Source organism: Maylandia zebra, linkage group LG12, assembly GCF_041146795.1.
Source record: "Maylandia zebra isolate NMK-2024a linkage group LG12, Mzebra_GT3a, whole genome shotgun sequence".
Taxonomy (NCBI): domain Eukaryota; kingdom Metazoa; phylum Chordata; class Actinopteri; order Cichliformes; family Cichlidae; genus Maylandia; species Maylandia zebra.
This window is the reverse complement of record NC_135178.1, coordinates 1,080,105-1,152,193: the sequence shown is the minus strand read 5'-3', so window position 1 is coordinate 1,152,193 and position 72,089 is coordinate 1,080,105. Positions and strand designations below refer to the sequence as shown.

Below are 72,089 nucleotides of genomic sequence, written 5' to 3'. Positions count from 1 at the left end.
GGGATCCTACCTTCTAACTCTATTTGATCTGCAACAAACATAAAAATGTGCTGGATTGTATCAAATGAACTCTGGACCTTTTATCTGCTCATTGTAATTGGGACAATGAGGGAATAACACACACCTGGCCATGGAACAGCTAAGAAGCCAATTGTCCCATTACTTTTGGTCCCTTAACAAGTGGGAGGCACATATGCAAACTGTTGTAATTCCTACACCTTTCACCTGATTTGGATGTAAATACCTTCAAATAAAAGCTGACAGTCTCCAGTTAAAGCACATGTTGTTCGTTTCACTTGGAATCTATTGTGGTGGTGTATAGAGCCAAAAATGTTGTGTCAATGTCCCAATATTTATGGACCTGACTGTATGTGAATATGTATATTAGTGAAATATAAGTCCTCCACAAAGTCAGGGAAAGCCCTGTAACTTACTGTAAAACTAAATATGTTCCCTGAGACACAGAGCTACAGATCCCTGAGAGTCTTAGCCAGTCAGCTAGCAGCTGTGACCAGCACACCTGTGCAGGTAATAAAAGGACAGGTAATGTTTGCCGAGCTGTTGCACACACAGCACGCTCATTTCATCAGTTGCCAAAAGGCAACTGACCAGCGTGTCCATAATGAGCTAATACTCCTGTGTGCTACATACTACAGTGTACGCTGTACACCTGCTTACTGGTTTTTGTTGCATCACTCTGTGTCTCCCAGTTAATTTGTTTACAGCTCCGCACCGCCCAGGTGGCAGAAAATGTGCATGGTATTTGCAAACTGGTTCCCAGCTCGTAACCAGCGCACTCTGCTTTCAAGGGTGAGCATTGGTTAAAGGTCATCATGTGACTGATGCAAGCCAGATCCTTTTATTTAGCAAAATTGTGATTAATCGTTAAACTTTACTGTTGAGGGGAGCGGCCACGACTCCACACACACACACATACATTAAAAAACAAAAAAGCCAGAAGAAAAGGGCACTCGGGGCATCCAAGAGGAAAGAGCCTCAAGCCCTGCCCCCACACATGCCACCGACCATTTATGAGATTTTTTTAGAGACCAAGCATTTATCATCTCTCTTTAAACAATTACACAGCATCCAGTTTTGTAAAAATTAGCTGTAAGTTCATCTTTATTTTCAGGATTCAGCCCATCTCTGACTGAAGTGGAAGACGGCCGTGTGTACAACAACATCCAAGACCAAACCTCTGCACCTCTCAGTCACCATGTGGAGGCCGTGTGCCAGCCCATCACATGGTCCAGCCCCCCCACAGCACGCAGCCCACTTCTCTGCCAGGTGAAGTGCTTTGAGGATGACCTCAGCGAGGGAGAAAATTCAGCCAGCAGCAGAAAAATTGAGCCCTTCCACAGACCCACAAAATCTGAAGCCTTTACCTGCAGTGACGTGTCACAGAGTGATTCAGCAGGTGTATTTAGCAGCTCGGTGTTAGACGGTGAAGATAGTGGAGATTTGCAGAGTGGAGGCAGAGATATACCCACAGCACTCTGTGACAGTTCCACTCAAAGTAAGGATGGTTTTCCCAATAAGTCAGAGTCACCTGGTTGTGAGTTAACCTTCATGTTCATCCACCAGCCTTTAGATCACACAGCAGGGGTGTCGAGCAGCTCTGTGCTCACTGATATGACCACCAGCAGTGAGGACTGTCCAAATCAAAGTCACGGACAGTTGGAGTCAAAGCAGTCCCCCAAGCTTGAAGCAGTGAACAGGGTCATTATGAGCACTGAAACACCAAACCTACCCCAGCAGCAAACATCCCAAACGGATGAACCCACCCTGGCCTTGGCCCCATTGCAGCTCCCATCCCACAGCACAGGAACAAACCCCACGGTGGCTGCCGACATGATCCCCAGTCAGCTATATGAGAAGGAAGATGCCAGTGAGTTTGCAGGGATTTGTCCCATTAACACGGTGATCCTAAGAAGGAACGACGGGAATTCATTTGGGCTTGAACTGGAGATTATGTCATCACCACTGAAGCTGGTGATCGCTGGGGTGGAGCCTGGAGGTGCAGCAGAAAGGGTACGTGGGATTGCTTTCAACCCTACACCAGTGGGATGGGGGTTGGGGGTTCCCCCCAAAAAACAAAATAAATTCAACAACACAGTTTTTGGCAATAAACTGCAAAGCAAAAAATGATGGCTGTAGCAAAGATGATACAAATTCAAATATATATGCAAAATTTTCTCTGCAAACTGAATATGAACAAGAATATTTGAATTTTCTGGTGATTCTTTAAAGGATCAAACGATTTAAGATATTAAAAATATTCCATGTAAAGGCTGAGCTTGTTTCTCTAACTGTGGTCCCAGGAGTCTGCAGGCAGGCTGCGTCCCGGAGATGAGATCGTCAAGATTGGAGATAAACTAGTTTGCTCCTCCAGCTACCAGGACATTTGTGAACTCATGCACAGCCTTCCTCTGACACTGGCCTTGGACATCAGGAGACCGATCTCAGGTAAGACGCTCACCGTGTGACTTTATTCTAAAGCTGAATAGATGAAAATGAGCAGCTCACCTGCTTCAAGAAATTACAGCCTGATGCTGTCGAGTCAGGGAGAAGATGCTGAAAGCACTGTGAAACAGGCACAGGGGACTCCAGTCTGGATTGTCCCTCATTGTGGGGTCGCAGCAGGCCTTTTATTGATCGGAGGCAGTGTTGGGAAGGTCACTTTTATAATGTATTCCACTAAAGATTACAGATTACATGCCCCAAAATGTATTTTGTAATGTATTCCATTAAGTTACTCAATGTGAGTAACGTATTCTGAATACTTTGGATTACTTAATATATTGTCATGCTTTTTACAACTACACAAATGTCGCTATCACATCCTGCACATTCTTGTTTGTTTTTCTTTACCATTTGGCTGTTAAGCCCAACTTAATATATTTAATGTAGAGGAGCAAAGACTTGGGTATGTTTGTATAAGCTGTTTTGTCTTCTTAAAGATAATAAAAAAGCACCATCTTTCCTTAACAATATTTTTTTATTTATAAAGCTGACAAGTGGAAGAGTATTAGACAAACATAAAATCTGCCATTGAAGAGTATTTACTGTTATGGTCACCAACATCACTTAGTTAAAATCAAAAGTAGCCTGGCACAAGGAGAAAAAATATCAGCATTTTCAATGACTGTTTTCTTATTAGGACAAAAAAAGGCAATATATAAAATTATACTCAAAAATGAAAAATATATTATTTTGGCATTTACTGTCAATATTATTCTTCCACCAAAAATTTTAAATTACAAAAGATTTTTCAATACAACTCAGATATTCAAACTCAATGTAACAATGAGAAATTACATTTTAAACCTTACCCTAGATATAATTTTTAAAACAAGACAATATATGTTTTAATGCAACTCAGCAACATTACCTTATGGCCATTTAACAAAGGCAAGCAACAAAGAACTGTCCGAGGTGTCAGTGCTGAACTGCTTGGTTCAAAACCTTAAATGGCCCCAAAAATCAAATAATTGGCGAACAATTGCAGTAAACATATGAGGTGCTGCTTTTTGAATGCATGCCAAAAACAAATACTAAAGACTACAAAATACTGAGGTTGCAAGCCCCATCTGTGAACAATACCAGGATAGTTTCAGCAGACTACCTACATCTGTTCCGCCTAGTCTGCAGTCCAGTAAAGGCGGTTGTAACGCAGCAAGAGCACCTGTTCAAAGTGTTTGTCTGTCATGCGGTTATGGTGTCAGGTGAAGACGAGTCCTCCGTGGCTAAAGAGACGCTCGACCGGAGCAATTGACGGCAGAGTTGTATTGTGTTTTAAGAAGAGGGCTCTGATCACTGGATGTCCCATTAATGAGGTCAATGTCTTATCTGAATCTTGAAGATACCTCTGTACCTCATCCTCCGCTGTAGAACAGGTCACCTGTGTACTCTGAAAACTGAAGAAGCTGTTGTCGTCATCATCTTCTGGCTCATTTCCCCACTGAGGCACGTCCAGTGGTGCTGGTGTCATTAGAAGGTTCTGTGTTGAGGAGACGGGCCTCTTGGACCATCGTTCTTCTCGTGGATTCTCTCTCATCATCTGCCATCCTTGCTTCATGGGAGGCTAATACAGCTGCAAATCGAGTGTCAATTGCTTTGATGATCGCTAAGAGGATGTGAGTTGAAAATTGCACTTGTGTCAACTTTTCAGATAACTTGGCTTTCAGACTGAGAAGGGTGGGAATCACATATCCGAAGTAGCAGTTCTTTTCCCCTGGAGCAGGTTGACTGAGTAGGCAAGCGGTTTCAGAGTGGCTGCATACTCTTTGAGAAACACTGTCTCTTGAGGATGCAGTTTTGCCACCTTCAGATGTTCACAGATTTCATTGAGCTGACTTTCAGGTAGATTCATTAGCTTCTCGATTGCATGGTACTCTGAGCTCCACCTAGTCACTGAAGGTACAACACATCTCATTTGGGCAATTTCTTCAATTACCTCAGAAGCACCTGATGAGTGATGAGCCTTATTCCAGATGGCTGCACATTTTGCCTTTGCACTCCTGTATAATTTTCTGGAAACACCCTGCTGTGAAGCAGCTTTATCAAGGTCAGTCGTGGCAATGAGATTTAGTGTGTGCGCAGCACATCGATGGTGTGGTGGCAAAAAGAAGTTCAGCTCCTCGTGTTCTTGCTCCTCCTCAAGTACTGTAGTGACATCATGAAATTGTGCATCACCTGTGTCTTCCAGATCATCTTCTGTTTTTGAATCTCCATATTCATTGAAAGCTTTTACAGAATTGCTCCCATTGTCTGTGACTGTAGCACTAACCTTGCCTCTGATATGGAATTCAGCATGAACCTGACTTATTTTGGCGGCAATAACATCATAAATGTGATGGCCTCTTATCCTCTCACATGCCAGTGCAGCAGACCTGCGATCCAATGTGTCTGACTCGATCCAGTGACATGTGATGCCAATGAAACTTCTGTGATGCGCAGTCCAGATATCTGCTGTTGTGCACACATTTTGAGTATGTAGAAGAATTTCAGTTATTGCTTCGTTCATTTTTTGGAAAGGTTTTCTCAACACGAGTCATCAATGTTTTTCTGCAAACAGGACTCCTGCCCCCACTTAGTCCTTCAACCGTCTTACGGAATGAGGTGTTCTCAACAGTAGAAAAGGGCTGCACTTCATTGACTATGAAGTCAAATACCAAGGAATTTACTCTCCTTTGGCTGATGGCTGGAGTGCTAAGGATGGCTTGTTTGAGAGGAGGAGAGGCTGTGTCTTTGCCACTTTGTTCATCACCATGATCCGACGTGTTTGCTTTGGGTAAACTGCGTATAACCCTGGGATGCGTCCTCTGGAAAAAAAAAAGAGACCGAACAAAAGACAAAATATTACTGATGAAGAAATAGTTTTGTATTCGAGATCACTGCAAAAAGTGCAGCCTTACCTAATGTCCACTAAGGTTGGGCGATTGGACGAATATATTGACTATCAACAATAGGTTGAGCCTTTCGCCGATTGTGTTTACAAGACGAATTTTTAATTTTTTTGCCCATGAGTAAGTATAATAATAATGTTGGTTGAAGGCAAGAGAAGCAGTCAACGGGAAATATAATAGTGATGTTTTAACGGCATGAACAAATGCAGCGATTCATTTACTCAAACTCAGAATGAAAGAACAGCAGTAGTCTATGTTCAGGAAAAAATTAAACATTTAATTTAAATAAAGAAACCGCAATGGTGGGTAGGGATACAAAGAAACTGTCTTCTTCTTCCACTTTAACTGTGTTCCAGTGTTTATGTCTTAGACACTCGACCAAACAACAAATAAGTTAAAAACCAAAATGTCACTTCCAGCGACCATAAAAAAATATCAGAGGTAAAGTTAAGGTTTTTTGTGCAATTTGGTGCATCTCAAATAAATAAATGAATAATCCAAAAAAGGAGCAATGTTAATACAGAAACTCCAACAAGGAAAACTTTCTATTTATGTTCTAGATGCGCAAATCAGTCCGTGCATGATTACATTACTCCGCCCACTAACAAGTCACCTGCGCGAATATGTTGGTTATCATCATTTGTTTGACTGACGATTGTTGGTTGGAAAATTTTTAAATCTCGCCCAACCTTAATGTCCACCTTACTGTTAATCATTTTGGGATTGCTTTCAGAACTGCACACGATAATTTGAAGCTAGCAGGTTGTTAATGCTATCCATCAAGTTTAACAGTCTATGAACTAACTTTAGCTAACGTCAGCTAACATTGTTAGCTGATGTCAGCTAACAATGTTAGCTAAAATCACAGCAATATCACATCGAAGCTACTGAAGTGGCACATAGCCCAGGTAGCTACCACAACTAAAATGAGATATTTGCAGTAGGCTAACGTTAGTTTTTAAAAATAACTTACTTGATTTGTTAGGTTGGAGGTGGAGTTTTTGGCGAGGAGAGCATCTTCTTTTTTTGCATTGCACTGTTAAATTTCGCCCATCCCTTTCTTCTTTGAATATGAAATGGTGTTGGAACTTCCAAGTCCGAAACTCTGTTGCGCTGGCGCTGGCTCCGGGTCCATCGTGTGATTGACGCCACCAACAGGACGCGTTTTCTTTTTACAGCCTCTTCTCGCGTGTTTTGTTTGGGTTTCCAGCCGCAATGCGCAGCGTGGAATGACCAGAATTACAGAGGACTGCCATGTAATCCATTTATAACAAAGTAACTGTATTCTAAATACCACCCTTTTAAACAGTAACTGTAACGGAATACAGTTACTCATATTTTGTATTTTAAATACGTAACGGCGGTACATGTACTCTGTTACTCCCCAACACTGATCGGAGGGTTGGTGGTTCAATCCCTGCTGAATATACTGGACGGGATACTAAACCCAACTTGCTCTCTGATGCATCCATCGGAGTGTGAATGTCTCTGAATGTTAGACAGAAAGCAGTTAAATAGAAAAAGTTTTTGTGTGAATGGATGAAAGAGCCTAGTTGTGTAAAGCTTTGAGAAAATAGAAAAGCTCCATTTAAAAACCGTATATATGGACTGCCCAGCTGATTGGCCAATGTCAGACGAGAATAAAAACAAACATTGGCTACTCAGAGCTTTAGACTCTTCCTTCCACCCAACCCTTTCTACATTTCCTCAGTGCAGTAATAATATGTTTATAGCTGCTGTGGTCTGCGTCTCATCACACAGTTGTCTTTGCATTGGGGAAGAAGCACTAACAATATACAGGCTGGATTCCTGATTAGATGCTCAGCTACACTAAGCAGCTGAACATGTCACTTCTGTCACGCTACACTGCTCGTTCACTTTCTGCAGCCTGCCCATCAGCTTACACTCAAACCTCCAGCTGCTGGGAGGAAAACCGTCTCCACTTAATGGTTACGACATGATTAAATCGTATATTTGTGTGTCTTTGAATGTGCGCTTACACTGCTGTGTAGTGCTGTTTCTAAGCCACCAGGTAGTGTTACTCTTTAAGCTTTCACATAGACTGCTGTGTGTTTTCCTTTAATGCTGACCTCAGATGTAGGATCAGCATCCCCGCTCTCTCCTCCCCAAAGCAACCTGCACGCCTCTGACTCTCTGTTCACGGTGACTAACCTTTATATTTTACTTTTAATGACCAATATTAGATTTGCCCTGTAGCTTCACACTAGGCGTAGTGTAACATTAATCTTTATGTAACACAGAGATTGCTGTGGGGCACTAAAACGGGGAGTCTTTCCACATGTCTGTTTTAAAGTCATCATGTCTCTCTGAGTAAACATGTCATCATAGATCAACATTACTGATAAGCAGGCGAAGGAAAAAGGAGGAAAAGTCACTTCCTCTGATGATAACCTGTCCATATACGCTGCTCCTGACAGTTTCAGTTCTGTAACTGGTAAACAGAGACTTCTTCACATCTTTGCATGTTAGACACTAAAGTGCAAACATGTGTAATACAAGAGAGAGCAGTCGATCATGTGACTTCCTGGATCAGCCACAGCAATGTCTCCAGCTAAGTCCTGCAGTTGACCAGCTGAGTATACATCTGTGTACAGTAGCTTTAGTCTTTCCTTATGAGATTGTAGATTATAATATAATGCAACCCTTTTGATGCATATCACTGTATCGTATGTAATAGTATTGTACAGTGTGGCTGTATGCATTCCCTCTGTATGTTAGGAGTCAGCAGTTCACAGCAATGACTGTATCAAATATAACACAGTTGATAGAGTCATTGGTTCAAATCAGAGAGAAATCCATTCGGGTTCATTTCACGCTGCTAACATGAGAAAAGGTCTTTAATCACTTCACCTTCATGACGGCGCCTCACCTCTCATGCAACAGGCTGAATTACATAGATACATGTTATATAGTGGTGCAGCGGATCGCGGTTGATCCGTAATCTGAACCGATCCCACTCCACGGTTCGGCACGCACGTGGTCCGAAGATTCGAAAAAGAAGAAAAAAAAGTATGTGTATGGTGCGCGTGGTAGGTCTGTCAAGCGATAGCTATGGCCAGCGCTAGCGGTCCAAGTGGAGGAGCAGAGGAGTTTGTGGCATTTAAGCAGCCCTTTGCTGCCCAGCCCGACCGGGCTAAAGCTATTACAGAAGCTACTGGGGTGTTTAGCTGCAGACGGGAGGCCGTATTCTGTTGTGCAAAACAAGGGGTTTAAACTATGATGAATGTGCTTGAGCCACGCTATGATATCCGGTTGCGCGTCCACTTTAGTGGCAAGATCATTCCAAGCATGTATGAGCAGGAGAAGTTTAAAGTTATGGCTGAACTGTCCCAGGCATCTTCTGTTGCCCAACTACTACAAATGGGTGGAGCTCCAGGGCAGCGGAGTGCGATGTAATGAGCGGTGTGTATTATTGTAGGGTCTACCTTACAATATAAAGCACCTTGAGGCGACTGTTGTTGTGATTTGGCGCTTTATAAATAAAACTGAATTGAATTGAATTGAGTGGTAGATACAAAGCCCTATACTGCACTATATTGTACCATAATTTTTTTTAATAACTGCGTGGAATGAGTCTTGAGTTGAATGTTTTTAACAGGCAAAAAATACTTCAATAAGTAAATGTTAAATTTTTGTCTTTTTTCTTTTTTTGCTGATCCGAAAATTGATCAGATCCAAACTGTGAGATTTTTGATCCGTTGCATCACTAATATGTACACATAAATAATTAAACTTACACATCAAATTATATCATATAAATTACAATTCACTGGTTTCATATTTAAAAAAATATGTAATGTAAATTATTCGTTGTTACCAACCTCCTCTCATTCGATCCTGATCTTTTCATGTCTTGTGCCAGCTGTAGATCGACTGCTCAGCCTGGGAGGGACTGTGTGGTCACAGAGCAGTGATGGATCCACAGTGGATCCAGCCAAATCTGTTCAGGGGGGGACTGATCAAGTAATAAGAACACATTTAGGAAAAGCCACAATCCAACCAGACTGTAACTTGCCCATCGTCAATGTAGACGACGTGTTATCAGATGTGAGCCGCGACACCAGTGAGGAAATATCATGTGATGAGCCTGAAACCTGCTGTCCAGGCCAACATGGTGCAGCCCTGTGTGAGAAGCCTCCTTTGGAAGCCAGAGATGAAAAGGGTGCTGCCTTTCTGATGAATAAATGTGTGAACCAACAGAAAGAAGGCAGCTCTGCAGTTTTCAGCGGATCAGGTCCAGAAAAATCAAATCCTAGTTGTAAACACATGGATCCCACTGCAGATGTCAGTGGTTCAAACAGTGACTGCAGTGCAGTGGTAAAGAACATGGCAGATGGTATTGGTGGTGTCTCTTCTACACGGTCACCATGCCAGTTTCTTAACAGTACAGCACCTGTTTCTGCTACAGAGCCACACTTTGACAGAGTTAAAGCGTGTGCAGCATCCAGACACACGAGCGTTTACAGAAACCATGCTCCACCAGCAGCCCACTCCGTCACTGAAAATCTGCATGCAGACGTCTCCCAAAGATCAGATTTACTGAGGTGTGACGACACACAAACATATTCAGTGGAATCCAACCCCTCAGGCTCCAGGCTATCCAAAATGTCAGCGTCAGTGAGCAACAATCACAAAGTCGTGCAGTGTAAAGATACGTTAAAGCCTGACGCTCGCTCCTTACCTAAGACAAGCTCAAAGCTGAAACACCTCGGTTACTCAGACAGTCCTGTGTGGAGGAGTAACTTCAGACTTCAGGTTGAAAGTGGTCCTTCCACACTTAAAGGTTTGAGTATTAAAAAGAAGAACAGCCCAGAGGAGCCTCTTCAAAAACTGTTGGGGAGTCCAGTCCCTGCAGATACAAAGGCTTCCTTCAGACAGTCAACAAATCCAGCAGCTGTGGTAACCATTGGGATTTTGAAGCCCACTAACCAGCCTGATGTCAGGAGTGGCCTAGCTGTGGCCGGAGCAGGTGACACAAAGCAAATAATGACTGAGCATGGAAATTCAGATGGAGCTTTGCAAACTGTGCAGCTGCCCAAAAAAGACATGCATGTAGGTTACGAAGCAAAAGCTGAATCACATGGACCTGCCACTCAGAGGACATTCATGGAAGTGCGACTGTCTTCCTCATCATCATCATCATCATCATCGTCAGCAGCAGCAGCAGCAGCAGCTATGTCACATAGAGACAAAAAGGTTTCAAAAGAAAATAAACACAGAAATGATACAGATGCACGATTAGCAGCAATGCATTCATCCACTGTCACCGCAGAAGAAAGAACAGCTGCCTCGGTCACCAACACAGCATTTCATTCACTGTCTTCTACAGCAGCTCATTCAACAAGTAAAGGTTTCAAACCTGTGACAGTTATGGAGACAGAAGAGACAGCGAAGTCCAGCACATCCAGACTGTCCACACAGACCCTGTCCACACGGACCCTGTCCACACAGACCCTGTCCGCACACACTGCCTCGTCTGCAGATTACAGTCCTTTCTCTGTCCGACATAAAATCAAATCCTTTGAGAATCTGGCTAATGTTGACAAGCCCCTGGTGAAAAGCAGTGATCCTCAGCCGTATGCGCTGGCATATAGAGCCCCACTGAACCAAAGGATTGCAGGTTATATGGAACTGGTTAATGCTGTTGACTTCCGGACACGGCAAAGGAGTTTTAGCTCTTATGTGGAAAATCTGCTTCCAGCCACATCCTGTTCTCTTCGTCTTCGTAAGTCTTCTAAGAATGAAGTTCACAAAGCTCCAGATGGGGCTGCACCACACACTCCTCCAGTGCTGCGCAAGAAACATGGCAGACTTCTCTACAGTAGGTTACGGCAGCTCAGGGCTCTCAGCATGCCTGAGCTGGAAAAACTGTGCAAAGAGGACGTTGCAGGAGGGTGCAGCAATGCAGATAAAACAGACTCTGACACCCAGTCCACTATAGCCCCAGTGACTGACAGCTTTCCAACCTGTGCAACTCCAATGAAAGCAGATTTGAACAGCGTTAACCACAGTGAGGCTGAAGTCACTGAAGAGACTGCTCAGAGGACCCGAGAGACCCATGGCCGGCAGCTCGGCTGGTCCATCAGGTGAGACTTTAAACCAGTCATTGTAAATCACAGCAGCTGCTTTGCTCCAAACATAACTGTGAAATGTGGGTGAAAAAAACACATTAAATGTCCTGATTCGATGGCTTTTTCTCTGCAGTTTAGAGGAGCTGTCGGCTTCACCTGTGAGTCAGTGTAAACTGGAAACACTGCTGTCCTCACTAACAGCGAAAGCTTACATATCAACCCTGCTTCAGCAAACCAAGGTAATGTCTCACTGCAGATACAGAGTCCAGCTGAGTTTGAGTGTTCTTTATTTGTCTCTCTGTGTGTTTTGCAGACTAACAGAAATACTCGTCTTGTTGTCCTGAGTAAAGGAGAAGGTTCAGGACTTGGTTTCAGTATTGCTGGAGGAGTTGACCTCGAGCAAAAGGACATAACTGTAAGTACAAGATGTTGAATCTCTGTTCAGATTCACATCCTTCAGATTTAAACAATAATGTACGGTGACTGTTGCAACAATTTAAAGCACATTTTCTTGCACATTCATTTACTTGCCTTGAATGCCTCACTAAGATATGAAGATTCAGTTAGTCCAGAAAATCTCAAGAAAAGTTTCTTCAAGAGCAAAATGCACCAAACAGTGTGACAAAGCCCACTCTGCTGAGGGAAAGTTCATTAGAGTCACCAGCTACAGAGGTCAAAGGTTACCAGCAGCTCAGATTACAAAACACAACAAGCCTTTCAAAACTTCAAGCAGCAGACATTTGAGGACTTACAGGATCTATTAGGACTTACAGGACGTTTGAGGACTTACAGGATCTATAAGGACTTAGAGGACGTTTGAGGACTTACAGGATCTATAAGGACTTAGAGGACGTTTGAGGACTTACAGGATCTTTAAGGACTTACAGGACGTTTGAGGACTTACAGGACCTTTAAGGACTTACAGGACGTTTGAGGACTTACAGGACGTTTGAGGACTTACAGGACGTTTGAGGACTGACAGGATCTTTAAGGACTTACAGGATCTTTAAGGACTTACAGGATGTTTGAGGACTTACAGGACCTTTGAGGACTTACAGGACCTTTGAGGACTTACAGGACGTTTGAGGACTCACAGGACGTTTGAGAACTTACAGGACCTTTGAGGACTTACAGGACCTTTGAGGACTTACAGGATCTTTGAGGACTTACAGGACCTTTGAGGACTTACAGGACCTTTAAGGACTTACAGGACCTTTGAGGACTTACAGGATCTTTGAGGACTTACAGGACCTTTGAGGACTTACAGGACCTTTGAGGACTTACAGGATCTTTGAGGACTCACAGGGTCTTTGAGGACTTACAGGGTCTTTGAGGACTTACAGGAGGTTTTAGGACTCACAGGATCTTTGAGGACTTACAGGACGTTTGAGGACTTACAGGACCTTTGAGGACTTACAGGATCTTTGAGGACTCACAGGACCTTTGAGGACTTACAGGACCTTTGAGGACTTACAGGATCTTTAAGGGCTTGCAGGATCTTTGAGGACTTACAGGACCTTTAAGGATTTACAGGACGTTTGAGGACTTACAGGATCTTTGAGGACTTACAGGGTCTTTGAGGACTCACAGGACCTTTGAGGACTTACAGGGTCTTTGAGGACTTACAGGATCTTTGAGGACTTACAGGACCTTTGAGGACTTACAGGATCTTTGAGGACTCACAGGACCTTTGAGGACTTACAGGACGTTTGAGGACTTACAGGGTCTTTGAGGACTTACAGGACCTTTGAGGACTTACAGGATCTTTGAGGACTTACAGGATCTTTGAGGACTTACAGGACCTTTGAGGACTTACAGGATCTTTGAGGACTTACAGGATCTTTGAGGACTCACAGGGTCTTCGAGGACTTACAGGAGGTTTTAGGACTCACAGGATCTTTGAGGACTTACAGGATCTTTGAGGACTTACAGGGTCTTTGAGGACTTACAGGACCTTTGAGGACTTACAGGACCTTTGAGGACTTACAGGATCTTTGAGGACTCACAGGACCTTTGAGGACTTACAGGATGTTTTGCTAACATTTTGGTGCCACAGCACAGCTTCAGGTCCAGTGGAGTCTTGATGGCTCAGCCCTGTTTTGGCAGCAAAGGGGGACTGACAAAATATTAGGCAGGTGGTCATAATGTTGTGTTTGATCAGTGCACTTAATTAGTTCATGGCAGATGCAGAAAGGACTGGTTAACCTGAGAGCAACAGTGATCGACTGAAATCAGTCACATATTGCTCAGTGAGTAACTGTCACTGTTGCACCAACTCACCGTGACCTCTCACAGTTTTGTAAAGGCCATGATCCTCCAATAATTCAGGAGACCCATCTGCTTAATGAACACATAATAAATGTATTTAATACATGACTGAATGATATGTATTATTAATATGTTTTTGTCCTCAGGTTCATCGGGTCTTCACAAAAGGTGCAGCTGGTCTTGAAGGTACAATCCAAAGAGATGACAGCATTTTATCCATAAATGGCACCAGTCTGGAGGGTAAAACACACGCAGAGGCTAGATCCTGTCTTCATCAAGCCAAGCAGTCCAACCAGGTCTTAGTGGTCATTCACAGAGACAAAGACAGTGTGCAGTGTATCTCTGACAGACAAGCCTCGGCTACCCAGAAGTCTTTGGAGCGTAGCGGAGGTAGGTTTCCATCTCCAGTGGGTACACAGAGCTTCCTGTAATATTCTCATTGGCTGTAACGTCGGTTTTAAATCACTCTGATGCTGTCTGACTTAGAGTACTTCTTTCGTCAGAGCATTTGACCCTTTTAAATACAAACATTAACCTTGCAAACAGCTCTGCCCGTGGTGTGGTTTCTGCAATCAGCTGAAGTCCAGCGGTCAGCAGCAGCATCCTCTCTTAGGTTTATATCTAACTTCTGTCCTTCTTGGTGTGGGATGTCTTTCAGCTGTGGATGTCAGTCCAGATGGTGCTGTAACAGTGGAGCTTCATAATACTTCTGTTGGACTGGGCTTCAGTCTGGAGGGGGGCAGGTCTTTGAGCCACGGAGACAGGCCTCTCACTGTCAAACGCATCTTTAAAGGTGACTTTTTCTTCTCAGACAAAATGCACACACACTGTGACGTCACAGTGTGTGTGCCGCTGTTAACAATGAACACAAGGTTTCCATGTGACGTAAACTGTGTCTTTGTAACTGCTGGTGTCACAGACGATAATGTTAACATGAATACTGATTCTTGTTTGTTAAAGATTTTATCACATAAACCTTCGGGCTCAAACATAAACATAATGCTACATAGATAACTAGCTTAGCAAACAAATTCAGTCTGGTGTTAATCACAGGGAACATGACTAAAGTCGTTCCACCTCCTGTGTTTCAGTGTACACTCCTTCCTGGTTTCATTCATGCTTTCTTAAAAAAAAATCCCAAAACGGTCATTCTCTTATTTTGTAGGTGCATTTGTAATGAACAGCAGGGATCAGGGGATAGGGCACACTCACTGCAATTCTTGGGACTTTAATCATGAAGCTACAGCAGCAGTTCTGCTTGCATTTGCACAAACTTAACGTATATTTTTCCGGGTCTTTAGCCACAGACACAGATACTTTCATCAGTGGGACACAGAGTGGACGCTACCTTTGTGTTCGTTCATTCAGTAAAAGTTAGTGATTGAAGCCGACTTCAGTGCAGTGTTTGAGCATTAGAAGAGAAAGTAAACACAGCCATCACAGTGAGATCAGTTTATTTTCTTTACCCCTAATTTCTTTAAGAGCTTTAATAGCTGTAGTGCTACTGGGAGAAACACAAAATCTAAGCTGTTTACACTGTGTCTGCCTTAAATCAAACAACGTGACTGTTATAACAGCATTGACATTTCTGTTTGGATGGAAACTTGTTTCCCCCACAGCATTTTCCTCTTGTGGTCAAAATTTGTTGCATAACTTAAAATTTGTGGCACTTGGGTTAGCACGGTTACCTCACAGTAGGAAGGTCCTGAATTCAGTTGTCTGTGTGCACGTTCTCCCCGTGTTTGCCCGGGTTCTCTCCGGCTTCATCCCACAGTCCACAGACATGCAGTCAGTCGGGTTGGGTTAACTGGTGATTCTAGATTGTCCACAGGTGTAAATGTTCGTGTGAATGGTTGTCTGTCTTTCTGTGACAGACTGGTCACCTGTCCAGGGTTTACTCTGCCTCTCGCCCTATGATAGCTGGGATAGGCTCCACCCCCCTGCGACCATGATAAGGATAAACAGAAGAGGATGAATAGATGGAACGCTGGAAAGTTCAACAAAATCAAACTTTACATTTGTTGAACTTTGACCTCAGTGACCATGACAGCTGCATGCGTGTTTTCTTGGAACGGCCACACTGAAAGTAATGATTGCAGTGTATCCTGTGTGAAAGTACCTTTATTATTTATTTAAACACAAATCTTTGACTTAATTCAAATAATGAGAGTCTGTGAGATATGCATATATTAGAGGAGAAATCAGAGGCTTAAATCTGACAGACACTGACAGGGAAGGTTGGTTATAGCCAGGTGAATGGCCATCTCTCAAATCATAGCTATAATTTGAATATATCTTCAGCGTGTAGATCATAAGTAGACCAGAGTAAAATAAGGAGCTTTATCTGAGTCTGAATTGCTGTTCATGTCTAACACAGGAGGAGCTGCAGAGCTTTCCGGACTTATCGAGGTTGGCGATGAAGTCCTGTCTATCAATGGCAGTTCTCTGGAGGGACTCATGCACCATGATGCCTGGAAAATGATCAAAGCCACTAATGAAGGGCCTAAGCAGCTCCTCATACGCAAGCAGAGCAATGTGATGGTAAAAAACAAGGAAACGGAGTCCTGACAGGCTCTACTGTTCAAGCGGATACGTTTAAAAAAAGCAGTTATACATTTTGATGGTTGGACTTTTTGGTTAGCCTTTTTAAAATATCTTTGTATTTAATAATTGGCTGGACACTATTGTGGTGCATAATACGTAATTATGATTTTTCGAATGAAGAGTTCAGTTTATTTATAATAAATTAACTTTTGAACACTCAGAAATAATACATTTGTAAGGCATTCCTTTTTTAAAATAAAGTTGATATGTTGACAGAAAATTTGCAGGTGACTGTGGCTCTAGCATTCCAGCTTATACATCCACACTATATGCCTCTGTACCTATTCACCTATATGGACATCAAGACGAGGGAGCTCTTTGCCATTAATGGAGGAGTTCAGGTATCGGGTATGAAGGTAGCCGATATGGACAATGGCTCCATCCGGTGCTGCAGCCATCTTTCCGGTGCTGGACACAGATATGTGTATATATATATACATGTATATACACATGTATATATATATACACATGTATATACAGCTAGAGGGCATACAGTGGGGCAAAAAAGTATTTAGTCAGCCACCGATTGTGCAAGTTCCCCCACCTAAAATGATGACAGAGGTCAGTAATTTGCACCAGAGGTACACTTCAACTGTGAGAGACAGAATGTGAAAAAAAAATCCATGAATCCACATGGTAGGATTTGTAAAGAATTTATTCGTAAATTAGGGTGGAAGATAAATATTTGATCACCTTAAACAAGGAAAATCTCTGGCTCTCACAGACCTGCAACGTCCTCTGTAAGAAGCACCACACCCGCAGTAGATGTGCTCGGTGTGAGGTCTCGCAGCAAGCTATCAAATACGGCGCATTTTTCGGCTTTTAAAAAAAACGCTATGCGTCGCCAGGTGTTTCATCGGATTTGAGGAGTTACCTCCTTTGACAGTATCACAGTATCAGCTTAAAGCACTTGTTGCTGCTGAGTTTGCATCTTTTGCTGTGAAGTACAGCCAGACTTTGACCGCTTAGCCTTGGGCATTTTTAATCTGTAGCTCTGCTCTAAAAGAACGTACGTACCTGGACCCGCCTACTATCATTGGAAACGTAAAATGATTGGCTAGAATTCAAAGTGTATGACATCTCAGGAAAATAAAGCACCGAAATAAAGCACCGAAATGTGCGCTGCTTTTCGGTCTGGTTACTACCGTTTATGTCAGAACCGGTGCCACCATGGCACCGGACACCGGTACCCATCCCTATATATATATATATATATATATGTATGTATACGTGTGTGTGTATATATATATATATATATATGTATGTATATGTATGTATATGTATATATATATATATATATATATATATATATATATATATACACATATACATACATATACATACATATATAGCTTGAAACCTGGATCCCCCGTAGCCGGTTACCAAGATTACGTGAAGTACCCTCAGAAGGTCTGCTAGTTGATGTTAATGCAGCACTACGGGCAATACCTACAACCACGATTACCGACACTAACAAGCTGATCTACAATACGGCAGCAGTGATCAGTGAGATGCTTGGCTACAAGTTGAACAGCCACAAGGGGCAGTACCCTCCATGGAGAAGGAGGCTAGAGGGCAAGATCAAAGTAGCACGGAGGGAGGTTAGCCAACTAACAGAGTTGCAGAAAGGTGCGACAAATAAGGTGCCTAAGAAATACAGCAAGCTGTCCATACCTGAGGCCTTGGAAACTGCCAAGCAAAGACTCACAGCCTTGGCCAGCCGCTTGAGGAGGTACACCAGAGAGATAGAAGGCAGGAGAATAAACCAGCTGTTCTCCACAGAACCAGCAAAGGTGTACTCTCAGTGGCAAGGGAACAATAAGAGAACAGCACCACCAAGGCTGGAGACGGAGCAATACTGGAAGAGCATATGGGAGAAGGATGCAACCCATAACGGCAATGCTCAGTGGCTAGTGGATCTGAGGGCAGACCACAGCGACCTCCCTGAACAGGGTCCAGTAACCATCACAGTGGCAGATATCCAAGAAAGGGTCTCCAGTATGAAGAGTTGGACAGCACCAGGGCCCGACATGGTTCACGCCTACTGGCTGAAGAAGCTGACTGCACTCCACGAGCGTCTGGCAGCACAAATGAACCAGCTGCTAGTTAACGAGAGACACCCGGAATGGCTAACTGAAGGCCGGACGGTCCTGATCCCCAAGGACCCCAAGAAGGGACCGGTCCCCTCCAACTACCGACCAATAACCTGCCTCAGTACTACATGGAAGCTCCTGTCAGGCATCATATCGGCTAAGATGAACAGGCACATGGGTCAATACATGAGCGGGACACAGAAAGGAATTGGCAAGAATACCAGAGGTGCAAAACACCAGCTACTGGTAGACAGAACAATCAGCCGAGACTGCAAGACCAGACTGACCAACCTGTGCACTGCCTGGATTGATTACAAGAAGGCCTATGACTCAATGCCCCACAGCTGGATACTGGAATGCCTAGAATTGTACAAGATCAATGGGACCCTAAGAGCCTTCATCAGGAACTCAATGGGGATGTGGCGTACAACACTAGAGGCCAACTCCAAGCCCATAGCACAAGTTACCATCAAGTGCGGGATCTACCAAGGAGATGCTCTGTCCCCACTGCTGTTCTGCATAGGCCTGAACCCTCTCAGTGAGATCATTAACAAGACTGGCTACGGATACCGACTACGGAACGGAGCAGTTGTCAGCCACCTCCTGTACATGGATGACATCAAGCTGTATGCCAAGAGTGAACGAGACATCGATTCACTGATCCACACCACCAGGCTATACAGCAATGACATTGGAATGTCGTTCGGACTGGAGAAGTGTAGTCGGATGGTAACAAAGAGAGGGAAGGTAGTCAGAACTGAGGGGATTGAACTACCAGAAGGCAACATTGCAGACATAGAGGACAGTTACAAGTACCTGGGGATCCCGCAGGCAAATGGGAACCATGAAGAGGCCGCTAGAAAGGCTGCAACCACCAAGTACCTGCAGAGGGTCAGGCAAGTCCTGAGGAGTCAGCTGAATGGTAAGAACAAGATCCGGGCCATCAACACATACGCCCTGCCCGTGATCAGGTACCCTGCTGGGGTAATAGGCTGGCCAAAGGAGGAGATAGAAGCCACTGACATAAAGACAAGAAAGCTCCTGACCATGCATGGAGGGTTTCACCCCAAGTCCAGCACCCTGAGGCTGTACGCTAAGCGGAAGGAAGGGGGCCGGGGACTGGTGAGTGTCAGCACCACAGTCCAGGATGAGACAAGGAACATCCAAGAATACATTGGGAAGATGGCCCCAACTGACCGAGTGCTCAGTGAATACCTCAGGCAGCAGAAACCCAAGAAAGAGGAGGGAGACGAGGAACCATCATGGAAGGACAGGCCCCTGCACGGTATGTACCACCGGCAGATAGAGGAGGTGGCTGATATCCAGAAATCCTACCAGTGGCTGGACAAAGCTGGACTGAAAGACAGCACAGAGGCACTAATCATGGCAGCACAAGAACAAGCTCTGAGCACAAGATCCATAGAGGCTGGGGTCTATCACACCAGGCAAGACCCCAGGTGCAGGCTGTGTAAAGATGCCCCAGAGACAATCCAGCACATAACAGCAGGGTGCAAGATGCTAGCAGGCAAGGCATACATGGAACGCCATAACCAAGTGGCCGGCATAGTGTACAGGAACATCTGTGCCGAGTATAACCTAGAAGTCCCGAGGTCAAAATGGGAGATGCCCCCAAGGGTGGTGGAGAATGACCGAGCTAAGATCCTGTGGGACTTCCAGATACAGACGGACAAAATGGTGGTGGCTAACCAACCGGACATAGTGGTGGTAGACAAACAGAAGAAGACGGCCGTAGTGATCGATGTAGCGGTTCCGAATGACAGCAATATCAGGAAGAAGGAACACGAGAAGCTGGAGAAATACCAAGGGCTCAGAGAAGAGCCCGAGAGGATGTGGAGGGTGAAGGTAACGGTGGTCCCCGTGGTAATCGGAGCACTAGGTGCGGTGACTCCCAAGCTAGGCGAGTGGCTCCAGCAGATCCCGGGAATAACATCGGAGATCTCTGTCCAGAAGAGCGCAGTCCTGGGAACAGCTAAGATACTGCGCAGGACCCTCAAGCTCCCAGGCCTCTGGTAGAGGACCCGAGCTTGAAGGATAAACCGCCCGCAGGGGCGTGCTGGGTGTTTTTTTTTTTTTTTTATATATACACACATATATATATATATATGTGTGTGTATATATATATATATATATATATATATATATATATATATATATATATATATATATATATATGTGTATATATGTATACAAGAAAATATATAAAAATTTGCCTTTTGGGAAGTCTTTATCCTTCAAGCTCGGGTCCTCTACCAGAGGCCTGGGAGCTTGAGGGTCCTGCGCAGTATCTTAGCTGTTCCCAGGACTGCGCTCTTCTGGACAGAGATCTCTGATGTGGTTCCTGGGATCTGCTGGAGCCACTCGGTCATCTTGGGAGTCACTGCACCTAGTGCTCCGATTACCACTGGGACCACTGTTATAGTCACCCACTACATCTCCTCAGCCCTTGGTATACCTCAAGCTTCTCGTGTTGCTTTTCCTTGTGTATCTTTTTCCTTCCTTTTCTCTTGCCTCACCTATCAATACAGCCTCTTTCCCTTGATTGTCTACCTCTGCAGTCCAGTTGGTTTGGCATCACCAGTTTGTCCGTCTTTTCCTGGAAGTCCTACAGGACCTTAGCTCGGTCATTCTCCACCACTCTAGGAGGCATAACCTACTTTGACCTCGGGACTTCCAGGCCATTCGGCACAGATGTTCCTGTACACTATGCCGGCCACTTAGTTATGGCGTGCCATGTATGCCCTGCCTGCTAGCATCTTGCACCCTGCTGTTGTGTCCTGGATTGTCTCAGGGGCATCTTTACACAACCTGCACCTGGTGTGATATTAAAATACTGATAAACTATAATAAAAATGACACTGGAACATCACTGACTCTAAGTTATCCTGTTGTAACTGAATCTATTTATAGTGTTTCAGGGGTAAAAACACAAAATATTTAGTTGATGTGTTTCTGAGTTTTATTCATGATTTACTGCTAAGACTTGAGATACTTTAAATATGTTAAAATCTTTGGGTTGTTTTTTTTTTTTGCTTTGTTTGTTTTTTACATAAATAGTAAAAAAAAAATAAAAGTAAAAAAATAAAAAGAACTAATTCCATCTGAATTTTCAAGGAGGATAGGGAAGATGTTAATAATGCTGCTATCGATAACACGACTGAAGGAATCTGTTATTTGTGGACTCTCTTTGCACTGATGAAGAAAATGCTTTGCATCAGTTTCTTGTTTGAAAACAGAGAGTTTCTCGTCTGTTGCACAGTTTGACTAACAGAACCACTTGCAGTTATTTCTGACATTGACCATTGGAGGGCGCTAAAGTGCACAAAATGTTTGTCAGCAGCCTGAATGGCCCACAGGAAGAAGCTGTTTTTGAGTCTGTTGGTGTGGGAGGTGATTGATGTGAGGGGCCAACCAGAGGCCAGCGGGTCAGACAGGTGCTGAGTGGGGTGCGAGGGGTCACCTGTGATGGCCCTGGTTTTCCTGAGACAGGAAGATCTGATGATGGCCTCGAGGGGTGGCAGAGGGCAGGCAATAAATTTTTTGGTCAGTGTTAATTACACTCTGCGCAGCTGTCCTGTTCTCAGCTGTGGCACACCCAGCTAGTAGGAGAGCACATGCTCCGGTAGAAGGCCAGCAGCAGCAGGTTGTTCTTGCTGAGGACACGGAGGATGTGCAGCTGCTGCTGGGCCTTCTTCACCAGGGTGATGGAGGTGTGGGTCCAGGTGAGATCAGCTGAGATGTTGGTACCCAGAAACCTGAAGGTGGAGACAGCTCCACCTGTTCTCCATGTATAATGAGAGGGGAGTGGACCTGTCTGTGCCTCCTGAAGTCAGTTATGAGTTATTTTGTTTTAAAGATGTTCAGCTTCAAGAAGCTAGCTCTTGACCTTGAACAAACACAGATAAAAGCTAAAATGGAGCAACTGGAAATTTAGCCTGCAATTGCAGCATCCAGTGCAAGGCTGAAAGTGTTCGAGGAGTGATTCACGGAGGAGTCCTTTTAAAAGGTGAAATATATTTATATATTTAATGATTAGATCATTAAAAAATCGATACTTCACAAATAAGTTATGTATTGGCCCAAATGTTGATGATCCCTCATTCTTCCAGATTGCAGCCTTGTTCTTGGGGGTGATCTCAGCCTGGGACTAAATGAAGAAACACAGCAGAACCTCAGCGCTGTCAGCAGTCCACAAATATAATCAAACAGTCCATGAGCGACTTTGGGCTTTGCGATGCATGGCACTCCTTCACCTCGACATTAAGGAATCGTCTTTCTTCTCACATGTCCATCACTCCTACTCTCATCTGGATTATTTCCCATCAGCAGCTCACTGCTCAGTGACATCTTAGACACTGAGATTCACCCTAGCCATCATGCTCCTGTATTTCTAACACTAAGACATAAGAAGAATACTACACCACGTAAAAACTGGGGATTTAATACATCACTGCTCAAAGATGAAGGCTTAAAGAGTGGACTTTATATTTAGACTATAATGAGCTGTGTGGAACATCAGCATCTGTTCTCTGGGAATTCAATTCAGTTTTATTTATACAGCACCAAATCACAACAACAGGTGCCTCAGGGAGCGTGTTATTGTAAGGTAGACCCTACAATAATACATACAGAATCGCTTTTTTAATATAATTTTTTTTGCCCAAAACGCCAGAATCTCAGGTTAAACATCACAAATTTCCAACAACCACCAAACAGCTAAAACAGTAAACGAGAGCAGGAACACGGATTCTGCACAAAGACGTAAACACAAAGCGCCGACGGATCAGAATCAGTGAGATGTCGCCCTTCTCACCCGACGGCACGGACACGGTCGGGGCTGAAAGGCGACAGCTCGCTGATTCCGGTGTTTCGGCGGGTCGAGCTTTGTGTTTACACCCTTTTTGCGCTGATTTAGAAGCTGCAGGTTTTATTTCTCTCCAAACGGTATTGACTGAACCAGCAGCAAAAGAAGATCCAAACTACAGATAAACATCGTCATGAATTCACTCTGACTTTTGCTGTTTTGCTTCCACCAGGATAAAATCACACTTTGTGCACAGCTCTCTCTCTCTCTCTCTCTCTGTACTTCAAGAACAGTTTCTTAAAAATCTGTTTTCTGCATTATTCGCTTGCTTGTTACGCACAAGTCTACCGTTGTTTACAGGCTGTCGGACGCTGTTTTTTTTCCCTTTTACTTACGTCCGAAAAGAAAGCCTCATTTCTGCTGTTCAATACTGAACAAATTTAAAGTTTTTAAAATTATGCAAAATTGCAAAACTCTCAGCTGTGTCTCTAAAACCTCTGTAACTCTGCTCTTCTTCACCTCAGCAACATCAGGTAATGTTCAGATGTTGATTAATGGTTTTCTTTCGTTTCTTTCCAGGCCAGGAAAGTCACCTTCATGTTTTTCTGTGTTTTATCCTCAGTTACTTTGACACAAAGGCCTCTGCTGTGATGCTCACACCTTTGATAAAGTCTGGAAAGTGTCAGCTTCCTTTTTATAGATATATAAATATGGAAATGTACTGATGCATGATCTGAATTATAATATTTCTGACTGTCTGAGGCAAAATTTCCCTGAATCGAATCGAATCGTGGATCAAATCGATTCGGGACCTTGTGAATCGGAATCGAATCGATTCTAGAAGTCAGTGACGATACCCAGCCCTACTAGAAAAACCATCAAATATTTACAAGAAGCCTACGTGTCAAGATCAGGAAATACTGAACAAAACACGCAAAACAAAACTAGAATTAAATGAAATCATTAATAAAAAAAACAGTTCTTAGTACAAAGACTTCACTTGCAGAATTTTGAACATGGTAATAAATCCGGTCGATTTCTGGCTAACCAGCTAAAAATAAAGAAAGAAAAAACAAGTATATGTGCTGTTAAAGATTTATCTGGGAACACAATATATGACCCTGAAAGAATAAGCAACACACTGTATATCCCTCAAGCTATCGTCCAATATCCCTTATTAATGTAGACCTCAAAATAATCTGCAAAGTTCTCTCAAAGAGATTAAAGAAGATACCTCCTGATGAAACTGGTTTCATAAAAGGCAGACACTCATCAAAAAACACACGTAGATTACTTAATTTAATAGACTACTCATGCAGTAAAAACCACAATATTGTCTCTAGATGCAGAAAAAGCGTTTGACAGAGTTAACTGAAAATTTGTATTTGCAACTTTACACAAATTTGGTTTTGGATCCTCTTTCATTAATTGGTTAAAAATATAACAACAGCTTGTGTCAGAACAAACGACCAAACATCCTCCAGCTTCTGTCTCCTGAGGGGCTCCAGGCAGGGATGCCCACTCTCCCCTTCACTGTTTGCAGTTTTTATCCAACCACTAGCAGCAGCAGTTAGACAGGCTGCAGTAATGAAAGGCATCAGATGCAAGAATGTAGAACATAAAGTCAGTCTCTGTGCAGATAATGTGTTGCTTTTTCTCCAAAACTCACAAACCAATCTCTCTGAGGTAATTGTATTAATAAATTGTTTTTCAAGAGTTTCAGATTATTCAATAAACTGGTTAAAATCTGCAGTTCTTCTGATTAATTTCTCCTTCCATAATTCTTCTTCTACCCCACTGCAATCTGGAAATATTAGATATTAATTATTTAATGTCTCTCCTAAGCTTGCAGATTTAACTAAATTAAACCACATCCCACTTTTAGAGAAAGAAAAAGACGATCTGGCCACATGGAAATCTCTACCCAAAGGACCAAGGACAAAGGACTAGATCTGCCTAACTTTCAACAACACTTCTTAGCCCGCAGGCTTCATCTCAGGATGGTTTAAACACACCCTCTTAGATGAGCCCTGGGCAGATGTAAAACTTTGCACTAATCCAGAGATTTCAGACCATTTATCAGCTCAAACATCAAACGACATGATGCTTTAAAAGCATCAACATCAGCTCTTCTCTGACAGCATGGTGGGAGTTTGTAACAATGACGGAGTCTTCATGCAAACGCCTATCTGGAACAACCCTGACATACTACAGAACAATGATATGGTTACAGCAGGGCCTTGGGGTGCAGGGGAGGCACCATGCCCTGCTGTGTTTTAAACACACTTTAAAACAGCACACAGCAACAACACATATGAGTGGGCTGAGAGGTCTTCACACCTTACTTATCACACTTTATTAGTTACTGATACTTATACTTATCTCGGTTGTTGCTGTGGTCTCCCTGCTGTGTTGTTCTCTTTTTGTGTGTTTCTTCTTTTTTCTTCCAGCAGCTGATCCAGTGGATAAACTGTTTATGCTGAGTCTGAGTCTGCAGGGGGTCCCAATGACATCATGCCTCGTCCCTGTACCGAAGACGCCACGTCCCGGTGGCCCCCAGGATTACAGACCTGTGCCCCTGACCTCCCACATCATGAAGACCCTGGAAAGACTCATCCTGGACCAGCTCTGACCCATTGGCAGACCACATCAGGATCCCCTTCAATTCGCTTACCCGCCCCACCTCAGAGCTGAGGACGCCATCATCTATTGCTCAATCGTGCCTACACCCACCTGGACCAGCCGACGAGCACCGTGAGGGTCGTGTTTTTTGACTTTTCCAGTGCTTTTAACACCATCAGGCCGATCCTCCTGGGTGATGAGTTAACAGCGATGCAGGTGGATGCTTCTCCCATGTCCTGGATTGTTAATTACCTGACAGGAAGACCACATGTACACATCCTGGACAGGGAGGAATGCTGGTTTGAGCGCGGAGTCAAGGAGGCCATTTACGTGAAAAGGGAAAGACCGTCTCTGAATGGAGGAGGGGCCTAAGGGTCCATCTGTCACCATCTTACAATGCTGTGATTGCAGCCATTCCCCAACTCTCTGTGAATGGGACTCATGACCATTGATCAGTGGTTGTTGATCAGTGGTCATGAGAATTTGCGTAATTATGATGAAGGAACTGCCCTCCCAGCCCATTGTTCCTTCACGGCTGGTTTCAGTCAAATGCAAATGTCCTGTTTATAAGATTGAAACCTGCAGTCAGCTGAGACTGAAGACGTCACCTGATGATGACGAAACGTTTCTCCCACAAAACGTTACGTTCAGGTGAACCGAATCAACTTTTGGCGACACAGGAAGTTATTTCATCGAAATGCCATTCTTATATATCTCTGTAATATTCTTGATATTTATAATTGAACTATTTGTATGTATTAGAGCTATTTCTTATATTTTGTAACTATGTAATATATTGTATTATTTAATGTTCAGTCTGTTACAGTTACTGTCTGGAGCAACTGTAACCACGTACTTTCCCAGGGATTAATAAAGCATGCTGATTCAGATACAGGCTGCGTCCACACTAATACATTTTTGTTTGAAAACGCATCGTTTTCTCTCCATTTTGGCCTCCCGTCCACACTGAGACGGTGTTTTCCCCGAAAACGCAGCGTTTGGAAAACGCTCTCGAAAACAAATACATTTGAAGACGGTGCTTTCGTGTTGCAGTGTGGACGGTGAAAACGGAGACAGACGGAGACGCATGTTAGTCATGTGATGCAGTCATGTGACCAATTAAACAAAGATAGCGGAGGGCATTATACAGCAGTTGTTTTGTCTGACAGCCCTATTAAAGATTAATATCAGTCTGCTCCAGAGAGCTTTTCTTCAAATTCTTTAACTCTCACTCGCTTTTGCAACTTTGTACTTTTGTGTTACTCGCAGCAACAACTCCACCTCATTGTGAGTCCATTTAAAAAACTCAGGAAAGTAAATAAGCGGCAGACAGAAATGAGGCCGGTCGAATCTTCTTGCGTTTCACGCATGCGTAAGACTGGAACATAAGCGTTTTCTGGCCGTTTCAATGTGGACGCACAACTCTGTGAAAACAACTGAAAACACTAGTGTGGACGCGGAGCGCTTTCAGACGAAAATGCCGTTTTCGTATGTATCCAAGCCAGTGTGGACGTAGCCACTGTGATGGTACTATTTCCCCCTGTAGGTGTATATCCCAGCAGTTTGGTCTCAGAGCACAGGCTGAGGCTCAGGCTGTGGGAGACTTCCCATGATGCACTGAGCATTTTTCCCCCACTAACCTCATTTCAGTACCATTGCCTTTATATGCCAGTGCTGCACGTCGTGTCTACTTTTGTCTACTCTCTCCCAGTTAAAAAGGAATTCCTCCAACCCGTCATTGTGAAGTGGGATTGTCTGATCCTTGGAGTTCTCTCTCTGCCAAAGTACACCCACCACCAATGCAGGCACATCGAGTACATATGAAACTCCACACAGAAAAACCAACTGGCTTGAACTAAAGGCCTTCTGTGAGGCAACAGTGTGAAGCAGTGCATCTCTGAACACTGAATTTAAATGTTACAGTAAATCACTTCTTTTTAAATTGGCTGCATTTTCAGTGTCCAGGTGTAAGACCAGCAGAGGGGAGTAAAATCACACACTTCTGTGTGTGAGATACTGTTGCTTCAGTACATCAGTGCTATGACAGCATGTGAAAAACACGGGAAAGCAAGCTTTAGTTGTTTTAATCTATTTATCTTAAAGACATTTATGGCCAGACTAATGAAGCAGACCGCTGAGGTCAGGCTGTGTAACTGTGCAATGGATCACTGGCAAAATGTCATCTATATACTGTATTTTGATGCCTTTAACTAATAGTAAATATAACATAAAACATATAAAACAATTAGAATGTGTATCACATGAAATCATTTCAGGAACATCACGTGAGCAATTAGGACTTGGCCACAACTGATTTTCATGTTCATCCTGAAGGTGTTGGATATTCTTGAATCAGTGCTCTGAGTCAGTGCAGTCATGCTTATCAACGCACAGCCGTGGAAATCTAATTGGCCGTTTTCTTGCACAATGCACACAGCACTCAGTACTGCATCTGTATATTTCTGATGTCAGAAATGATCAACAACAAAAAGAGCAGAGGCACAGCTGAGCCTGCAGGTTCAGCAGGATGTCTGCTCAGACTGCCTTCTCAAAATAAACATGAATCCAGACGTAAAAGATGAGATTGCATGTGTGCTGAGCTGAGCCTAATGACCATAATTTCATAATTTTTCTAGGCAGTGGTCTAATTGGTATAATTTGTACAATAAATAAAGATGTGCAGAATTATTCTTTACATTCTGTATAATGCTTTTCACATCATTTTCCATGTAATGATTTTAAATGTTGCAAAATCTGTGGAAAGCATCAGCACTAACGTCAGCAGACTGCAGTCTGAATGCCAGCAAACAAAAGGTGTCTTTAGACAGCGTCAGCGGGCGGGTCATTAGTGACACGTTAATGAGCCATGATAAGTGCAGAGGTTATAAGCTGAAGCTTTTTGGTTTGCTTTGTTTATTCATTCACAGGAGTCGCTCACTCTGTTCGCTTGGATCTCTCTGCTGTTACTACAGGCCGTGAACTCCATCACTGTGCACACACTTGTTCTACCTGTCTACTATTTTATTTACAATTTATCTGTTTCATACGGCTTCACCACTACAATGGAAAATGGCAAATCATTGTGGGGATGGCTGCAGTCATTCTTCAACACAGACTGAACTCTCTCTGGCAGCTTTCTTGTAATTTCTCCAAGTCGTGTCCAGGAATAGTTTTCGAGGCTTCTTGAAGGACGTTCAAAGCTTTTCTGTCAAGATGATCGCACACTGATTCAATGATTTTGAGATCTGGACCAGGCCAGTCTATTACTGATAATGTTCTGTTGTGTGTTTTCTACCTTGATATGCTGTTACTGCATTGATAGCATCTTTGGGATCACTGTCCAATCAGAGGCTTTGAAACCCAGCCCCAAACCACGACTGAGCCTCCACTGTTTTCCACAGATGACTGTAGACCCTCACTGTGGTAGCTCCATCCTGAGCTCCTCTGAACATACTGATGGCGATTTGGATCCAAAAAGGCTAATCTGGATTCACCACTCCATGCGGCCTTCCAGTGATTTTTTAAAATGTGTTTTTATTTGATTAGCATTCAAATAGATCAATGAATACAGAATTAAGATCTACCACAAAGCAAGAAAGCACGAGGCAAGGCTAATCAAAAGATGCTTATTACGCCAAGCCTTTTAACAAAAGCTCATTTAGCGTGCAGCTCATATACACAGGGCTCGAAGCAAAAGAGTAAAACAAACAAAAATCAAAACAAAAACCTTCCACCTTAGATAATAAATCACATTTCAATAATCAAAGCAAAACAAAAAAGAGTTTCAGTATTATTATGGCTCTATTTTTAAACATGTTTTTAAACAAGGAAAATGAACTAGATCTTTTGAAATCACTGTCATAACTCTTCCACACATTAACCCCTCTGACAGAAACACATCTCTGCTTTATGTTTGTCCTTATCTTGTTTTTTCTTGCTCTGGAGTAATTTGGCACACCTCAGCCTTTCCTCCCTGTATCATTAAGAATGGCTTCTTGACAACCACACTTTGACTGGGACCATTTCTGATGAGGCCTCGGTGACGTTAGATGGATCCACTGGAGGGTCGGATGCATCTCTCAGATCTTTGCTGGGTTTCTTCCTGTTTCTCACAGACATGACTTGTAATATGTCGTTTATACTGTTGTTTACGGTGTTTTTGCCAGAGGCTTGTCGGCAGTGTCAGCATGCACTGCTGAGATTAAAATGATTTCTTTGCCAGTTCACTCCCAAGGTTTAAAAAAATAAAGAACTTAGGGCTTCATTTAAATCGTTTGTATACCATCAACATCACAATTTTAATTTTTGGTCACATTTTTCCACCAGTCTTTCGACTTATTTGCTACTAATGCTGAAAATGTCTATACAGAGATCTTGGTTACTGCAGAGTCCATGCACACCTGCAGTTTGATGGCTTGTGTTGTTGTTAATTAAACCCTGTCTAAATAAATGATCTATAGCTGTGTTACAGATGGTTAGAGCTCGATCAACAAAAAGTGAAGAGCGTCATCTGCATTAACTGGAGCGCATTAAGTCACGCTACGTTGAAGTGGCTCATTGTGCGCTCGGGAGCGGTGTAGCTTTAAGAAGGAGGTGGGCAGCGCTCCGATGACGCATGAATAATCCTGAAAAGACGCTTCTAAACTCCAGGCCGGAGCCAGCGTGTATGATGGCTGTTGACTGAGCTGGAAGAATTTCCGAGCCTGGCACGATCAACTGTTGAGAAAATAGTTTGAACAGGTTCAGGAGCTTGGGAAGCGACTCTAAATGCAGAATAAAACACACCCATTCTGGTAGATTGGCTTCTCCAAAAGACAAATACAGTTATTTACTATTAAGGCATTTACTAACGACAGAGGGCTTTCTGTTTGCAGCTCTATGTGCGCTGCCGAGAGCCAACTTGAGGGAAGGAACATTGGAAGAATATTTCTCTAAAAGTCTTTGGCTGTCTGTCTTGAAGAGGAAGTGCTACCATGCCACATTTGAGAACACTATGTGTCTATTTCTTGGTAGCCCTGAGCCCAGTTATGACAAACACCATGACCGAGGACTTAGATGTTTTGGTATTTTTGCCACAAAATAATTCTTATCTTTTTTCATATGAACGAGTCGCACCGGCGATCCGTTACGCACAAAAGAGGCTGAAGGCAGACGGGGGTCAGTACTCCGGGTTCAACTTCAACATCCAGTTTGAAAACTCCGACTGCCTCTATGATGCTTTCTTCACATTGGCGGACAGGTCTTGCGGACAGAAGCCCGACCTGATCCTGGGTCCTGTGTGCGAGTACGAGGCTGCGGCAGTGGTAAGGCTGGCGTCCCACTGGAACATCCCGGTGATCTCGGCAGGTGCCCTGGCCACAGGTTTCGCGAAGAAGAACAAAGAATACTCCCACCTGACTCGCATCGCCCCGCCATACGTGAAAATGGCAGAGACTTTCACGGCGATGTTTGAACACTTCTCCTGGAGGAGCGCTCTGCTGGTCTTCGAGGACGACCGGGAGCAGCGGAACTGCTACTTCACGTTAGAAGGAGTATACCATCTGATGAGTAACTATAACATTGAAAGCTATGTGTTAACTGATGACAAACCCCTGGACACTGACGAGCTGCTGCGAAGCATCAGTGACATGGAAGGTAAAGCAGCTTTCCTTACTCTTTAATTAGACGGTGTCTACAGTGTGCTTAATGACAGCTGAAATAAGTCTTGACTTTAGCTCATCGTCACTGGATTTGGCTGACAGCTAACCATCATTCATAGCTCGGTGTAGACTATATATGGTTTGTGTTCTGTATGAAAGCCAGCGAGTTTCAGTTGATGAAACCAATGAGCCCTACACTGACGTGCCCTTCACAAGCCTGCATTTATCTGACATATCAGTTTGTACATGCACTCATAGTCCTCCTCTACAGCAGATTTCAGTGAATGCAACAATCGTAATGGGCTAAATTAGCCACTGCCAGCAAATGTAAGTACAAGTATATACCTGCACTGTCACACTAGTATTCACAGTCTGTACATTAACAACTATCCAAGTTTCACGTTTCAGCCCATTTCAGCTTCAGCAGTCTGAACTCGGTCAGTGTTGTGGCTCTTTTAATCTCCTCCTCCACAGCAGCCTCTCAGTACACGCAATAAATGGCATTATTACCAAAAGCAGCACGATCTGCTCATGCACAGGGATTAACTGACAGCTCACTGAATCAACTAAATGTTTTATCAGACACAATAAGCAACCTGAAGCTGTGAGAGATGTTTTCTCTTATTCACTGTTCTGTCCTGTTCTCTTACTACACTATTCACATAACAAAAGGCAGTGCTTCAGAAATGATACTAGACAATACAATGAAAAGCATTTTCACTTTTTTGCACATTTCTCAAACTTCCATGTTTCAGATCATCAAACAAATTTAATATTAGACAAATTTAAAATGCAGTTTTTAAATGATGATTTAAAAAACCCACCTGGTCCTGTGTATTAAAAAAAGTAATTGCCCCAATAGGGCTGTGCGATATGACCAAAATCTCATATCCCGCTGTAAAACATCTATCGTCCGATAACGATATAAATCACAAAAATGCAACATTTTCTGTAAATTCTGTGAATCTCGGGCAGCTGAAGTGTTTCCAGCTGGGCGTCGTGTATCTGGATCTCGTGTATCTATCATACCGATGCATGAAACGACACATTTTAGACATAAGTTGTAACTGCTGCGTGAGTATTTCTTACATGGCGTGCTGCGGGGAGAAGCCTGTTCTAACGTTTGAGTCTAAGGTTTATTTTTTAGCACCTGGTGGCTCTTTTTTGCTTCTCATCCGTAAACTCTCTGCATATTCTTTCACGTGATTCAGTTTATTTTGAAAAGTCTCAACAGGATCTTGAGCTTTATTGTGAAAGGTTTATGTGGAAAACAAGCGGACAGGCCATGGTGTTACTGTCTTGTTGCTAACGACAACGCATAAAAACAGGCGCTTGTCCATCGTAGTGTGGTTATATTAAATATAAGAGAAAGAGAGAACTTTAAGAAACTAATAATAACTACAGTGACATCAGAACCATGAACAAATATTGCCGTAAACAGTTTATTTTGCGACACCACGAAACAAACGATAGGGTAAAATGAAACGATAGACGTTTTTATATCGTCATCCGATATATATCGTTATATCGAACAGCCCTAAGCCCCAATTTGATAAATCATGAGTCATGTGATCAACCACATCATTTTTTAAGACCTGGGTTTAATTTGGGGCGACCGTGGCTCAGGGGGTTGGGAAGCGCATCTGTAACCGGAAGGTCGCAGGTTCGATTTTCGGGCTCTCTGTCCTGGTCGTTGTGTCCGTGGGCAAGACAATTTACCCTACCGCCTACTGGTGTTGGCCAGAGGGGCCGATGGTGCGATATGGCAGCCTCGCTTCTGTCAGTCTGCCCCAGGGCAGCTGTGGCTACAACTGTAGCTGCCTCCACCAGTGTGTGAATGTGAGAGTGAATGAATAGTGGAATTGTAAAGCGCTTTGGGTGCCTTGAAAAGCGCTATATAAATCCAATCCATTATCATTATTAATTTCCTTAGCCACACCCCTTTAATGTCAAAGCCTGTGATTCAACAATAAGAAAGAGACAGCGAAACGGCATCGACGGGCGATTTCCAGGAGAAACGCCGGCTCATCTCACGATGATGTTTGATTATTTTTGGAGGAAATAGTCTGTGGACATCACTGCTGATGTAAAACTAAGACAGCATTTCATAACAGGAACATCACACCAACAGTCCAACATGGTGGTGGTGGTGTGATGGTCGGGGGTTGCTTTCATGCTTCAGGATCTGGATGTAATTAGTGGAACCATGAATTCTAGGACAATGTCAGTTTGCTCACTCATGTCCTGCAGCAGCACACACAGAGTGTCTTCCTCTGAATAGTTTTTAAGAAACAGGTTTTTTAGTGGCCTATTCAAAGTCCATCTGATATGTTTAATCTTACAGTGAAATCATTATTAAAAACCAACAATGTTATCTTATTAAAATTTGTTTCATCTGAATCATGTGTGATAAATATGCAACAAACTAAGGAATCAGAAAGAGGTCGAATACTTTTGCATGGCACTATCTACAGTAAATAATGTAACATCTATAATAATGTATCCAATCATAATCCCAGATTTTTAAAGATCTCTGGTGTTTTTAGAAAATTAAGATGAATACAGAAGGAAGCTGTCCTGTAACTGAGAGAAACCCTGTCAGATATAGCTCTGCTGCTTCTGCAGTGATTCCTCACAGCTCTGAAAACATGTGCGATTTTTCAGCCTGTTCCTTTTCAGATCCAAGCAAACATCCCTCGTGTAGCACAAGCTATCGGTGGTGATAGGCATGTGTGTGTTTGTTTGTCCTCACCCCGCCCACTGCCTCCACTGCTTAGACAGACTTACATAACATCCTGCATGCTGTCTGCATGGTCCATCATCTCGTGTCTAATGGTTTTGTTGCTTCTCACTTGACAATCTGGACTCCTTCTTCTCTCCAGGAACATTTCCAACTCACCTTGAACCACACCAGCCAACTAGCATCGTGTATGCTGTCATTTCTACACGATTGCTCTGTTTGCAGCTGTATCACTGTGTTTCACTGCTCATCACTGTGTCACACAGCTTCTTCTCTGCGAGTGTGTCCAGAGGTGTTTTTGCATGGAGCCATTAAAAACTGCCAATGGAAAGTAAAGTAAGCCAAAACCATTTAAACCAGTGGGATTACTGTTGGTAAATAAAGCATGGTAATGAAGCGCAGCAAATCATAGGGCCACCCAGTAATCAATCCAGGGACTCACTCAACACATTTGAACCCATGTGATATGTGCTTAAAGCGCGAGGCTAAAATACAGATAAGCAGGTTGTTGGCACCGCTGCTGTGGTCATGACAGCCCTGAGGAAGTGGAACCATATCAGAGTAGCTGCGCCGGTGTCATACAGAGTTGCCTGTGATAAACTTTAAATGGTGACGAGAGGCTAAGGGTACTTGATAGCAAGACATGAGTTTGAGATATTTTATGGGATTCAACAGCCGAGCAGTGGGCAGAGCTGAACGCTCCTCCATGTTTCATGTGTGGCTACACAAAAACATCAATAACCAATGTGAACAGCAGGCTTTTCTAAGAAATGTAAATCTTTCCTAACTAGCTTCCAGTGAGAGGCATCATGTCTGATGATGCTGTGACAGCTCTCAGCTTTTCCCCGTGCTGGCACTCAGTTGCTACTCTCATCTGTTATGATGTCATAGTCATGTTTGTAGGAAATGATCAGTTTTTACACAAAACTCTGTATGGAGAGTTCAGAAGAACAGAAATGCCCACAAACATGGACTGTTGCATATTATACAACTTGTTCAAGATGAACAACTACTTCAGTGTAAAACAACTGCCAACATGATCTTATAAATGGTGTTGTTGGCCTGTCACAGTGCAGCGTTACAGCCTGCAAAGCAACTATTGTACTGCGAAATATCACCAGGGCTCAGGATGGGCCCAAACAAACCAGAGTGGTGTCCTGGCACCAACAGGAATAGGTCAACTTGATAATAATTACATATTATTCGTTATTTTTTGCTGTATGGTGTTGCTTTCACCTGACAGCACAGAGGTGCTTGATCAGCAATAAGAAAATGATGACGTCTGTGGTAAATAGTGAGTTATTACTGCTAAAACACTAATAATGTCCAAATATCTTGTATAAACAGTAGGGATGAGACTCAGTTTTGCAGAGCTGAGTCGCAGTAGTTCAGTTCGGGTTAACAGTTAGTCTGCTTATCAGTGTGACATGCACTCGAGCTACAATCAGCTGGTTTCAGTCTGTTGCAGTCTACAGCATGGATATGGACGTTATTTTACTACATAAAAGGACGAGAACGCGACGGTAAAGTGCAAGCTGCATCTATCTGCACAGACGCCATGCTAATGCTAAGCTAGCCAAGTGATGTTAGAGTGGGCGAATGCTGACCCTACCCCAGCAGCCAGAGCCTGAACTTCAACAGGTGACAAACAGGTGAGCAGTTGGACTGCAGCCTCTGTTTCGACCTGTTCTTCTTTCTAAGTTAGAGTCACTGTGGTGATAAAGTTTGTTCTGATTTTCATCTTTGCTTTGTGTTTGTTCATACCTAAATACTGAGAGAAAAATCATGTGTGTGTCCTCATTAGGGCAGGGCTTGTAACAGCCACTATGGTGTGGTGTCCCTTTAAGACACCCAAGTCGAGGGTTGATGGTGTCATCAGTGTGTGCCACTGGTCTCTCTCTCTCGCTCCGGGATTATGAGGACACGTGCCTTCACGCTTGTGCTTAACGAGGGACAGATTTATGTTTTCTTCTCCAGACCTTTTTTTGTTTTATTTGCAACGCTTGGGTTGTATGAACGCTGGGCGTTATGTTGTTGAGCCGCAGCCGTTCAGCCGGGCTTTTATATGGTTGTTGAAGAAGGCGTATTAAAGAACCACCGTGGATTATCGATACCAGCGTGAGTGTGTGTTCTTCCGATTAGCCTGCTAGGTGTTTTGCCGCCTCCGCTCCACCACGCAACACAACTCAACATTACAGGCTGTTGTGTAGGACTGTAGCCTTGGATTTAAATGTGTTTCAGGTCATCTTATGGAGAAATGCAACACTATTATAACAAGTAGCATAATGAATTATTTTCTCCTGGTAGTAATTAAGTAACACACTGCGTTACTTTGAAGAACAGTGTTGTGTAATGTGTGTAACACATGACGACCCCAGCACTGATCACAACAGACAGGGGAGATACAACAAACACAGACATTTGACCACATTGTATCCAATTAATGTGCACAAATGTAGCATCATTAATATGCTGCTTAGTAGTGACTCTCAGAGTGAAGCCAATGACAATCGTTAATAGGATCATTCAGTAATAGAAACTCCTTAATAATAATAATGTTGTCATGGTCCGTGGTCCTGTGTCTGTGGAATGCGTGATGCTCGGGTAGCCACACCCCCGGGCTGGGCCATCACTGGCGCACCTGCTCTCCATCACGGTGACTACACGAAGATCTACTTAACCCGGCGCTGACGGATGTTCCACGCCAGTCCGTTAGTCACCCCCACAGTGGTTTCTACTCGGCGTCTGCCACCTGCCTGTCCTCCGGCTCAACTGGATCACTCGGTGCATCATCTGGCCTATTCGCTATCCCCACGGACTTCCTGCTCACGGACTGCCACACTTCCCTCCCACGGTCCCGTTCTATCCCTCCCATGGTCCCGATCCCGGCTTCCTCGTGTCATTGTTTCCCTGGGTTTTTAGTTTCTTGTTTTGCTCCCTAGTTTTCCCGGGTCGCCTTTCATTATTACAATAAAGTGTCTTTTCTGTTAGCGCGGTGTCTGCGTCTGGATCCTTTTTGTGCACGCGCGCCGCGGCGCATGACAAATGTAGTATTGGTTGCCATTTTCTAATAGCAGAGCAGGCAGAATATTAACAGGAACTAAAAAGAGAGCTCATATTTCTCCCATATGAGCTTCTCTTTACTGACTTACTCTCAAATTAAATTTAAAATCCTTCTCCATCCAGTATCAAGTCCTGAATGATCAGGTCAGTTATGTCTTAAAGACCTCATACTGTCCTGCATTTCTTGCAGTTTCCAAAAATAAAATGGGATTCAAAGCCTTTAGGTGTCCAGGAGATAGTCATCTACTTTAAAAATCGAGCTTCAGTCTTTCCTTTTGAGTGATGGTGACTTTGAGCTTAGTTATTCTGATATAAGCTCCGGCTGCTGGGGGACTTCCCATCATTACTGAAAAGCATTTTGTGAAAACACCACGTCCAGTTTTGGGATATCCTTACCTGGATGATCGATGCATTAAGACCTCAGCTAGTACAGACTTTTGTGTGTGCTTTGTGCTGTTAGTGGTTAGACTCTCTGTGCTTATCTCTCTGCTTTCTCGTTTGATGCTGCAACTTTTCAAATGTCAAATACCTGCCCTCACTGAGGCTTGTTTTGACAGAGAGCTCCGGTTAAAAGGTGCTCTTTCTCCCAGTGCAAAGTTCTTACTCAAAGGGATTTGCCGAGTCATTAGCTTCTTATCTGTAGTACTGGTAAATGGTAAATGGCTGGTTCTGAGCACTCAAAACACTTTATACAACATATCTCTTTCACACATTCATGAGGTTTTTCTATGGTTAAGGGTTTACTTTCCAACATCCCTCTCTGGATGGACTGGAGAGAAACTTGGGGATAGGATCTTGCTCAAAGACATTGGGTATGCTGACTGTAGCAGCCAGGGATTAAATCACCAATGTTCTAATTCAGCGGTCCCCAACCTTTTTTGCGCCACGGACCAGTTTATGCCCGACAATATTTTCACGGACACGTGAGGTCTCGCGGATAAATATAACAAAATAAAACTAGTACCGGTACTGAAAAAAAGAAGATTTATTCATAGCACACGTGAAAAGACCCAGGAAAACAGAGTAAACGATAAAAACGATAACAAAATAACGCCGAAAACCGATAAAAACCCTGAAAACCAGACATTTCACACCTGAGCCTCAACTCTCACGGCCCGGTACCAAACGACTCACGGACCGGTACCGGTCCGAGGCCCGGGGGTTGGGGACCGCTGTTCTAATTTATAGATGATCTGTTCTACCTCCTAAGCTACAACCACCTCACATCCATGTCTCTACTTGGAAAAGCCACAGAATCAGATTCTTGTGTTGTGGTATTTTGAGTTTTGTGTTCTTTTACTATATTTATAAAGACCCATATTTATAAAGGTCGGTTTATCCTTTAATAACCTTTAATCTGCTTTTGTTGTGAATTTACCTTAACTTTTAATGGAGAACAGCATAAACATACCAACGCTTGATGTGCTTTTCAGAACAGACCGTTCTTATTTTGATAGCATCAGAATACAGTCTGCATATATTCCAACAGTACGGCTCAGCAGTAAGAGTCAAGGTGTAAAGTTGTCTCACAGGTAATCCCATTTTATTATTCATGAAAGCCAATTAGTACATTTTGATGAAATCACTCAAAATAGAGTTAGTGTTATTTTCAGATGTTACCTGTCCCCCACATCAGGTAATAAGATGACAGGTGCTTCCATTAGCTAGAAGACTTCCGTTAGATGACCGAAGAAATATTGTCTGGTCTCAAATTCTGTTGCAACATATGAAAGCATGCATCCATGCTGCCTTGGCTCAGCTGGTGGAGGTAGCTCATGACCTCAGCCCGTTCTCACTCACGACACGTAATATACCGACAATTTGTCACGTCCCGAGGCATTCAATGGGAACGCGAAAGGTGACCTTCCACGTTCCTATGCTACCTGCCGGATTGTGGATGAAATGGATTAGGATGACACTCCCGCGGTAACAAATGTTCCAGCCGTATATTCCACACCTAACCATAACCTCAGGCTCTTGTAGAATGTATGAGATTCAGGCTGTAGATATTGATATTTCACAATATCTTGTGATGTGCTTGCACTAAGGTTGGGTGATTGGGCGAATATATCGACGATAGGCCGCCCTATCGTTGATAGTTTTTACAAGAGCCATTTATTTATTTATTTATTTGTCCATGAGTAAGTTTGTGGTTGAAGCTAACAGAAGCAGTCAACAGAAGTAAATAAACGCACTGTTTTAACAGCCTCCTCCTCAGAGTGTGCCCAAATGCAGAGATTCATTTACTCAGACTCATAACAGAAAGAAAGAACAGCAGCAGCCTATGTTCAGAAAAAAAGCATTATATATAAATAAAAACCACAATAATGGAAACAAAGAGAAACTGTCAGGGTCCCTGTGTCTACCCTGGGGTCGGCACCCCTGGGCACACGTGCCACAGTCGGCACACGAAGGGTTAACAAATGGCACGACCACAGCTGGACTGGCCATCGGGATACCGGGCATTTGCTCGGTGGGCCGATGGTGATTTTTCGATTTTATGGGCTGATGATTTTTTTTTGTAATGGAATAAACAATGAGAGGTGGTGGATTGGCCAGATGCTGGCCGGTGTGTAAAAAAAACTCTTCCACAGAGGCCAGCTGGTGGATGAGAGAAAGGGGAGGCAGGAGGAGGAGAGACGCGAGGCGGCCGCCGGTCCGAGTGTCAGGTGAACTGAACTTCAGGTAAGAAGTTATGACCTGCAGTCTCTCTGGGTCAGATATGAACCAAGTTTAGGTGGAGTTTATTTTCGTTGTGCTGACTTTTTCGTACTGCGTGCTAGCTAGCATGATGGAGTTTCTACAGCTGGGTGGTGCTATGAAGTTACTGATAGTGAACTTTATTCATAATGTTAGTTAGTAGAGTTGGTTTACCTTTTAGGTGACATGAAAGAGTTGAAGTTATAAACTGTTTCTGAGAGACAAATAACACCAGGATCCTTTTCTGTGTAGCTGACAGCTGGTAACTGTGCAGGGGCGGATCAAGCAAAGTTTTGCCAGGGGGGCAGGTAGGGCATTAACAGGGAGAGGGGGGCACAAAGATATACTTTCTTATTCTCATTTAAAATGTCTCGCTGTTATTAAATATTTATGTGATGTTTTGTCCCAGTCCAGCCCTGCGCACGACACGCAGTGAGTTAATCTGAGAAGGAGCATTAGAAAATAAATGGCCACGCCAGCGGTGCACATCGCAAATCAGCTCGCATAGACACATTAGTTGTGCTGCTTCTTAATGACGGTATCTTAGCTAACAACCCCAACTACCAGATTCAACTTGTAATTGGGTTAAAATAACTTAGCTACTGGTGAGAGGGACGTTGTTAGCTTTCTACATTCCGACACTTCAAAAGCTTCAGGAGCTTTCCGCTCAGCGCAGCATCAGCACCGCGGAGATACACGGATACATCCGTAGACTCGAGACAGAATTCACTATGTGTTTTTGGGACTTTCAGGTGTTTGGACCAATGTTTTCTTTTCTGATCAAACCAGAAGCTTTAATGAGCAGCTGGATTTGTCTCGCATTAACTGTCTGAGTTAATATGACATCAAAATGCAGCTGATTGAAATAAAAACCTCGACTCTGTGGTGTCAAAGTTTGCAGAACTACAGATGCAGCTGGAATCCACAGCTGTGTGTGTTCATGGAGCTGCATGTTCACCTGCTGGACGTCACTATCTGACAAGTTTAACTGTCTTCAGAACATTGCAGAGGCCTTATTGACAGTATTTGGCTCTACATGTCTGTGTGAGCAGATTGTCTCTCACACGACTCCTCAGGTAGCCTCTGAATGCTGGACACTGGGAGACCTGTGTCTCTGAGTGGGAGAGGAGAGATCACATGGTCTCCCACTCAGAGATAACAAACATGCCATATTGGCCCAGTTTATTTTTCTTATCATTGTTGTGAGGAGACCATAAATAGCATTTGTATTTTCTGTTGTACAGTTCATTTGTTGTTATGGTTAAAAAGTCTTTTTTGTTTCCAAATAGCTGATAACTATTCGCTGACAGCTGCCAACATCTGCGGACAAATATGATTCTATAAAGTGGTTCTATATAGTGCGTAACTGTTAATATAGAGTGTTATTAAATGTATTGCTAATGCAACCATATGGCACACTGACCTCTGAGGAGATTTTAGATGCGCTCGTCATCAGAAAGGTTGCCGACCCCTGGTCTACCTGGTTGGCTCATCGTGGCTACATGTGTGTTTGTTTAGATTTTGTTCCTGCTCTCTCCCTCCCTCTCTTTCCCTCCGCCTGGGTGGAGCTCACCTGTGGGCTCCTGCCTTTGGCTCACGCACCTGGTCGCAATCACACACCTGTGGCTCATCACCCGACAGTGTTCCAGTTCCTTTATAAGATGGCAGCACCGTGCTTCTCGTCGCTGGACCGTTGCCGACTCTCGTCAGTGTAAACCCAGCTCAGCTTACTCTCGTGTTTTCTTAGCGATCTACCCGTAGTGATCCTTCCGTGTCTCTGTGAATAGACTTCCCTGGACCAACCCCTGTGTTACCTGAGCGAAGTTCAGGTAACACAGTGAAGTGAGTGAAGTTTGGAGTGAGCTTTTGTGTTTTCTGTGGAGTGTGAAGAGGAGCGTGAGGCGTGGAGCGTGGACGGAGTGTGGAGTTAGGAGTGTGTGTGGACTTCCAGCGTCTTGTCCCCCGTTCGTGTGCGGATCCCCGGAGCCCGTCCTTCCCCAGTTTGTAAATAGATCACCTGGTGTTGCTGTAAATAAAGACTCTTGTGTTCTCTATTCAGAGCCTGCGCGTGAGTCTGTTCAGTCCCGCTGTGACAGAAACTGGCTTCTTTTTTCCACTAACGTGTTTACAGGTCGTTCCAGTGTTTGTATGACACACTCGACCAAACAACAAATAAATAAAAAATCAAAATGTCTCTTGCAGCGATCATAAAAAGAAATCTCTGACGTAAAGCTACGTTTTTTGTGCGATTCGGCGTGTCTCAAATAAATAAATAAATACATACATACATAATCCAAAAAGTATCTATATTAATACTGAAACAAACAAGAAAAGAAGGTCAAATATTCCCCCTAAACAAAATTCTGTGACAGGCAAACGAGCATGTTTACTTCATCAGGTTTCAGCAGCGTGCACAGGTGGTTAACAATATTAGCAGCGGTGATGAAGACGTGTTCTGAAGGTGTGTTTGTGGCTGGTGTACACAGCCTGTGCCATGTGTGACATCAACGTTTTTCATGTACTTTCCATCAAACAAGTGGATCGTCTTCTCCGTCTACAACCTCCTCGCTGAGGTAACAGTCCATTTCTATCTGCGCCTTCTCCTCCAGTGTGCAATTTGGCAATTAGTTCGTCCATGTTTGGACTTTTTCTATGTTCTAAACGCGCAAATCAGTCCGTGCATGATTACATTGCTCCGCCCATCAAAAAGTCTGCGCATGTGCAACTGATGATTTTCTGTTGGAACATGTTTACGTATCGCCCAAAGTTAGCTTGCACTTCATGCAACATGAAGTGCAAGCTAACTTTTTTAAACATTTTTAAACTGCAACAGTTTAAAAATGATCCATCCATCCAGGAAGCAATACCTGCTCTACAGGTGTTGCTTCCTATAGCCTTACGTTTGCCTTACCCTATACCTGATGAAGCCTCAATAGACTGAAAATTTGTAAACCAATAAATGTGGCAAGCAAACCTGTCTGCAGGAGTTTCATTTATGTGAAACTGGTTAGGAGAGCACATATTACAGTTTTTTTCAATCGCTAACAAGCGCCTACCCATACTTCAGATACTTTTCTAAACTCTTAACACAGGCTCACACCTACAAAACACAATTGGCCAAATGGATAATTTCCTTCTCAAAAATACATTTTGTTAAATATATACTAACTCTTCATTTCAAAACAGAACACATCTTTCTCTGCACACACTAACTGTACAAAAACACTATGAATCTGACTCAAAATGAAATTAGTCTGTCAAAGAATAACACTTGTTTTCACTTCACAAGGTACATGCAGTCAATCAAAGTACACCAGGTTTCAAAATACTGGCTATTATTGACATTATAAAAACTGCATAGACTTTTATGTTTCAGTTTTACAGGTATTTGCATGCGAAACATGCAATCCACCATTTTGACACCAGAAATGTCTTGGTTGGTAACTGTATGTCCACATGTACAGTAATGTTCACATTCAAAAGCATTCCAGTAAAAAGCAAACAAGTTTTTGTTTCTTTACTGTTTACTACAGGAGGTACAGTAGAAACACGGTATGATAGGACAGAGAAAGTTTTACAGTATTGCTTACAGTGAACAAAATATCCATGAAACACACAAGAGCATTCTGAACAAAAAAACAACAGCAAAAAGCCAAGATAAAAAGGGGGGGAGGGGGAGGGGGGCTAAAAAAAGGCAAAAAATTTGCATCTAATCTCTGCGATCTTCAGGGTTAGGACACATGTTTTCATCAACATCACATCTGATGTTATCCAAGTCGATGCACCTGGGATAAAACCGCCTGGTATGTCGGATCCACCCTTGGCAATCGTCAACTGTGATGTCCCTGGAGCCAGCATCCATGGCTTCAAGGAGGGACATCTGGTCATGTGGCTGATGGTCATAAACCTTCCACCTCCATGCAGAAAAGAACTCCTCTGGGGTTGAGGAAAGGTGAATAGGGTGGAAGGAAGAGACTTACCAGTCTTGGGTGGACTTCAAACCATGTTGTTATTGCTTGCGAGTGATGGAAAGCCACATTGTCCCAGGTAATTACAAAGGTCCTCATGTTTTCACCCTCCTGACCCTGCTCTGGAACCAGGCGCTGGTGGAGATCATTGAGAAAGGCAAGCAAGCGCTCTGTATTATAGGGTCCAACCTGACATCTGTGAAGGAGTAATCCTGCATTTGCAATTGCTGCACACATGGTAATGTTTGCCCCTCTCTGTCCTGGCACATCAACTGTGGCCCTTTTTCCAATTACATTTCGTCCACGTCGACGCCTTTTGGCCAGATTGAATCCTGCCTCATCGATGTCTATGAATTCATGAGGGGCCTGGTTGGCCTCCAATTCCATAACTCTCTGAAACAAAGTTTATGTAAGTCATGTTAGTACTGTATACCATACTGTACTGTAACCTAGTATTGTGTAGGTTACCTACTTGCAAAGTGCAAAGTTTATAGAACTGGACATTGGATTGAATATACACTGTACCTGGACATATTGTCGTCGTAGCTCCTTGACCCTCTCACTGTTCCTCTCAAAGGGAACAGTGTAGAGCTGCTTCATCCGCACTCTGTGTTTGGACAATGTCCGCGTAATGGTTGTGAGGCTGATTCTATCGATATTGTCAAATATCTCATGGTCCGCCACAATTCTAGTTTGAATTTCACGCAGTTTTATTGCATTATTTGCAGTAACCATTTCTACAATGGCAAGCTCCTGATCATTACTGAGGAGCTTTCATCTTCCCCCAGAGGGTGGAAGACGTTGCATTCTTTAGAAAGACAAAAAATTCAACATATGCATTACTGTATGACCATATTGACATGTCAAGTGAGAATAGAAACAATCCATGTAAAATGCAATACTTACCTGTTGGTTTGTTGAAAGATGCGTATAATGGAGGCAACTGTTGACCGCCTCAAATTGGGCTGCACTCTTTCACCAGCCTCTCTTAGTGAAAGACCATGGTTGATTACATGGTCAATGATAGTGGCACGAATTTCATCACTGACTACTGTTCTTGCAGCCCTTGGAATGCCACCACCACGCATTCTTACACCTCTACCTTGCCCTCTCCTTGGGCCTGCTCTTCTCCCTGGGCCCCTTGCTCTTACTCTTCCTCGACCAGACATTACAGTGTTTGTCTTTTTTTTGTTTCCAAAAACATCACTCCTCAAGGTCTTGCCTTATGAACCCCACTGAGTCTAAGCCAGAATGGAAGAAGCTGTGGTTTACCCAACATAAATCAGCTGTGTGTCAATTATTCAATTGTTTGTTTACAGCTGAGATATATTTTTGATATTGATATTGTTTTTGTACTGATATCATTGCAGAGGCAGAGGTTTTTATACTGTATCTAAGGTTTGGAATATTGTTTTTGCGATTGTGGGATGTTGTGTGTTAACATTCGTAGATACTACAAAAACAGTCCATAATTTTGTTGGGAGGTATAGCTTGTCTGTTAAGAAAATGTAAGCATTGTGGAAATGTGTTCACTGACTGCATATTGGGTGAACACGACATGAAATGTGTGAATGGTATGGCCACAACAGACCGATGCTGTGCTAATTGTGTTTAGAGTTTTGCAAATGTGACAACTGTTTGGACAAACGCTTGTTAGCGACTGAAAAAAACTGTAACCAATAACATTAATTATCAGTGTTAAATTATGTGATTAACATATGCTAATATTATCCTAAATGCTAAACGCTGCCTCCTCTCTGGGTGTCTCCTGTTGTTCTTGTTGCTAATAGGAATTACGCCATGGTTAGATATTTTATCACGTGAGACTGAACAGGTGTTTTCTAAAACAAAGCTTGCAAACCTGGTTCTACATTGTTTCTTGTGTTTTTCTAAAAATGTTAACTATGTATTTTTATCCATCTACACAGTAAGGAAATAATGTTTCTTTACTGTTAGAGTAAAAAGGTTTATACACTGTTACAGCTTAACTACAGTCTCAGCTCATCAGTCCAAGCTCATCAGTTCCTCTAGGAATGGTGGTGAGAAGTACAAAAACTGAAACACTACCATGACATTAATACTCCTCCTGGGCACCATCTGCTCCTCTTTACATGTTCAGGTTACCGTAGGCAACTAATAATATGTCATCAGCCATCAGTTTCTCTCCACCAGGTCTGGAAAAAGCAGTGCCTGTGTGTTTGTAATTGCATTATGGATAGAGCTGTGGCTGTGGTATACAACACTAGATTCAGACCCACTTCAGGTAAACGTTGACATATGCAGTTTCCTTCATACTCTTCCAGCTTTCTCAGATGTGTTGCCATTGAAAAATAAGACACAGATGAGATTTTCATCAAATGTAAAAGTTTAAAGATTTGATATGTTTCCTCTGTTTGACTGAGAGCCACATGTTGGGTTATTACTTTAGACCGTGTCCCAAATTCCCAGAGCTGATATTGTACAATAAAACCTTAAGTCAAGCTGGGTGTCATGTTTCTATGTTGAATGAAGCGTGAAGCACAGATTTGAAGAGTAATATTATTTTTCTAAAGGCTTCATTTATGCTTTTAAACCATGAATATTAAAGGCAGTGAATCACATGTTTATCAGCTTCAGTTTCAGGCTGTCGTCAGCTTTGCCCGTTATAATCTGACGATCCAGCTTCTCAGATTTGATTGGTTTTTTGAGGTGATGTCATTTGGAATTTGATCCTTTAGTTTGATTTTCCTGATAACTGAAAAAATTTATTGTTTCATACTCAGTTTGAAATGCAAATAAAATTACAATGTAAGATGTAGGGTTAGGGTTAGGGGTTAGTTTTAGCTTAGTTTTAGTATATAAAGGCAAATGGCTTAGCCCTCTCATGCTCAAATTAAACCTTTTGTTGCTAATGCACAACCAAGTCCTCCAGTGGTACTTCTGAGTAAAAAAAACTCATAAAATATGTATGTGGGGTAATCAGGTTGTTAGTTTTTAACTGTTGTAAATTGGCAACACCTGCCTTGAGAGGGTTAATCAAGAATTGAGCTGCGGTTGTTCGAAGTCCTCGATAGGGACTGGCGGCAGCTCCCGGGCCTGGCAGATCCCCCCGTGTACTAATGAGAGAACACGGGGGGATCAACGCGAACGAACAGCTTGTAGAACTGGGCCGGGGGTGCGGGTCATATATAGAAAATACACGGAAGGGCCGTGTTTGGAGGCGTGATCCGCCCCTGAAATTTTCATAATTTATCTCCAATAATTCAAAACTATGTGCTTCTCCCAACATATGCAAACAAAAAACCCAAACTATTTGTTATAGATGATTTTGTAACATCACATCATAAAGATTCTAACACAAACTGAAAATAAAGCACCTTTCTTGTGATTGGTTCATTTCCACTGTTAGTCCATGTGAGACCTGCACTCTGATCCTGAATCTGTATGAAGGACAGAACTCCTCCAGGGCTCCGGTAGGACTCGAGATCCACTTTGACTCTGCGACCACAAGTGACTTGATAATCAGGCTGCAAGGTTCAGACAGTGATATGTACCCCAGGACTATAATAATAAGGAGAAACAGTTAGTCAGGAAATAAATATTGATTTCTGTATCTTAAGGACTCTGTTTAACTGACCTACATATACATATTTAATTTCCACCCTCCTTTCTTTTCCTTATCCCGTTCACCTGTCTGACAAGCACATCCAACATCACTGCTTGTTGTTTTATGGAAATGGCATTGCAATTTGCCTCTGCCCATTTTCACTATGTTATATTTCGAAAGCTAACAGGCGAAACAGGGCATCTGAAATACAGTGTGGGCACTCAGTAAGTGCTCCATGTGCTGGCCCATTCCTGAGTTCATTTGTAACGAGCATCAGCGCTCCAGCAAAAAGGAAAATCCAGAAGTTTTGAAATATTGCTGGCTGCAAGCGCTGCCCCGTGGAATGGCTTGCAGAGCATATACAGGGCCAGTAGTGTGTAGAGCCCAGTGTAATTAAAGGGTGCTACAGTGCTGGCAGTACTGAGGTGAAGTTTGTCCCACTGACTCAAGGGATATTTCAGGAGGTGTGTTTAAGTGACAGAGTTGTGAGGAATGTTCCAGCGAGACTCTGAATCTTCCTTATTAGACGGGGCGCTGGGGTTACTGTTTTTCAATTGCAAGCCTTGTTTGTGCAGCCATGTGTTTGTTGGTTTATTTATTTTTAATCACTGGGACACCAGAGGGGAAAAAAACCCTTTTATACAACCCAGCAAAATCCTTCGTTACATTTGACTTTTTCCTCCTCGGCTCACTTCACTCATTTTGATCATTAAATATTTAAAGTAAACAGAAAAGGCTCTGCGGTCTACAGAGCAGTGAGGAGTCTCTTTACTAACATGGATTTCTTAAATTCTTCAGATGATTATCTTTAAATTCCTGCAATTAATATGCAAATCAGGGTGCTTTATATGAACTCTATTAATTTGATTAATTTTTTTTCCTAGTTTTCGAGGACTTTGCATTGTTGAATTGAATAATAATAATAAAAATTTTACAATTACAATTTGAAAAGTGGTCAGTTTTTACTTCAAAGGCATTCGAGAAACACCGATTCCCAGCGTGTTGGAGTGTGAAGACCAGTCAAATGTAAAATAATTTAATTTTATATTAAATCAGTATTCCACAAGTGTGAATAAAGTGTGCACACTTGCTCACAAAGTGCTGTTGCTGTTTCACTCATAGTTTAGTGACTTTTTCTGCACTTTAAGTTTAACTCCAGAGTTCTTTTTGGAGCTTGAACAAATGCACTGGACAGCGTGGACAGATGAGAAGAAGCTGCATCTGTATTTGTTCATCTATTCGCTGAGATTAAGTTACACATGAAAGTGCATCCAAAGAGAACCAGCATCTCCTGAGCATGTCTCAGTTCAGTTTGTACAGCACCAAATCACAACAGGATCAAGACGTTTTATATTTGAAGTTAAAGATGCTACAATAATGTCTCCACACTGTATGTGTGTAAAGCTTTCTTCTTTTGAGAAAAATACAAATCCAGCACTGATCCTGACTTGCAGTGAATCAAACTGTAAAAAACGTAGTGTGGTCCATTTCTAGCACTGACATATACGACTCCCATTTCAGCACCAGTCTACCAAAGCATGTGCTTACCCGTGCCACGGACATCACAGCTTTTCCAAAGAGCAAAAGGGAAAAAGACACAGTTGTGTTGTGTTTAAACTTAAACGTCCTCTAATCAGCTTGTTATGGTTTACTGCTTACACACATGTCTCTTTTTTCTCAGGGCATATTAGTGTGTCAGGCCACCAAGCAGCTGGTACTTCTTATAACAAGTGAAACAATGTAGGACTCATATAAACTCTGCATTGTAATGGTCTGCACAATGCAACTACTTTGGTTGTGAAAGAAGGATCGCTGGCTCCTCCGAGACAAGATGCTGAAGTTGCCTTCAAGAGATAAGTTGCCTCCAGTGCAGCTGTTTTAGTTTTAGACTAAAGTCCTGGTATGAAAGCATGTGAGACTGGACGAATAAGACTTTTACTAGAAAGTGCTTTGGAGAAAAGCACCAGTACCAGTTTCAATTTTATAGAAGTCCACTACTCAACAGAACTTGAAACATCCAATAATAATTATAATAATAATCCAATAATGTTGATCAAATGACAATGAGTGGCAGTGGATACAGTTACATACAGTAAAAGCAAGTGAGGTGTGTCCCTAAGTGCAGGAGTCTTGGAGTGTTGTTCCTGAGAAAGACACAGTGAACAGTGAACCTGCACCTAGCTTTGACTGTGTTTCATCGGTACACAGCTTCTTAATGCTCCGAGTGCTCAGAGTAGAAAAGCACTATTTAAATGTGTAGTTGATGTGTTGCGTGTTTTCCTGGTTGTTCTACAGTCCAAGCCCCTGGCAGTGATTGAGGTGGTAAACCAACACATTATATTAAGTATATAAAGGTTACGAAATATAGGTTTCATCTATGTAGTGTATTAACTCCATCTTAGAAACAGGAGCTTGTACATCTGGAGACAACTTGGTTGTTTGTGTTGATATGAGTCAGCTGTGCAGTTCAGTATCTGATCAACATACCTCTTGAGCACCTTCCTCTTTAGGATGTGTTCTCAGGCATGCTCAGCTGGTACCATGCTGGCCCCTGTCCACATCTCCATATGAACACCAAATACTGAGAAATGGAAGAAGCTGGGCTGCTGTAATGAATCTTTTCCTTACAGTTCATTAGTGTGTACCTAAATGCTTAGTCTGTTGTGCAGCGACATCAAGCAGCCCAGCAGGATCAGTAAGTTCTTAATCTTGAAGATCGAATCACATTTTGAAATGAAATATGAGTCATGATGCACTCTGTACAGACAGCTTGATTAAGTTAAAAGCTTATCTGCTCCATCAGATGTGAGGACGGTGTCTGACTAACATGACTGATTAAACTGAAAATATACAGTTTAAGTAACAGCACTGATTGTGCCAATGTGGCCCAAAAGCAGCACACTGCATGGAGTCCATCAGCTGATTAGCTTTAGCCAGCTGTCTCTGACGGCAGCTGGTCCAGTATCTGCTCCATCTGCAGGCTCTAATCAGAGTGACGTGCATCCAGGATTACACACCACACATCCACTGGTTACATTTTGTGTTGGAAATAGTCCACAGAGCGCTCTGTGTATACGTGCACATCAGGCCTGATGCTTACAGTAATAATTATCAGCAGCTGTGCTGGAGATAGGCTTGTAGTAAATTTCTTACTGTTTTCACTTTGATGGTTCTTTTCATCATTTGAAGCTATGTGAGGTATGTGTGTTAGAATTTGATTAACATGATATGCTCCTCAAAGAATTACATCTGGGACATGTGGGGTTCGATGCTATTGTGGAGCACTAACCTGCACATCGAGAAAGATTGTAACTGGCTACACAGTAAATTACATGCATTAAATATCTGATGTGCTTGGAATGAAAATCTGTCAGGAACTACGATTATTTGATGACTGTGTGAAAAATGTATACAAGTGTGGCAAAACCACACCACCCACCCGACTGTGAATCCGACTGAATTGTTATTATTTTCACTATTATTTGTGGAGCTTGGGTTATCTTTTAACGTAAATTACACTAAAGCTTACCTAAATTAATTTTCCCTTTTCATAACTTATTGTGTCCAAATAAACTGATGAGCCTATTAAATGACTTTTTGTCTCTGTCTGATTTTCTCTGCAGTGGTGATTATGTGCATGGGAGCAGAAAAAATAAGAGAGATCATGCTGGCTGCACACAAACGACAGATGACAACTGGCAAATGCATATTCTTTAATGTTGAACTCTTTAATGCCTCTTCTTATGGTAAGTTAACATCCATTACCTTAAATGTGTCTAACATACATATTTAAGGTAAATAATTATTAGAAAGCACTGGCATTGTCTGTCAAGGTTTGTTAAAGTGTGTACCAGTTAAGTAAGGTGGTTGGTGCCTGCGTGGTGGTAATCGCCAAACCAGGTGGACAAAGGTGAAGGGAGCCATTGGGCCGAAGGAGGAGTCCTATCGGGCTTGGTTAGCCTGTGGGACTTCAGAGGCAGGTACTGACAGGCCAAGAGGAACACAGTTCGGGCAATGACTGAACCAAAAACTCAAGTGTGGGAAGAGTTTGGAGAGGCAATGGAAAAAGACTTGTGGACTGCCTTGAAGAGTTTCTGGCAAACTCAGGCGACTCAGGAGGGGTACAAGTGCTGGTGGAGCACTGCTGACTTCAACTGGACGTTGTAAAGCTGTCTTGGTTGACACACCTCTACGATGGCGATCAGGAGTGGTACCTTTGGACTGGCAGACCAGGGTGGTGGTTCCCATCTTTTAGAAGACGGACTGGAGGGTGTGCTGAAACTATACGTTGATCACACTCTTCAGCCTCTCCGGGAAAGTCTATGTCACGGTGCTGGAAAGGAGATTACGTCTGTTAGTCGAACCTCGGATACAGGAGAAACAATGCAGTTTTCTTTCCCGTCAGAGAATACTGGTCCAGCTCTTTATCCTCTCGTGGATACGTGAGGGAATGAGAATCAGCACCTCCAATCTGAGGCCATGGTCCTCAGACGGAAAATGATGGAGTGCCCACTCAAGTCAAGTCAAGTGGCTTTATTGTCAGTGAAACCATGTGTACACAGTGAAGCGTTCCTCCGAAGCCATGGTGCTACATACAACAGACAATCAACACAGGACTACATAAAGACGGAGCATTGTGCAAAAAGTAACTTGATGTGTAAATGTGTGTGTGATAAAAAGCACAAAAACAACATCATTTAGTCCGAAGTGGTCGTTGCGTTCATGAGGCTCCGGGTCAGGGACGAGTTACCTCTCCCTTAGAGATAGGGTGAGGAGCCGCTGCTACTCCACATCAAAAAGAACTAGTTGAGGTGGTTTGGAAATTTGACAAGGATGCTTCCTGGGTGCCTTCTGTTTGAGGTGGTCCAGGCATGTCTCACAGGAGGAAGCCCTGTGGGGGATCCAAGACAGGCTGGAGAGATTGTATCTCTTGGCTGGCCTGGGAATGCCTTGTTGTTCCCTCGGACGAGCTGGAGGTGGCCAGGAAGAGGGAGGTCTGGGCTTCTCTGCTTAGGCCGCTGACCAAGCGACCCAGCCTTGGATTAGTGGAAGAAAATGGATAGATGGATGGATATTAGTGACATTACCCATTTAATTCATTCAAATTAGAATAATTGCAGACTACTTTAGTTCACTTTAATTCAATTTTATTGATCTAGCACAAGTTCTCTTCTTTGTGAGGCATCAGTAGATGTGAAACGATTAAAGAAAGACTCAGTAGTTCTTAGTTCTACTTCACAGGTTTAATTTGATGGGGTTTGTGTGTAAATGTATGCTCTATGTAACAAGCAAAGCATTACATTTGTAAATTATTTGGTAAATGTAGTTTTTTTTTGTCCCTGGAAACTTAAATTCTAGGCAATGGCTCATGGAAGAGAGGTGATGAATACGACAACGATGCAAGGCAAGCCTACGCTGCTCTGAACACTGTGACTCTTCTGAGAACTGTCAAGCCTGAGTTTGAGAACTTCTCCATAGAAATGAAAATGCCTTTTGAAAAAGTAGGGCTTCATGACTGCAACGACTGTGAAAATGTAAGTATGTCTATCAATATCAGACTAAAATAAAGAAGTGTACGGCATAAGAAAACTGAGCGTAAATGCTGATATGTTTGCCTCATGGTTTAGGTAGTGATTTTGGAGGGTCAAGTGAACAGAACCAAAAAAATATGTGTGATAACTGGAACCTTACAGGACTTTTCCAGGGTTAGAATAATATATGACTAGTGTTAAAAATAGCAGTTTAGCATATTAGCTCACACTAAAACTGCTGTTAAGATTATTCCAATTCAGTTTGATTTATATAGTGTCAAACCACAACAAAAAACCCGTCTAGGTAAAGATCCTACAATAATACAGATAACCCCAACAATTAGACGACCCCCTCAGAGCAAGTACAACGTCAAACTGGTGAGTAAAACCCCAAGCATTATTTCCATATATGTCAGAGGTTTTAGGGAAGTTCAAATTGGGAAAAAGTAAAAAAAACAACAAATTGTGCCAAAAATGACAACAACAAAAAAAAGCCACATGAAGAATATACAACATGAACAGTACAGACAGGCTGCAGTGGACTCTCACTTCAACCTTTGTATGTTATAACTTTGTTCTTTTCTGCAGCTGATTGTCGGGCCATCAGCAACACTGGAGACTGGAACACAGAGATGAGACAGACTGGACACAAAAGAGGAACTAAAATAAAGCAGCAAAAATCAAGAACTATAAATAACAAACACATGCAGTAAAAATAACATATTTAGGAATTAGAACCTTCATTATCTAATAACTTTCTAAGACATAAGTCCAGAATAAAACTAAAGATACTTGGACAAAGACCAAGGACCATGATATCATGGGAGTCTGTGGGAATTAACTCACTTATGGAGCCTGTCAGAATCCTAGTTTTAGCCCCAGGGGCAGCAAGATTTCATACAATGGTGTGTACCACTTCTTTCAGAGACTAGCAGAAGCAAATGTGTTTTACATCGCAGTGCTATTTAAACTACAGAAAATTCCTAAAATGGGATACTTTGTAGAGGTTCTAAAAGTAGATTAAGACTACATAATAAAACCACCAAGAGAAATAATTGGATGTTTTCAGTGGGAAAAACGTTTCAACACTCATGCAGGTGACTTCTTTAGTCTCAGCTGACTGCAGGTTTCCAACCTTATAAACAGGACATTTGCACAACGAATGAAACTAGTCCACTGTTCATTTAGTGGGCTGGTTTCAGTCACTGGAGAAGTCACTTGGATGAGTGATGGAACGTTTTTCCCACTGAAAACAGATGCAGATGAACAGAATCAACTTTTTGGGATGTACTTACCTGGATGATTGTGCACGCATCAAGAAACTTACACTTAGTCTCTTTGTCTGGCTGTATCTCAGAAGGTAGATTCTGATCAGAAGGTTCGTGGTTCGATCCCTGGCTCCCCCTAGTCTGCATGTCAACTATCCTTGGGCAAGACATTAAGTTTCTCTCCGATGTGTCCATCGGAGTATGAATGTTAGTTTAGTAAGCACTTAAAATCAAAGAAGAAAGTGCTGTGTGAATGTTGTGTGTTGTATTAAGCTTTGAGTACTGTGGGAGAGAAGCTCTATATAAGAATCAGTCCATTTACCATTTGCATATTGAGTAAATTGATAATATATTCTGTCAGTTCTTCAAAAGATAAATGTATGCAAAGCATCGTGACATCTGTCCTAAAAAGCCATCGTGATTATGTGAACAGCACAGTCACTTCATGAATTTGTTTCATGTCAGGTCAACATGTTTGTGGAGGGGTTCCATGATGCCCTGTTACTGTATACCATCGCCTTGCATGAAGCCATGAAAAATGGGTACAGCAAGAAGAATGGAACAGAGATCACCTCACGTATGTGGAACAGAACGTTCGAAGGTAAACACACGAGATGGTGTTATGTGACCATCATTTAGTCTGATGTTATTTTGTATATGATCAAATATAAACTTGCAGACTTCATATTTGCTTAACTCTAAAGCAACATCTGCACATCGACAAAACAAGAGCAATGAAGAATGAACTTTTAAATGCCACTGATGCAAAGGAGTAAAAAAACATCAGGCTGACGTGGAATTAACACTGGCATTAATATACCATTGTACAGAAAATACAGTGACTGATGACTCTGCAGGTACTGTGCAAAATGATAATGATCGCTCTGAAATCATTTGCTCTCTAGAAAACTAACAAATCTGAGAAGCAGTTTTTGAACCAACTTTATGTTAGACTACTTTTAATTAACTGCTTTAGCCCACTTACAAAAAAAATCTTGTTCATGACCTGCAGCATGTTAACACTATTGGACGTAAAAATAACTTGAACTCCAATTTTGAAAACACAACCTTCTTTTTTATTTTTTTTGCTCTGACTTGTATTATGAGTCTGTGGTCTGGGAGAGAGTCTGTAACTCTGTCTGCAAAATACAGTAAATAATGACCAATGTTGGGCAATTAATTATATAGTTACTTCTTCAAAAAAGTAACTGAGTTTTGCAAACAGAGTTTTTTGCAGCTTTTACCTAAAAATGCAGCCAAAGCGTTTTTTAAATAAACATTTCAAACTATTTACAGAACAATCAGCTGTTCTGCATCAAATCTGATGCCACACAAATTATTTGTGCCGCTCCAAAAAATAATTTCTGTCCACTATGAGATGAAGGAGAACAACAGCCTGATACCTGCAGGCCTGACAGCAGCAGATGTATCACTGCTGTAACACCTGTAACACTCAGCAGTCGCCTCATTGTTCTGACACACAGGCTGGGGGAGGGGTTTGGTGTTGTCTTTGCTCACAGGCTTTCGAGCGTTTTCCTTATAAAACGCCGTTTTTACCGTTTCTTCCTGCAGTAAATATAAACAACGACAGTATTCAGGAAGAAAAACAAACATTGCAGATATTTTTATCATAACTCTGGTTTTACGTGGCCGATCAACTCAATTTAAAAACTGGTATAAAGTCCACACTTTTCCCGTCAGTTGTTCGTCTGTCCTGCTCACATCTCCAATGGTTGTACACGTTGTCATTAACGTGGCTTCACTCCACATCAGCCGCTTTGCTAAAACACCGGTGTCGGCACATAAGGACGCTGTCACAGCCTGACAACCACGTTGATTAGAATGTGAATCGCATCATTGGCTGGACTGTGGGATAAGGTGGCATCGTTCTGATCCCATACGGGAGCAGCCAGTCACTGACTAACACTGCAGAACAGAATTGTTAAAGTTTTAATCTTAATTTCAGTTCAGGTTAGATTTTTTTTTGTGCGCAACACAGAGACGTGCCAGCAGAGGGAACATTGGTTGTCAGTCCACATAGTATTTTCCCAAACGTGTTGGGGATCATCAGGATACTTGTTGGTGAGATGAGCCTTTGTGTTGTTTTTGGTTTCTCCTTGGAACTCTCCCATGGATGCCATTTTTGCTCTGCGTCTTGTTGAATAATGAACTCTGACCTTAAGTGAGGCAATGAAGGCCTGCAGTTCCTTAGATGTTGTTGTTCTAGGTTCTTTTGTGACCTCCTGGAGGAGATGTCGATGCACTTTTGGAATAATTTTGGTAGGTTAGTCACTCCTGGGAAGATTATTTAAAATCTTTGTTTAGTACTACAATTTATTTTGTGATCTGAAAGATGTAAACGTGACAAATATGCCAAAAAGGAAAACAAAACAAAAACCTTTTCATGCACTATGAGGTAGTGAGGTATCTTTCCCTCTACATTTCTGGGATTGTAGTCAAATAATGCTGCTTCATAATGGGTTGCAGGAATTGCTGGCCAAGTGTCTATAGATGCCAATGGTGATAGAAATGGAGATTTCTCTTTGATGACCATGATAAATGTTGAAGCAGGAACCTATGAGGTAAGAAGAAGCTCTAAGATGTCTAACAGGCTTCGTATTGGGAATGTGTTGTGCAGCTTAATAACAACAACAATCTGACTCATTTACAGGTGGTGGCCAATTACTTTGGTGTAAATGGGACTTTTCAGCTGTTGCCAGCATTCAACACTGAGCATTTCACTCTGAAAGGAGGGGATAAAGACCACCCTGAGAAAACCGATAAATCAGACACACCCTGTAAATGTATGTTAATGACACGTGTGACATTGATGAACAATATTTTGGTGCAGTGTTTGTTTTCACTAATGAGTGCTCGTCCAAACAGGTGGACTAGGAGTGTCAGCTTTGACTGGAGTCATAGTCGGAGCTGTTCTGGGGGCTGTGATCCTCGTAGCGTTCTACTTTTTCAGGTAAAAAACTATGTAGTCAGCTCTTCTGGACAGTGGCATGTTCTGGTGTAATTTTGCCTTGGATAAAAACTATGTACACTTCAGGAATTATATCTCAAATGAAACCTTACTGACTCAAAACTGGTTTACTTACTGAAATTAAGAAGAAATGAAAACTTCAGAGTTAATCAGCAGTCACATCATCAAACACTCAAGTGAAGGACTTTCATATTAGATTTTCCTGATTTATTTTGCATGTTATAGCGTTTTAACTTTAGCCCCTGCTTTCAGAGGTCTCCATGACTTTGCTGAGTATGATTTAATGGTGAAAGAGAGGAATTAAAGTAAAAATTGTAGAGGAAAAACAAACATATTGAAAGACATCGTTTTCTACTTTATTTTGAATCCTTCTTGTGCAGAAAAAACTACAGAATTACCATTGAGCGTCGCACACACGGCGAAGAATGTGACTCTGGGAAGCATCGTCAGCTACGAGAAGACTCCATTAGGTCAAACTTCTCAGCAGCATAATGAGAGGCTGACACAGTCCATGGAGAATCGCACATGTGACCAAAGACTTTGCAGTGGCTGTCAGTAGACCCACAGTGTTAATCATGAGACACTCGTTTTTGTGTCCGTTGATGTTTTGACTTATAACTCAGGACAGCTGTAACAGTCACAAAGCACCACTCACTTGGATTTTCCCCCACACAAAGGTAAATGATTGTATTGGTGTTTCATGATATTTGGCCACAATGTTCTTTGAGGTTTTTCTAGGCATCTGTTATTATTATTATTATTATTGTTATTATTATTGTTATTATTATTATTATTATTATTATTATTATTATTATTATTATTCACACCATTCTAACTAATAACTGTGAATAATTCAAAACAGACGGCATATTTAACACTATATTGGCATGCACTACTAGCAGAGTTGTTGAGATCTATTTTTACCTTGCAGTTTTAAAAACAGTGTATACATGTAGTAAACCTAAATGTCATCTTAACACTTTAAGGATATAACAGAGCTACAGGGGTATAGACTCGATCTATATCAATAGGTGATAAGCTACTGATCTTAAGCTACAGATACTGTAAGGTTTTCAGTCCATTACAACATTGCTGCAGTCTGGTAGCCTCCATACAAATCATGCTCCATCAGTTTTCTAATCATGCTGATTTCTAATGATTGTTTTCTTTTAAATAATTTTATTTGAAAAATTCCTCATATAATTAATTCACCACCTGAAAAGATACTAAAGATATTTTTACTGATAATGTGTACTTTACGTTGCATTTTTATTACTGGTTCTTTATGAAACTTTAATATAGCAGTAAACAATATTTTCTGTGTAAAGATGTGTATAAAAGCATAATTGCAGAGAATCACTTCACACTTCCTGTCTGTGTCTTGCAATACAAGCGTCTCATACATGACATTTCACGAGTCCTTACCTTTGAAACACTGTTCTGGTTCATAAAGAGACACGTGAAAGTGAAAGTGAGATGACAGAGTACACTCAGCCCCAAAACCCAAAGTAGTAAAAACAATACTTTATTCATATTTACTTACTTTCAGCATCCCTGCTGTTCTCCTCTGTGCTCTCTTTCATTCTGTGTGTCTACATCGCCTTTGAGGCTGTAAATAAATTGCAAAGAGAAGAGAAAGGCGACCTGATATTTTTGACACTTGTCTCACTTTCAATGAACTGATGTCCGTAAACACAAATCTGGACAGGAGCCCAACAGCACATGATCACCAAGGCCAAGTTTTTTGCCAAACAAGAATAAGTTATTAGAAGTAAGTTATTGTTATTAAGGGCGTATTGTTGAGACATTCATTAATTAGTTAGTGGTTTATTTATATTAGTACAGTCGTGGTTTTTAGTAACATAAATAAGCTCTTTTCTACAGGCTGTTTAATAAAGAGATCTATAGATAAGGTTGCTAGCTTACTTGTTGAGGTTGTACGCAGGGGAAAATCATTTCAGCAAGAACTGATTTATTGTTTATCATTTCGTTAAAAAAGCAAACAAAAACAATTTTATTCTTAAGCACTGGGTTATTTTTTTTAATCTGTGTGTAATATTATTATAATGACTCCTGGCATGTGGTTGTTTAGGATGACTGAACATTGAACGCGGTGTGTTTAATTTATTTCTTGTAAATTATAACATCTATTATGTTACATATTTCTCTCAATTTTTAATTTATAATAAGTTTGTATTTTCTTGTTATGATTATTTCTAAAGCATACTTTTACTACAATAATAGTTCAGTTGTACCCTACAAATACTTCTCACGTATCACTTATAATACAAATATAGGGAATTCTTTATAAGCCAGTGTTAATGTTGATATTATTTTAATTAGAGTATACGTTGTGATAGGAATACAGTTTATCCTACGTCATTAAACTTTTGGTTTGTCTGAAATGTCATCAACATTGTTTTGTTTAATAACATGCAAATAATGAATAATGAGAATAAAAAGTGATATTGAATTCTTTATGAGCATTCAAAGGCCAAATAATACAAGACAATGATGGAGCAGGTTTATCACATTTCATAGTAAATTTAAAGTTATAAAACTATTTGATATCATACCGACTGACAATATGTTTCTTTGACAAAGAAGAGGACAAGAAGTGACTTACTGTTGTTTAGTGAAACGAGATAAGCAGCAAACGGAAGTAAATTCCAGTGATGTAACAGAACTTATCATTAGGCAGGTTTTATGGCAAATGCATATGAACACATGGGAAATAATATTCTATGGGACCTACAACATACAATGCAAAAAGAAAGAAATTGAACGTTTTCTGCTAAAAGGTGATTAAAAAACAAGTTGAGTGCTTTGTGTTTAATGATATTTTTAAGAGATCTTATTTCTTTTCCTTTTCTTTCCCTCTACTTTTTGATTCAGTTTAGACCAGTGTTTCCCAACCTTTTGGAGACACGACACATATTTCACATTAGGAAAATCACACAGCACACCAGCAAACAAAAATGTCACAAAAAGCATGTTGATAATTTTTCCCCGCACACCAGGTTCAGCAGAGTTGGCTCAGTTTGTCCGCAGTATATCTTTTTTGCCTTCTTTTGACCACTACTCATGCTAGGGCCTTCATCCTGTTTGGAATAGTGGTGCGTCGGTCGCGAACGAAACGGCTCTTAGAGCCAACTTTTTGAAGTGAACGACGTGAGCCGTGGGTTTTTTTTTCTTTCTCTCACCCTCTCTCTCACACTTTTTTTCCACTCCACTCCGCACGTCAGCCTTGTGCTTAGCACTGGGAAAGCACAAGGCTCGCAGTAGCACAGGAACAGAGCGGGAGACAGAGAGAGAGAAAGAGAGCCGGGGACAACAACGTCACATTAGAAAGGTATAGTAATCATCCACAACTATTTTCAGATGCGGATGATAAAGGATTCAGAAAGTTTATTCATGCAGGTCCATATGACAGAGAATGTGCATCTTCTTTTTGTTTTATATTTTTTCATATTTATATTTAATTGTGTTGTGGTTTGCAGTGTTTTGTGTTGTTTCACTTTAAATTTGTTTTCAAAGGAAAAAGCTGAAAATGTAAATAGTTAAAAGTTGAAATGTAAATAGTTGGTTTTTGTATTATATGATTTATTTATTACATTTTATGTGGAGTGAATAAATAAAAGTATATTTACGGTGGCCCCTAGAGACAAAGCACATACAAACTCCAAAACACGTAAAAACTTCAAAACACATAAAAACTCAGAAGCACATAAAAACTCAAAACACATACAAAACACAACAGAAGTCCTCCAGGATGCTAGGGGGCAGTGTTGAGCTTTTGTTACCTAGTGGCTACACAAGCCAGAAAGTACCAACGACCGGATTTGGTGTGTGGTAGTAACAGGTAAACATTTTTTTTAATTATTTGAATATATATGAGTGCCTGTGTATAAATACACAAACAATACACGCATGCTTTCGATTGTGTAATTTAATGATCTAGGTAGCTCTGTTGTGGAAGTTCAGTTAACGCTAGAAATGTGTTTTGGAGTTTGTACGTGCTTTGTCTCTAGGGGCCACCGCATATTTTTATATATAAACATATATAAATACATTAGTAATTCCTTTCGTGCATAATGTTATATTATTGTTAATAATTAATTAATTAAAGCAACAAAATAACTTGAAGAGCCGGTTCGGAGCCGAAAGAGCCAGCTCTTTTTAATGAGCCGAACCAAAAGAGCCGGTTCTCCAAAAAGAGCCGGAAATCCCATCACTAGTTTGGAATTTTCTCCAGGACCCAGGTCAGATTGACTACTTTTTCTTTTCAAATATCTACTGCTAATAAGCACTGCGTTGTCTCACTCACAGGATGACTTTTATGCAATTTCTTCTTTGTCTTCTGTTTTACTGGCAGTTGGCAACCTATTTAATTGGAGCAAGAAGTTGCACTTCCCTCTAGTGGAAGAGAATGTAATTGTTCTGCCTGTTCGCTTGGAGCAGGGTTGTCCAACTCCAGGCCTCGCGGGACGGTGTCCTGCAGGTTTTAGATGTGTTCTTGATCCAACACAGCTAATTTAAATGGCTAAGTGACCTCCTCAACATTTCCTGAAGTTCTCCAGAGACCTGGTAATGAACTAATCATTTGATTCAGGGGTGTTTTACATCACTGTAAAAGAGCAACTCTGCAGCAGAGACATTGAGCTGTTAGCCGTTAGCATGCGTCCGTACTACCTGCCCCGGGAATTCTCGCATGTTATCGCGATAACAGCGTATGTCCCCCCCTTGGCCAACGCGGATGCAGCCTGTGACTCTCTCCACTCTGTGGTCAGCAGACTGCAAACACAATCACCGAGAGCCCTTCTCATAATATCAGGGGACTTCAATCATGCCTCACTGGACTCCACACTGCCCACCTTCACCCAGTATGTGACCTGCTCAACCAGAGTCAATAAAACACTGGACTTACTGTATGCCAATGCAGAAGAGGCATACAGTTCATCACCTCTCCCTCCCCTGGGCAGATCTGATCACAACCTGGTGCACCTTGTCCCTGTGTATGAGCCCTTAGTGCGCAGGGAGCCACCAGCCACCCGCACAGTACAGAGATGGTCAGAGGAGAGCGAGGAGGTTCTTAAGGATTGTTTTGAGTTGACTGTGTGGGAGGTGATTTGTGATGACCACGGTGAGGACATCGACAGCCTTACTACATGCATTACTGACTATATTCATTTCTGTGTGGATAACACTGTACCTACCAGGACTGTACGGTGTTTCTCCAACAACAAACCTTGGATTACCCCAGAAATTAAAACCGTCCTCAAGCAGAAGGGGAGGGCCTTCAAATCCAGAGACAAAGAGGAGTTGAAAAGGGTGCAGACAGAGCTGAGGGGACTGATAAGGAATGGGAAGGAGAGCTACAGGCAGAAGATGGAGAACCAGCTTCAACAAAACAACGTTGGTGAAGTCTGGAGAGGCCTCAGAACCATCTCGGGCCACAAACAGCAGAACTCTCTGCCTGGGAGGGATGTGAGGTGGGCAAATGAACTGAATCATTTCTTCAACAGATTTGACTCAGCCATGAGGCAGTCTGCAACATCGGCTGCAGACTCACCCACCCCCACTGCTGCTGTTCCACCTCAGACACTTCACACCTCCTCTATTCACCCTGCTCACTCCCCCCCACCCCCAACAACAGCATCCAATACACACTCAACACAAGGCTCCAGCCTGTCTCTCTCAACCACCCAGGTTAGGAGGGAACTGAGGAGGATTAATGGCAAGAAGGCAGCGGGTCCAGATGGCATCAGCTCGAGGGTCGTCAGGTCCTGCGCGGACCAACTGTGTGGGGTGATGGAGCACCTCTTCAACCTGAGCCTGAGGTTGGGAAGAGTCCCACAGCTCTGGAAAACCTCCTGTGTTGTACCAGTGCCAAAGACTTCACGCCCCAAGGACCTCAACAGCTACAGGCCGGTGGCTCTGACATCCCACCTGATGAAGACCCTGGAGCGGTTGGTCCTGGCTCAGCTTCGGCGCCTAATAAGCTCATCACTGGACCCACTTCAGTTTGCCTACCAGCCTGGCATTGGAGCGGATGATGCCGTCATTCACCTCCTACATCGTTCCCTCGCTCACCTGGAGACCGCTGGAAGCACTGTGAGAATCATGTTCTTTGATTTCTCCAGTGCCTTCAACACCATTCTTCCCTCGGTTCTAAAGGACAAGCTGGTGAACTCTGGAGTGGACCATCACCTCACTACCTGGATCCTGGACTACCTCACCGACCGACCACAGTATGTGAGGACTCAGGGCTGTGTGTTGGACAGGGTCGTCTGCAGTACGGGGGCCCCACAGGGAACGGTTCTGGCTCCGTTCCTCTTCACCATCTACACTGCAGACTTCTCCCACAATTCCACCCAGTGCTTCCTGCAGAAGTTCTCTGATGACTCTGCAATAGTCGGCCTCATCACTGATGGGGACGACAAGGAGTACAGAGGTCTGACCCAAGACTTTGTGGACTGGTGCCAGCTGAACTACCTCCAGATCAACGCCAGTAAAACCAAGGAACTGGTGGTAGACTTCCGCAGGCACAAGCATTCTCCACTGCAACCACTGAACATCCAAGGTATGGACATTGAGGCTGTGGACAGCTACAGGTACCTTGGTGTTCATCTGAACAATAGACTGGACTGGACTCATAACTCAGACGCCCTCTACAGGAAAGGGCAGAGCAGGCTGTACCTGCTGCGGAGACTCAGGTCGTTTGGAGTGGAGGGCCCACTCCTGAAGAAATTCTATGACTCTGTTGTGGCTTCTGCTTTCTTTTATGGCGTGGTCTGCTGGGGCGGCAGCATCTCTGCTGGGGACAGGAAGAGACTGAACAGGGTGATCCGAAGGGCCAGCTCTGTTCTAGGATGCCCTCTGGACCCAGTGGAGGTGGGGAGTGACAGGAGAACGGCGGCTAAGCTGTCATCCCTGTTGGACAACATCTCCCACCCCATGCAGCAGACTGTGACAGCACTGAGCAGCTCCTTCAGTGGGAGACTGCGGCACCCACGGTGTGGGACGGAGAGATTTCGCAGGTCTTTCCTCCCCACTGCTGTCAGACTCCATAATAAAGACTTTAACTGATCAAGCACACACATCCATACATATGCAATAATACTAAGTGCAATAATCCTTTCTGTCATCGTTGTATTTTTACTCAGTTGTATATAGTATTTGTATTTGTATTCTATTTTTATCTTATTGTATATTTATTTTATTTTATTCTACTGTATATAGTATTTTATTTTATTCTATTCTGTACAGTTGTGTACTGTATTTATTCTTATTGTATTCTAATTTTTGCCTCATAACTTTTGCACTGTCCACTTCCTGCTGTGACAAAACAAATTTCCCACGTGTGGGACTAATAAAGGTTATCTTATCTTATCTTATCTTGACCCAGGGTGAGATCTAAAATATGGTAGAGTACCAATCAGGTGAAACCAGATAATCTTTCTCACGGCACACATATGTGCCATGGCACAGTGGATGGAAAACACTGGTCTAGACAACAAACACTTATTTGGGTTTCAGAAAAGATGGTAGTTTAGGTCTTAGACAATTTGAAAACCTCCGTCTCTCTTCCACAGCATGTCTTTATCCTGTCTTCCTTCTCTCACCCCAACCGGTCGCAGCAGATGGCCCCGCCCCTCCCTGAGCCTGGTTCTGCCGGAGGTTTCTTCCTGTTAAAAGGGAGTTTTTCCTTCCCACTGTTGCCAAAGTGCTGCTCATAGGGGTCATATGATTGTTGGGTTTTTCTCTGTATCTATGAAGCGCCTTGAGGCGACTTTTGTTGTGATTTGGCGCTATATAAATAAAATTGAATTGAATTGAATTGTTCCGTCGCCCCTAGCTGAGCCTGCTATTCAGCCCGCAGCTCTGCCACCCATTCGGCCACCATCCTCACCCATTGATTCTATACAGGGAGAAAGTCTCACTCCAACCACAGGTGTTTCTCGTGAACTGGCAGTTTTTTAAACAGTTATTCCCTCCAGGGCCTCCCCAGAGGCTGGGTTTCAGCCCTTAGGTGATTCTGGATCCCTGGGCAGGGCCAGTGCCCTGCTGGTTTTGTGTCTGCCTCTGCTGGAAGGTACCAGGGACCACGCAGGAGGATCCGAGGGGCCCGTTCAGCAGCCTGTCTCCGTTGGAGGGACCAAAGGGCCTCCTGCAGCTTTCATCTGTCTCCGCTGGAGGGTCTGAGGGACTGCTTCAGCCTTCTGCCTCCGCTGGAGGGTCTGAGGGAGTGCAACCACCTGCGATTTCTGCACCGTTGCCTGATGCGCCCTCGTCTACCTCGTCGGTCCTGCCTTGTCCGGTCCTTCCTTGTCTGGTCCTGCCTCGTGTGGTCCTGCCATGTCTGATTCTGTGGCTGCCACACGACTGCCTCATTCCGACTCAGCCTGCATAACCTCGTGCACGTCTGGTTTGGTGTTCAGATAGCTGCTCTGCTCTGTGTTGGTAGAGGGCATTGGAGATGATAACAGTGGGTGGACTATATTCTTAAACTTAGTTACAGCACTTTCAGAAAGACATCTACTTTGATAAAGTCTACTCTCCACCGCTGTGTAATCAATTATTGTAAATGTAAATGTTATCAGGAAATGATCAGACAGGAGAGGGTTTTCAGGAAACACTGTTAAATGTTCAGTTTCTATGCCATATGTTAAAACAAGATCTAGAGTGTGATAAAAGTGGTGGGTGGGTTCTTTTACATTTTGAGAGAAGCCAATTGAGTCTAATAACAGATTAAATGCCATGTTGAGGCTGTCATTTTTAGCATCTACATGGATGTTAAAATCACCCACAATAATTATTTTATCTGAGCTCAGAACTAAATCAGATAAAAAGTCTGAGAAATCAGACAGAAACTCTGTGTAAGGCCCAGGTGGACGATAGATGATAACAAGTAAGACTGGTTTCTGAGTTTCACAGCTCTCCTAACAAAAAAATGGTCTGTATTTGTATAGCCCTTTACTAGTCCCTAAGGACCCCAAAGCGCTTTACACACCCACACTGGTGATGGCAGCTACATTGTAGCCACAGCCACTCTGGGGCGCACTTACAGAGGCGCCGGACACTGGCGCCACCGAGCCCTCTGACCACCACCAGTAGGCAACGGGTGAAGTGTCTTGCCCAAGGACACAACGACGGAGCCGGGGCTCGAACCAGCAACCTTCCGATTACAAGGCGAACGCCCAACTCTTGAGCCACAATCGTCCCAACTAGACCAGGTTTCCTCCAGAAGGTTTGCCAATTAGCAAAAATTAGACAGCCAGCAATTTATGGAGAACATGCGGCTAAACATGTCACTCCTGGTCTGATTGGGGAGGGGACCAGAGAAAACTACAGAGTCCCACATTGTTTTGGCAAAGGTACACACCGATTCAATATTGATTTTAGTGACCTCCGATTAGCGTAACCGGGTGTCATTACTGCCAGCGTAAAATTATAATTTTACTGAATTTACATTTGGTGGGGATAGGTTAATTGTGAGTGCGAATAGTTGTCTGTGTCTCTATGTGTTAGCCCTACGACAAACAGTCTCCAATTCAGTAATCCTCCAGAGCTGCAAATATGCTAATTTTGTTACAAGTATCATTACTGCTAAAGGAGGCCGAGGAGTAACTAAACATCTGACACAATGAGCAGGAAAGTGCAGAAGGGACAGGTGAAGAGGCCATGCTGCTAGCGAGTCAGCTATGAGCTAAGCTAGGCTAGCGAAACAGTAAAGACACAATGAGTGAATACACAGAAAAGCACATGAAGATTACTCTATGACACAAGAAGTTATCTATAAGTTTTTAATAAATTGCTACGTAGATAAGCTACACAAAAACACCACTGTGTGTTGTAACAGGAAGTGATACTTTACGGCAGAAAGAGCGACCACCAAGTGACAGCGCCACCCAATGACGGAGGTCAGAAGATAATTCTTTGAGTTGAGATTAAGGCAACAGTAACTCAAATATCCACTTATTACAACCAAGCAGAAGGACCATCTCCGTACGCACAATAACCATGAAACCTTTAAACAGATGGGCTACGGCAGCAGAAGACACCTTTGGGTGCCACCATTATTAGCTAAGAATTGAAAACTGAGGCTATAATTTAGATGTTTGGACAAAGATATTGCATGGTCTGATAAGTCTTAAAATTTGCTGCAGCTTCAGATGGTAGATGGTCAGAATTTGGCACAAATTGTACTTTTCTCCTTTAATTGAGCACTTGGTTTTGACAAGAGAAGATCCATCCACAGAAGATCCATGGCTGCATGGATCTTCTGCAGCCAAAGAATGTATTTCTTTACATTCTTCTGCAAGAATGTAAAGAAATAAAAAAAGAAATGTGTCTCCAGCCGGTCTGTGTCTGAATAAGAGGAATGGTATTAAGTGTTAAGATTGGTGCACCCAGAACCATAATTAATATGCAATTTTGCTGATAGTTAATTATGCTTAATTGGTTAATGCTGAACAGAATGTAATCTGGTGTAAATTCAATCAATATACTGAATAATATAATAGTGTAGACTTCTCACTTGGTGTGTGTGTGTGTGTGTGTGTGTGTGTGTGTGTGTGTGTGTGTGTGTGTGTGTGTGTGTGTGTGTGAGTGTGTGAGAGAGAGAGAGACATGATCTCAAAGAATGTCAGATTTTTTAAACATGATTTAATTAAATAAATTGTATTGTGTATGTTGTGACTGACAAACAGAGCCAGGAAGAGAAAATGTGAGAGAAAGTATTCCGCTGTATTTGAATTAAAAATGGATCATGTTAAAATCTCCTTGTGAGAATGACCTACACATAGATTCATTTCAAGTAAAGTTGCATAAACTAAATGAAACATGTATGACAAATCATATAGAACATATAAAGAAAGAAAATGTGATAAACTGATTTTAAAGTATAAACTGTGTTTTAAATCATGTATGTGGAGAAGCCAGATAGCTAGAGAGAGGATGGTAAGGCTTGATTGGATGTCAAAATAGGTGAGACCAGATGTCATCACAGAAGATGTGACGTCCAGAAGAAGAGGAGGTAGAAAGAATGACCAGGTGTAAAATATAAATCAGTTTTCCCTTTGTCTTCTGCGAGATGAGCAGATTGGATCTAAGGAGTTCACAGGTGCAACGACAGAGGAATCAACCGCTGCCCAAACTGTGAACTTGCTAACTGGTTTTGTATTTTTTGGCTTTTTCTCCGCTCACATGTGCCGTCGTGGATTATAGATTTCCAAAGTTTTCCGTGTTGGATTCTTATCTTCAGCATGGCTCATGGGGATAGATGCATCTTCAGCTGTGGGTCTGCCTGTTCTCTCTCCAACCTTTCTCTTCCCAAAGATCAGGACAAAATCAGAATTAAATTAATTAAGTTAAGTAACTGACCCTTGGGGCCGACTGTCCAGGCCACTGAACTAAATAATGTCATATTCCAAGACCACTGATCTAGAGGAGAGCTGCTGTTAACGGATATGGCTGATGGAGACTGAGCCTGCAAGGCTACTCAGGGCTTCCTGTTTCTTATCAGCTCCATCTGAGCTCTGCACTGCCTACTGGGTAAGACCCATAGGATCAGAGAATAGGGTTAGTTAAACAGAGAGACTTCCTGTACAGCTGGTCCCACAGATAAACACTTTATCCACATTTGTCTCATTCACCCATTCAAACACACACTCTTGTCTACATCTAAGTGCTTTCTATCTAATCGTCAGACACACACACACACACACACACACACACACACACACACACACACACACACACACACACACACACTCTAATGAATCTTGCTCAGGGATGCTTTGGCATGCAGACAGAAACAGCCGAGCATGCAACCACCAACAGCCACCGTCAGACTTGAACAGTGCATAAAAGCGTGCATCCCCTGTGCCTTATACATCTGGTTCAGGCTTCTGGTGGTGTAATAGTGTGTGGAATATTTTCTTGGCTTTCTTTGGGCCCTTGGTACTATTAGAGTATCATCAGCCAACTTGAGTGTTATTGCCGACCATGTCCATCTTTTATGGCCACACATCTTTTAGTAAGTAAAATTTATTTATATAGCACTTTTTTAAGCCAGGAATCTATTACATAATGCTTTACAGGGAGTTTAAAAATACATCAGACAGAAACAACATATTACACAAGAACATTACCCAAATGCCTGTCTGAATAGATGAGCTTTCAGCTGTTTTTCAAAAGAAGCCACAGAGTCAATGGTGCATAGAGGGGGAGGTAAACTGTTCTCAGACAGGTCCGTGGAATTGCAGACGATCAGTGGATCTAAGCATCTGGTATGGCCTCTCCTCCTCAGGCCATAAAAGTAAGAGTGAGGATTTCAAACTGATATCTGTACCTAACGGACGGAGTGATATGTGGGAATTCATGACTGTGAGTTAAGAGTCTTGCCACATTTTCGACAGCTTGAAGGTGATTTAAAGAAGCCTTTGAGGAGGAGGAGATGAAGGCATTCGATTGTTCAGATTGGCTGGATGGCCAGCTCTAGCAAGAGTCCTGGTGATTTTTGCACATGATGGAAGCCACTGTGATTATTGGGACCTTCTGTACCCTTATTCCCCAGGTAAATCAATATAACTGTTTTCTACAAAAAGGGTTTCCTTCATATCAAAGCTTGTAATATTCTGTGTAAACATCCATCACACAGCAAGTGTTCAAATGCAGGTGTAACCCAGAGTAATTTCCTGCACTTATTTCCTGCCATTGAACGCATCACAAATGCATGACTCCAACCACATGACTTTGCTCAGCCAATCGGATGGCATGTAGGTCATAGTAAGCCTGTCCCGGCTTCCTCCCGTGAGATGCGTGGAGGCAAGCCAGGTGACAGAGCTGTTGCAGATGCTGATTACTGTGAGCCAGAGCCATAATGTTGTTGTGCACTGAACAGAACGGAATTGGCCAGGTGAACCTTGTTGGGGTATGAAAAAGGATGGCGAGCCAATGAACGGCTAGGAGCAGGACACATTCTGCAATTGACGCTTCCACCGGTTGGGTAGGAAGCTATCAAAGACAACGCTCTGTCCCCATTTTCCAAATACACTGATTTCCGCAATCATACACACCATTCCCTTCATTTATGGACAATAGCGCTTGGACATCTCTCATGGACATTCAGATTAAACTCATGGACTTCAGTGTGGATCAGTGGATTTGATATTAACATGTGGTGTTTATGGGGGAACTGTTTTTTGAGAACCTGTGTTGCTTGGTATAAGCCAGACAAATCTGTTTAGTTGTCTTTGTGTACCCTCACTGGGTTTTTGATTAATTGGATAGCTGCAGCAGGAGTGATTATTTAAGTTTTTCTTTTCTTGTTATTCTTTTTTGGGGTTTGGTTAAATACATGGTACCTGCAAAACCATTTTTTGTGTTGTGTGTATTTATTAATTACTGCCCATCAGCTCCAGTGGCGTCCCTAAATCTTCTGATTAATAATAACCATAAAATTACACTCAATCCCTAGCCTGTATTAATTCATTAGCGCTACATCAGTGTTACACAGAGGTCGTCACAGTCTCACAGACTTGGCTAGATGAGTGTATTTCCACTAGTGAAGTATACATCCCTGACTACGGCCTCAATATAAGGAGGAACATTTAGAACTGCTTACAACAGCAGAAAATTACATTTCAGTGATCATAATATGTGCTGTACAAATTAGATCAATATGAAATTAGGATATTAATATGTTCACCGACCTGATGAGAGCTCAAGACTTGCATGAAGCGATTAATAAAAAGGATGTAAATTTAGCATGGCAGAACTTCTTTGAAAATCTGTTGAAAGTCTTGGATGTTGTTGCAGAAAAGACTCAAACAAGGTGCAGAATCATGTTTTTCTAGTGATTTGTTAAAACTCATCAGTAAAAGACACCGTGCTTGGGTAAGGTTTTGTCACAATACGGCTGTGTGCAGGCAAGAGTAGGACCCAAACGCAAACTCACAGAGTCAAAAGGTAAACTCAAAAAACACAGCTTTATTGCTGGCGTGAAGTGGGACACGAAAAACAATACAAAATAAACTAAACTGGGAAAACTAAAGCACAAGGAGCCACAGGGAAAAATCACACAGCTATGAGGGAGGACGCAACACTGACAAAGAGAAACATGGGGCTTAAATACACTGAGGGATAACGAGGGGGAATGAGCCACAGGAGGAGAGCACAGCTGAGAGTAAGCAGGACGAGGCAAGGGAAGCAAAACTAGAAACATTAACATAGAACAGACTGTGAAAGTAAAACAGGAAACACACTGACGGAACTCAAGACATGTGAACTTACAGTTTTTTACAGCCGCTAGGACACATGTCTCAATACTTAGGTCACTTTTGCAAAACTCTTCACACAATCCTCCTAACTGACCGTCAGCTTGGCAAAGCAGTTCATTTCACATTCAAAATGCACTACAACTACCAAAACACTTCATTCAGGTCTCAAATAAACTCATTCTTCCAGAACACTAGCAAAGGTTGACAGCCGACAAACACACTTTGTCACCCACAAAACAATGACCTAAAAAACACTAACAACATGTAGCATTACACAGTGTTTTCTTGTGTAAAACAAGGACACATCTCTGTTTATAATTTCAATATATGTTACTGGAATGAATCAGACATCATGCAGAATTCGTTAATATTTGTTTATGTATTTTTATTTTTTTGCACTAAGTAATCCCA

At 42.5% G+C, this 72,089-nt stretch overlaps 2 protein-coding genes across 4 annotated transcripts in view; both read left to right on the top strand.

Annotated features, from left to right (window-relative positions):
- Positions 1-16,592, top strand: part of pdzd2 (PDZ domain containing 2) — a 96,608-nt gene extending 80,016 nt beyond the window's left edge. For both annotated transcript variants that reach the window (XM_024799117.2, XM_076890532.1), the window contains 8 exons: positions 1,133-2,031; positions 2,322-2,466; positions 9,292-11,515; positions 11,634-11,739; positions 11,814-11,915; positions 13,915-14,158; positions 14,427-14,561; positions 16,146-16,592. In XM_024799117.2, the coding sequence (XP_024654885.2) occupies positions 1,133-2,031; positions 2,322-2,466; positions 9,292-11,515; positions 11,634-11,739; positions 11,814-11,915; positions 13,915-14,158; positions 14,427-14,561; positions 16,146-16,336 (4,046 nt within the window). In that variant the 3' untranslated portion in view covers positions 16,337-16,592. The remainder of the gene's footprint in view (positions 1-1,132; positions 2,032-2,321; positions 2,467-9,291; positions 11,516-11,633; positions 11,740-11,813; positions 11,916-13,914; positions 14,159-14,426; positions 14,562-16,145) is intronic.
- A 13,962-nt stretch (positions 16,593-30,554) lies between these two features.
- Positions 30,555-60,219, top strand: npr3 (natriuretic peptide receptor 3). 2 transcript variants are annotated; one of them, XM_076890531.1, is made up of 9 exons: positions 30,555-30,702; positions 30,784-31,543; positions 51,229-51,351; positions 52,964-53,139; positions 54,870-55,005; positions 56,892-56,986; positions 57,076-57,208; positions 57,291-57,375; positions 57,774-60,219. In XM_076890531.1, exons 2-9 carry the CDS (start codon positions 30,883-30,885, stop codon positions 57,883-57,885), a joined length of 1,521 nt encoding a protein of 506 aa, XP_076746646.1. In that variant the 5' UTR covers positions 30,555-30,702; positions 30,784-30,882; the 3' UTR covers positions 57,886-60,219. The 2 variants fall into 2 exon arrangements, with proteins under 2 accessions (XP_076746646.1, XP_004558694.2); XM_004558637.3 differs by having other exon boundaries at positions 30,555-31,543.
- Positions 60,220-72,089: the final 11,870 nt, after the last annotated feature.

Coding starts and splice junctions, on each gene's coding strand:
- npr3 (XM_076890531.1), top strand. CDS start 30,883: ATGCCACATTTGAGAACACTATGTGTCTATTTCTTGGTAGCCCTGAGC. Junction 31,544..51,228: donor AAGCATCAGTGACATGGAAG/GTAAAGCAGCTT, acceptor TTTTCTCTGCAG/TGGTGATTATGTGCATGGGA. Junction 56,987..57,075: donor TTGAAGCAGGAACCTATGAG/GTAAGAAGAAGC, acceptor ACTCATTTACAG/GTGGTGGCCAATTACTTTGG.